The following is a 72,089-nucleotide window of genomic DNA, read 5'->3' on the forward strand; positions in this document are numbered from 1 at the left end:
CCCTGCAACCTCTGTTTGTTCAGTGTATACAGTATTTCTAATTAAAATAAGCCTGCTTTTCTTTTCTAATCAGGTCCCTACACAGGCTCAGAAGGATCCTGTGAGGGCGGAACATTTTCTGGCTACAGTAGTCCTTGCAGGGCTTCTGCCGTGAAGTCTTGGAGACCAAAAACTTCTCAGCTACAGATATAATGATGTCCAGCATCTTGGACTTCTTGTGCAGTACAATTAATAACTGTGGCTGTAAATACTAAAAAATCCACCTTCAAAATTAGTGTATCCAGATCGCTTGATTGACGTACAACATTTGCAACTGGTTGCAGTGCATCCACCGCCATATCTTCTTCAGAACTGTGGCCTCTTGCTACTATAACTCTCTTCACCGCCTCCACATAGGAGATTTGCTGTACAGCCCTGATCCTTGAGACCTCAACCTCTTTCACCCTAACAGGGCATTCTGGGAATTCAGGAATATGACCCCCACCACAGTTACAACATTTTACATTCACATGCTCTTCAATAACATATTCCTTCCGTCTGCAAACATGTGGCCAAACTTTTTACATTTCTTGCATTGCATCAGGTTTTACACAAACTCTCTTATGGGGTATATTATATATCCCAGCTTTACATAGGGTGGTAGATACTCTTCATCAAACATCAATAATAAAGATGAACTTTGCTCCTTTTTCACATTCTCCATACGGGTCAAGCGACGCGCATTTGCATTCTTCTTCTTCTTTGGGATTTGGTTGGCGGAGTGCATCCAACTTTTAGGTGCATACACCGCCACCTACTGTTCTGGTGTGTGAGGCCATTCACAGCCTACACACATTAAATCCATTGATACGGTAATTAATACAAAATTGCCCTGCCAAGTATTAGCCCACTCTAAAAAATGTGAGGGAAAATGTTCTTGGTTTGAGCAGGTGACTGACCTTCTCAGACCAAATGGCAGTCCAAAAGGGATATCTCAGTTTCAAGGTCTCAGCTTGGAGAGAAGAAGCCTTGTGAGGTATTGGTCGGTCACATGCAGGAACCAAATGTTAACGATGAATTAATTATTAATAAAGCTAAAATCATGCAAATATAACTTGTCTTTGTAAGCAGTATATAGGACAACTAACGGGACTTCCCCGCAGAGCTCCCGACCGACGTGTACTATGGTGCTTTTAAGTTTGTTGGAACCTCTCCAGCTTGCTGCTAAAAATAATGATTAATTTAAGTTTGACTTTGAGGTCCCTTCGTGGCGATTTTACACGACAAAACCCACCACCCCATTCCACTATTTAACACCATCTAGTCCTACGCCAGACCACTACCACTCAACACCCCCTGCAGCTGTTCTGCAGTAAATCCTCGCAATCCCAAGTACTTCTCTGCCGCTGCCACCACAACCTCTATTTTCTGATACTTTTAATCAATTTCTGCAGTACAATTGACAACCATTACTATAAATGCTAAAACCCACCTTACTGAGGCACATATTCTTCCCATCACTCTCTCTTGGTCTCTGCCTACTCATAGAAATCCTCTCAAGATCCCTCACCCTGTACCCATCTTCCTCTACCACTCTCTTCACTGCTTTGGCATACAACACTTTCTGTACTACTGTAACCCTGGCAACCTCAATCTGCCTTTCTCTCACCTGACAGATCTCCAGCCCGTTAGCATCCCCACAACTAACACACAGAACTTTCTCCACCGATACCACAAATGTCTTCATCTCATGCCCTCCTACACACTTGTCACATCTAGGCATCTCACGCCTACACACTGAACAAAAATCGCTCACGGGATAACTGACACTTCCTACCTTGATCGTATCTGGCAGAGACTATGCATCAAAATCCAGCATGACAGATAATGTATTCTCTGTTTCCCCACGCCGTCTCACCAAACGAGGGTGTCACAGACACCTGGAATCTTCCATATCAACTGCTCATCCTCAACACTTAAACCTAACCCTGTTACCACTCCTTTCAATGGCACACTGTTCCGGGAGAGCAATTCAAGTCACAATTCCTGTCCCTAATCACGTAATCCGGAGCGCCCGCTCCCTCTGGGCAGAGGAGAAACAATAAATCACTCCAAGTTACCTTCACCAACTCAACAGTCCCCAACCTCTTCTCCACCTATCCTGACACCACATATGGATCCATTCCCTCTACAAATCTCACTACCACTGGGCCAGAATCATCCTTATCATCCTCGGAACGAGTCCGAACTCTGAGTTCCTCACCAAGTAATTCAACCCTCTCTCGTCACGTTCACTCTCCTCCTGTAGCTCTTCTAAAAGTTATGTGTGATCTTCCATTCCATATTCACTCAAAACATATTCCACTTTTCTCCTTTGTCCTTTTCCACCATCTTCTCCTTCATCAGATCTTCCAGAAGGTTTGTGCAAACCCCACTGCAATCCCCATTCACTTTTTTTCTTGTCCAGCCATCTTACCACGTGTCTCAGCTCATCCACACCCCAATAGCTTCAGGTAGCTGCACACCAATGGAGTACCACAGTATAAATGATAATACCCATAAAACCTTGCAGTCAAACAGGGAAATGGTTCCAATCATTTTTACACCATTCATTTTTCCCATAGGGGGATTTTAGAAACACTTATAATAAGGGCTGTGTTTCGTGTAGGCTTACCTGCCGTAGCGTTTTGATAACCATGTAAATCTCTCTAGGACAAGGTGACTTATCAATATATTCGCCTGTATTTACCCCTACAAAAATGACATTTAAATACCTGCTAATGTGGCTATCATAAAGAACTACAAATGCCATGATGATCTGGACAAAATTGCTGAATCGAGTCAAAGGTAAGGATCTCTGGGTTAACCATCTAATGTTAGCTAAATTTAGTAATGAATAAATAGGCTACATTTATTTAAATGGTCAATTCTGTGAACTGTCTTGTGCAAGTTTTAAATTGACACAATACCTGTTAGCAAAGGTGTCAGCTAGAGATGAAGTGCTGGAGATTGCAGTGATTTGTTGTTTTGCATGATGTCTACTTTGATGATAATTAGAGTTTTATAATCTGAGAGGAAATAGAGCCGAATATATTGCTAAAAGTCACGCCAAGTGATACCTACACTGAAACACAGCCCTTATTTTAAGTGTTTCTAAAATGAATAAAAAGGAAAAATGATTGGAACCATTTCCCTGATTGACCGCTACGTTTTATGACACAATTTTTGCAAAGATAATCATAATAAAAAAACTGTACTCAGACTTTACTCAGTACTTTGTTGAAGCTCCTTTGGCAGTGATTACAGCCTCAAGTCTTCTTGAGTATGACGCTACAAGCTTGGCATACCTGTATTTTGGGACTTTCTCTGCAGATCCTCTCAAGCTTGTCAGGTTAGATGGGGAGTGTCGCCACACAGCTATTTTCAGGTCTCTCTGTACTTTGCTCTGTTCATCTTTCCCCCGTTCCTGACTAGTCTTCCAGTCCCTGCCACTGAAAAACATATCCACAGCATGATGCTGCCACCACCATGCTTCACCGTTGGGATGGTGCCTGGATTCCTCCAGACGTGACGCTTGGCATTCAGGCCAAAGAGTTCAATCTTGGCTTCATCACACCAGATAATCTTGTTTCTCATGGTCTGAGAGTCCTTTAGGTGTCTTTTGGCAAACTCCCAGCGGGGTTATGTGCCTTTTCATGAGGAGTGGCTTCCGTCTAGCCACTCTACCTTAAAGGCCTGTTTGGTGGAGTGCTGCAGAGATGGTTGTCCTTCTGGAAGATTCTCCTATCGCCACAGAACTCTGGAGCTCTGTCAGAGTGACCACTGGCTTCTTGATGACCTCCTGACCAAGGCCCTTTTCCCCCGATTGCTTAGTTTGTCTGGGCTGCCAGCTCTAGAAAAATGATTGGTGGTTCCACACTTTTCCATTTAAGAATGATGGAGGCCTTTTCGATCATATCCTTGGACTAAAATGTTTGACACTCAGGTGCAAGCCTAACATCACATGCAAAGGGCCTTTGGGTAACGTAAGCCATATTCAATGATATATATTTTTCTCACATAGGCTGTTCATTTCTGATCTTTGATACTTTTTTTGGTTTATAAACGTATCATGGTATACTACGTTAACGCTATACGTATGGGCCATATTGTTACTTGGTAGCTACTAGCAACAGACCCTGTGTTGTGGATCATCTACCACTATTTTGGACGGTCCATACTGTAACGTTAACGTTAGTCTCAGGCTTCACTAATTAGCGTTACTGTTTTAGGTGGAGCTATTCTTTGCTACTTTTCAAACAAATACTACGTGATATTTCACATATCATCTTGCTAGAGAGGCCTTTTGTTGTGATATTTAGGCTACTATATAGGCTACTAGCAAAAGACCCTGTGTTGTTAGGATAGATTTATGTTTGTTTCTTCCAACAGATCTTTTACATATTTTCCTCACTACAAAATATTCCTGCGGTCCTTGTGGTTACTAAACATATTTTAGATATGCCTTTATGGTATAGCTTATTCCATGTTCACATCTTTGGTTAAATGACTTCAAATGCAAAACTTAAATGTACTTTGTGGATGTCTGTGGAGTTTGTAAACTATCCAAGCTTAAACAGGTTATTACTAGGCTTAAACAACTTCATTCATCTATTGTGTTCCTACAAGAAACTCACTTGTTGAAGGATGAGCTACTTAAAGTATGCAGGAGATGACAAGGGCAAGTAATAGCATCCTGTTTCTCCTCTCATTCTCATGGAGTTATGGTTTAAATTCATTAATCTGTTCCGTTTCAAGTGGATACTATTATAACTGATACAGCTGGTAGATACATTTTGATACAGGAAACTCTTGAAGGAGCATATTAATCTGGTTAATGTTTATGGTCCTAATGATGATAATCGCAAATTCTTTGAGAATGTATTTCTATTGATAGCCTCCATTCCTGGTAAAGTCCTAATGGCAGGGGACTTTAATTGCACTCTTGATCCTCATCTAGATCGCTCCTCTGGTTTAGACACTTCCCACTCGCAGAGTAGAAAGAAATTACAGCATTTCATTAAGGACTTAAATATATGTGAACCTTGGAGGACTCAGAACCCGAGTAAAAGGGAGAATTCATGTTCACATTTAAATCATATTCTCATGTAGACTACTTTTTAGTTTCTTGCTCATTGCTTCCCAATGTAGCAGGAAATGGATATGATACTATTGTTTTGAGTGACCATTCCCTTGTGTGATTATTCTATAGGGATACAAAACTAGTCTCCGAGCGGCGTTGGGTAGGGCCATGCAGCGCGGGTGTACCTGTGCAACTCTGAGTGTGGTTGGTCCCGGCTCTGGCGCAGCCCGGCCCGGACGAGAGGTGAGGTGGCACGCCGCCAGGTAGAAGCGGTAACCGGTGTGGGGTATCAGGTGGCGGAAAAAAAGTGGTTTAAACTAAAGTGTTTATTAAGACCGTAGTCGCTTAAGAAATATAGTAAAAGGATCCTCTTGATGGCGTTTGCATCCCAGATGGTTACAGGACCCAGACTTCTTACATTACGTTGGAGTGCCTATAGATGTTTATTTGACATTGAACACTCACCAAACGTCAGTGAGAACCAGATGGGAGGCTTTCAAAGCACATATTTGGGGGGCAAAGTATCGTTTTACCAGTTTAAAATCAAATAAAAATCAGAAAATGAGAGATGGACAGCAAAATCAGAGAATTGGAGAGGGGAAGCTTTTTTGGATAACTCAGTAGAAGTAAACAAGGAATGATTTGGTCTTAAAGCTCAGTATGAAGATCTTCCCACCTCAAAGGCTGCAAACAGCTTAACTAGGCTGAAACAGTCCTATGATCAAGGTGAAAAACCTGGTAAATTGCTGGCCTGGCACAGTAAGAAGTAAAATTCAGCCTTTAATGCAATTCATAATTTACAAGGACAATTATCAATGGATCCTGTAGAAATAAACCAAACATTTGCTTCCTACTACAACACACTTTACAACTCTGAATCTCCTGAGAACTGAACTAATCAGGTCTTGATTTTCCCTCTACTTCAGAAGACACTAAATTGGATCTGGAAAAGGAATTGGATGGTGTTGAAATATCTGATGCTATTTTCGATATGAAGGGAGGTTAAGCGGAAGGTCCAGATGGGCTCCCAATAGATATTTAAGGACAAACTTCTAGGTCCACTTTTGGATATGTACAGTGCATTAGGAAAGTACTCAGACCCCTTGATTTTTTCCACAATTTGTTACGTTACAGCCTTCTTCTGAAATGAATTAAATAAAACAATTCCTCATCAATCTCACACAATACCCCATAATGAAAAAGTGAAAAGAAGTTCTTAGACATTTTTGCAAATGTATTAAAAACTACAAAAATATATTGTTTACATGAGTAAATAAACACCCTTATAATAAACACCCTTTGCAATGAGACTGAGATGAAACAGTCCTATGATCAAGGTGATCATGGTTTAGACAAGGGTTCTTCAATTGGTCCTGGAGGGTCGAAACACTTCTGTTTTTATTTCTACTTGGTAGTTAATTGCACTCACCTGGTGTCCCAGGTCTGAATTAGCCCCTGATTAGAAGGAGAGGATGAAAAACAGGGTGTTTCGGCCCTCCAGGACCGGAATTGAAGAGCCCTGGTTTAGACACTCGCAGAGTAGAAAGACATTTTGTAAATGTGATCGTTCAGATGTTCTTTTTGCAACAATTGAACAAAAAACCAGTTTTGGCTTTATCATTATGGGGTATTGTGAGTAGATTGATGAGGGGAAAAAAACAATTTAATCTATTTTACAATAAGGCTCTAACGTAACAAAATCTCAAAAAGTCAAGGGGGTCTGAATACTTTCCGAATGCACTGTATATAGACAGGTGTGTGCCTTTCCAAATCATGTCCAACAAACTTAATTAGATAGAATCTGCTCTTACCCTGAGAAACAGATTTCCCAATCTTCTCCTCCTCTTCTTCATCTTTAATGTTGACATTAAGCTCCAGTGTTTGACTGCAATCTTCCAGCTTCACTGATGCCATCTCTGGATATTGCGATGCAAACTGGGCTCAACTGTCACAATCAGGACCCAGTGACTGTATGTTTGGACTCAGTGTGGAAGGAGAGAGGAAGGCTGGGTTTGTCCTCACTGTTGATGTTACCGGCCTCAGACTTATCTGAATCGGCCAGTAGTAATATAGAGAGCACAGACACAAAAGTTAGTGTTGACAGTTCTGGCAATATCTTTATTCTCTAAAAATATACTTTTTTCTTGTTCAATTATCTAATTCAGTGCTTGACTTGGACTGAAATAGGTGCCAATACTCATTTTGGGTGCCGGTACTGTTTATATTAAGGAGCAGGAGCTCCACAATACTTTTGAGCTAATACCTAACCTATAGTAGATAAATGCATAAATGACTCAAAATCCATTTAGTACAAGGTTACAGTTTGTTTTAGACAACACTGTGTGCTAATTTCCTTAAACCTTGTCTTCACTGTATTACTTCAATCAAAAAACAATTGTATTTCCTGTTCACACCATAGCAACATTTATTGATAAAGACTGAAACTAGTGAATGTGTCTGAATATTAGTACACATGTAGTAAACTGATAATCATTACATTCAGCTTCAAAACAGTAGTGCGACCGTGAAATTGTCTCTATCTGATGCACCCGCACTGTCCTCAGTGAAGTCTGTTGACGCTGACCGAGAGTAGCCGCCATTTTACCAGCTTGGGAATTTTACACAAAACCAATAACATGCTAAACGAACTCAGAAATCTCAAATAAACTGATTATTTATTAAACTAAAATTAGACAATTATGTACATTCACTCAGACAAACCCAAAATCTCTAGCTATGTGACTTGTAAAATAGTTTTTATCACATTCTTTCACTTACTCGGTTTGACACAAAAATAACACATCAAACCTTTACCAAACGTGATAATACCTTAACGGATGTGTTAACTAGCATGGTATGACATGTTCTTTCGACATTAGAAAGTTTAATCGTGCTATTACATACCTGTAGTAATACAATGAAACTGACACAAAGGTTATCTTCTTGACTGCACAGTTCTGGCGCTTTCTTTATTGTGAAGAACGTGGGATGGGCGCGCCTGCCGGAAATTCCTTTTCCCCACTACTACTGTGCAACGGTCAGTGCATTTCGGGATCCTTGGGACGGCCCTACCAGTGTTGCCAACTCATTTTCAGGGGAAGTTGCTAGAGGCAGGTCGATTTGTTGCTAAAAGTTGCTCAAAACGTTGTGATGTCTTTGCGTGATGAAGTCATTACGTAATAACGTAAAACTGCATAATTACATAGAATACACAATAACGTTAATCAAATTGACTGGCCATCTCGGCGACAAATATGATTTGACATTTGTTAGTTTAGATTTGTTTGTTTATTATCACATATTTGTATCTGTAAAAGTAATATAAACACATAACATTTATATGATCAGATATTTTTATTTATAAACACAACACATTGAATTTTTGAACAATTACACATTACATATTATTGAACAATTACATTTTATTTATATTCTTATTAACTAGTAGTGTATTGGTAGTTAGTAAACATGCTACCTAACTGATCAACAATTATAGGTACAAGCTAATAACAAGGTATATATGCTATCTTATTGAACAAGCAACTTAACTCAAACAATGATGTGTGCGCTAGGCATCTCTCTCCAGCTCTCTCCAGGTTGTTGTGCTGCTTGGCTGGCCTGCTGCTGCCTGTGCACGAGCTGAGCGCCTGCTGCTGACGTCACTCACAATGCACTTTTGCAGCCAGCCATGTGTGTTGTGACTGAGTGTGTGACAGATAAAATCGTTTTAGTGTCATTTAGAGGTAAAATGTGTGCATTTTAGTGTTTGAGTCACTTTTCAAAAGTTGCTAAATGTTCCAAATAAGTTTTTAAAAGTAGCTAAATTTGTTGCTAGGTGCTGTTTGAAAAAAAAGTTGCCAGGGTAGTCTGAAAAGTTGCTAAATCTAGCAACAAAATTGCTAAATTGGCATCACTGGGCCCTACCCCATTACATGAGAACGGGGTATCTGCCGCTGCCTCCTCCTCCTCTGGGACACTTCTACTTTGCATAGATTTGATCAATCTGTTGATTGTGGCCTGTGGAATGTTGTCCCATTCCTCTTCAGTGGCTGTGTGAAGTTGCTGTATATTGGTGGGAACTGGAACAAGCTGTGGTACACGTTGATCCAGCCCTCCCAAACATGCTCAATGGTTGACATGTCTTGTGAGTATGCAGGACATGGAAGAACTGGGATATTTTCAGCCTCCAGGAATTGTGTACAGATCCTTGTGACATTGGGCCATGCATTATCATGCTGAAACATGACGTGATGTCGGCAGGACAATGGGCCTCAGGATCTAGTCATGGTATCTCTGTGCATTAAATTTGCCATTGATAAAATGCAATTTTGTTCCTTCTCCGTAGCTTATGCCTGCCCATACCATAACCCTGACTCTAACATGGGGTACTGTGTTCATGACATTGACATCAGCAAACCGCTCGCCCACACACCACCATACACATGGTCTGCAGTTGTGAGGGTGGTTGGGCATACTGCCAATTTCACTAAAACAAAGTTGGAGGCGGCTTATGGTAGAGAAATTACCATTAAATTATCTGGCAACAGCTCTGGTGGACATTCCTGCAGTCAGCATGCCAGTTGCATGCTCCCTCAAAACTTGAGACATCTGTGGCATTGTCAGTGGTAGAAAAAGCACCCAATTGTCATACTTGAGTAAAAGTAAAGATACCTTAATAGAAAATGACTCAAGTAAAACTGGAAGTCACCCAGTAAAATACTACTTGAGTAAAATTCTATAAGTATTTGGTTTTAAATATACTTAATTATCAAAAGTAAATGTAATTGTTAAAATATACTTCACTATCAAAAGTAAAAGTAAACGTATTAATAATTTCAAATTCCTTATTAAGTAAACCAGATGATACCATTTTTTATTTTAAATTGTATTGATGGATAGCTGTCACGATCGTTATGAGAAGCGGACCAAGGTGCAGCGTGGTAGCGTACATCTTTATTAATTAACGTACTTAACACACACGAACAAAACAACAAACGATACGTGAAGTCCTAGGTTATACACCAAAACAAACCTTACGGAACAAGATCCCACAATAAACAGTGCTAAACAGGCTGCCTAAGTATGGACCCCAATCAGAGACAACAAGCTACAGCTGCCTCTGATTGGGAACCACCCTGGCCAACATAGAAATACACGAACTAGATAAACAACATAGAAAATACAACATAGACACTACACACCCTGGCTCAACATTTAAGAGTCCCCAGAGCCAGGGCGTGACAATAGCCAGGGGCACACTCCAACACTCAGATATCATTTACAAACTAAACGTGTTTAGTGAGTCCGCCAGATCAGAGGCAGTAGGGATGACCAGGGGATGTTCCGTTGATAATTGCGTGAATTTGACAATTTTTCTGTCCTAAGCATTCAAAATTTAACGAGTACTTTTGGGTGTCAGGGAAAATGTATGGAGTAAAAAGGTTTATATTTTTCTTTCGGAATGTAGTCGAGTAAAAGTTGTCAAAAATATAAATAGTAAAGTACAGATACCCCAAAAAACGACTTAAGTAGTACTTTAAAGTATTTTTACTTAAGTACTTTACACCACTGGGCATTGTGTTGTGTGACAAAACTTCACATTTTAGAGTGTCTCCCTTATGGGGTATCTCATATATCCCAGCTTTACATAGGGTGGTAGATAGGCTTACTCTGGCGTAACGTTTTGATAACAATGTAAATCTCTCTAGGACAAGGTGACTTTGATCAATATATTCACCTGCATTTACCCCGCAACTTAAAAAACTGCCCTTTCTAAAAACAACATTTCATGAAATAACTCTAAAAGTGTAAACTGTAGCAATTTATTTCCCTTTATAGCTTATTAGCCTAAGCATGACCTTCATCCATGCTGGAATACCCATCCACGACCCATTTTCAATGCCCTGGCTGAGGGAAGGTTCTCACCCAAGATTTGACGGTACATGGCCCCGTCCATCATCCCTTTGATGCGGTGAAGTTGTCCTGTCCCCTTAGCAGAAAAACACCCCCAAAGCATAATGTTTCCACCTCCATGTTTGACGGTGGGGATGGTGTTCTTGGGGTCATAGGCAGCATTCCTCCTCCTCCAAACACGGCGAGTTGAGTTGATGCCAAAGAGCTCCATTTTGGTCTCATCTGACCACAACACTTTCACCCAGTTCTCCTCTGAATCATTCAGATGTTCATTGGCAAACTTCAGACGGCCCTGTATATGTGCTTTCTTGAGCAGGGGACCTTGCGGGGTGCTGCAGGATTTCAGTCCTTCACGGCGTAGTGTGTTACCAAATGTTTTCTTGGTGACTATGGTCCCAGCTGCCTTGAGATCATTGACAAGATCCTCCCGTGTAGTTCTGGGCTGATTCTCACCGTTCTCATGATCATTATAACTCCACGAGGTGAGATCTTGCATGGAGCCCAAGAGCCCCAGGCTGAGGGAGATTGACAGTTATTTTGTGTTTCTTCCATTTGCGAATAATCGCACCAACTGTTGTCACCTTCTCACCAAGCTGCTTGCCGATGGTCTTGTAGCCCATTCCAGCCTTGTGTAGGTCTACAACATTGTCCCTGACATCCTTGGGGAGCTCTCTGGTCTTGGCCATGGTGGAGAGTTTGGAATCTGATTGATTGATTGCTTCTGTGGACAGGTGTCTTTTTATACAGGTAACAAGCTGAGATTAGGAGCACTCCCTTTAAGAGTGTGCTCCTAATCTCAGCTCGTTACCTGTATAAAAGACACCTGGGAGCCAGAAGTCTTTCTGATTGAGAGGGGGTCAAATACTTATTTCCCAATTTATAACATTTTTGACATTCGTTTTTCTGGATTTATTTTGTTATTCTGTCTCTCACTGTTCAAATAACCTACCATTAAAATTAGACTGATAATTTCTTTGTCAGTGGGCAAACGTACAAAATAAGCAGGGGATCAAATACTTTTTTCCCTCACTGTATGTTTGTGAAAGTGATGAGTATTGACGTTTCTCAATGTTAAAACAGAGCATAGGAATTGTAGTTTACACAGAGCCAAATGTGGACGAATGTAATGGCTGAAAACCCTACATACGGAGAAGGGATTTTGAGAGCTACTGCACTGAAGTCCGTTAATGGGCATATAGCAGCTATTTCTCAATGCTTGAAATGCATATAATATTAACTTAGAGCACCCCAGAAAACATTCACAAATTACAAACTCATAGATCCATTTTTATAATACTGTAATATTGTTCTAAAAGTTGGAATTGAGGTTCTCCAAATCAAATACTAAAACGTATAGTGCAACTTGGTGCGCACCAGTTTACCATGGACTGTAGGCTACAGCAGGGTCACCATTTACGATCTTGCTTTAGGGCCTTTCCGGCCGTCTTCGTGGTTATATGCAGGAAGCATAAATTGTACAATTGTAAGCTAATAAATACTTTTCCAAATTAGAACTCATGAATATTTATGCAATAAGGCCAGAGGAGGTGTGGTATATGGCCAATATACCACGGCTAAGGCCTGTTAGGCACGATGCACTGCCTGAGTCGCCTAATTGCTATTATAAATTGGTTACCAACATATGTAGAACAGTAAAAAAATATATATATTTAGTCATACCTGTGGTGTACGTCTGATATACCACGGCTTTCAGCCAATCAGCATTCAGGGCTCGGACAACCCCGACCACCCAATGTATATTTACTACAGTAAAATAATATACTGCACCAACTACATAAATATCTGCTAGGGGCCATTATCTTCTACGTGGACTTTAAACGAACATCAGAATGGACGACACCATTTTAACAGCTCGTAAGATTATACATGTTTACACAAAACCAATAACATGAAAAACGAACACACACTGTTTTACATTAAAGGCCATACCCTGTTCAAAGGCACTTCAATATTTTCTTGCCGGTTCACCCTCTGAATGGCACACATACACAACCCATGTCTCAATTGTCTCAAGGCTTAAAAATCCTTATTTAACCTGTCTCTTCCCCTTCATCTACACTGATTTAAAGTGGATTTAACAGGTAACATCAATAAGGCCTCATAGCATTCACCTGGTCAGTCTGTCATGGAAAGAGCAGGTGTTCCTAATGTTTTGAGAATTCAGTGTTATTTTAGTTGACGCATGTCATGTCTGATATACATGAATAAAAGTGTTATTCACCCTGGACATGAGACTTGATTTCTGAACTTTTGAATTATAAGCTCTAAGTGTTGTCTTGGTTGATAAAGTCTGCATGTTGTTTAAGTTACCATGGTAAAAATGTGAAGACCAATATGCTATGAAAAAGTTATTTTGCATTTAGTCATCCCCCAAATGTGACCATTGAAAGCCTTGACCGTTGCATCCTTCCTCAGGGAACGGCCTGCTGGCATCAGGGTGGCATGTTTTTTGATGTGCTGCTCTGGAGTTCCATGGCCAAGCAGACTCACTTGGGGACAGGGGGAAGAACACATTTTTATTCAAGTCTGAGAGACTTTAAGAGGGAGAGAGCATGAGTTCTGAAGTACAGTAAACCCAACCAGGGACCCTGAATTATCTGCTATATCACACAGACAGCACTAGTGAAGACCTTGATTATCTGCTATATCACACAGACAGCACTAGTGAAGACCTTGATTATCTGCTATATCACACAGACAGCACTAGTGAAGACCTTGATTATCTGCTATATCACACAGACAGCACTAGTGAAGACCTTGATTATCTGCTATATCACACAGACAGCACTAGTGAAGGCCTTGATTATCTGCTATATCACACAGACAGCACTAGTGAAGACCTTGATTATCTGCTATATTACACAGACAGCACTAGTGAAGGCCTTGATTATCTTCTATATCACACAGACAGCACTAGTGAAGACCTTGATTATCTGCTATATTACACAGACAGCACTAGTGAAGGCCTTGATTATCTGCTATATCACACAGACAGCACTAGTGAAGGCCTTGATTATCTGCTATATCACACAGACAGCACTAGTGAAGGCCTTGATTATCTGCTACAGTGGGGGAAAAAAGTATTTAGTCAGCCACCAGTTGTGCAAGTTCTCCCACTTAAAAAGATGAGAGAGGCCTGTAATTGTCATCATAGGTACACGTCAACTATGACAGACAAAATGAGAAAAAAAATCCAGAAAATCACATTGTATGATTTTTAATGATTTTTTTTGCAAATTATGGTGGAAAATAAGTATTTGGTCAATAACAAAAGTTTCTCAATACTTTGTTGTATACCCTTTGTTGGCAATGACACAGGTCAAACGTTTTCTGTAAGTCTTCACAAGGTTTTCACACACTGTTGCTGGTATTTTGGCCCATTCCTCCATGCAGATATCCTCTAGAGCAGTGATGTTTTGGGGCTGTCGCTGGACAACACGGGACTTTCAACTCCCTCCAAAGATTTTCTATGGGGTTGAGATCTGGAGACTGGCTAGGCCACTTCAGGACCTTGAAATGCTTCTTACGAAGCCACTCCTTTGTTGCCCGGGTGGTGTGTTTGGGATCATTGTCATGCTGAAAGACCCAGCCACGTTTCATCTTCAATGCCCTTGCTGATGGAAGGAGGTTTTCACTCAAAATCTCACGATACATGGCCCCATTCATTCTTTCCTTTACACGGATCAGTCGTCCTGGTCCCTTTGCAGAAAAACAGCCCCAAAGCATGATGTTTCCACCCTCATAATTTACAGTAGGTATGGTGTTCTTTGGATGCAACACAGCATTCTTTGTCCTCCAAACACGACGAGTTGAGTTTTTACCAAAAAGTTCTATTTTGGTTTCATCTGACCATATGACATTCTCCCAATCCTCTTCTGGATAATCCAAATGCACTCTAGCAAACTTCAGACGGGCCTGGACATGTACTGGCTTAAGCAGGGTGACACGTCTGGCACTGCAGGATTTGAGTCCCTGGCGGCGTAGTGTGTTACTGATGGTAGGCTTTGTTACTTTGGTCCCAGCTCTCTGCAGGTCATTCACTAGGTCGCCCCGTGTGGTTCTGGGATTTTTGCTCACCGTTCTTTTGATAATTTTGACCCCACGGGGTGAGATCTTGCGTGGAGCCCCAGATCGAGGGAGATTATCAGTGGTCTTGTATGTCTTCCATTTCCTAATAATTGCTCCCACAGTTGATTTCTTCAAACCAAGCTGCTTACCTATTGCAGATTCAGTCTTCCCAGCCTGGTGCAGGTCTACAATTTTGTTTCTGGTGTCCTTTGACAGCTCTTTGGTCTTGGCCATAGTGGAGTTTGGAGTGTGACTGTTTGAGGTTGTGGACAGGTGTCTTTTATACTGATAGCAAGTTCAAACAGGTGCCATTAATACAGGTAACGAGTGGAGGACAGAGGAGCCTCTTAAAGAAGAAGTTACAGGTCTGTGAGAGCCAGACATCTTGCTTGTTTGTAGGTGACCAAATACTTATTTTCCACCATAATTTGCAAATTAATTCATTAAAAATCCTACAATGTGATTTTCTGGATTTTTTTTACTCAATTTGTCTGTCATAGTTGACGTGTACCTATGATGAAAATTTTTAAGTGGGAGAACTTGCACAATTGGTGGCTGACTAAATACTTTTTTCCCCCACTGTATATCACACAGACAGCACTAGTGAAGACCTTGATTATCTGCTATATCACACAGACAGCACTAGTGACGTTGCATCAGTATGCTATTACAAATGGAGCCTACTTCTCTGTGCTCTGGAGAGATGGCAGGTAATTGGTCAGAAGGCTCTGGAGGTCCTTGGAATGTTCTAAAATGTGCAAACTCCACCCACCTGGGGCACCGGGCCATGTTAAACAAACTCGCCCACTCTCTCTGACCCCCAAGCCCTCATCCGTGACCTCCCATTGGCCCAGGGCCTCCTGTCTAACCCTCTAATCACAGTTTCTCTGACAGGAAGTTACTCCAGTATTAAGGTTTATGGTGCATAGGGCTTCTCCACTCCTTATGAGATGACAAACCTGCATGGATTAGCAAAAGAAAACATGGCACCTGTATTTAGACAATTGTAGTCAAGACAGCCACAGTTTACACAGGAGTGTCCAGGTTCCAGCACTCTACTAACACTTCACTCAACTAATTGTGGTCTAAATGGAAGACCATGATTAGTTGAATGAGATGTTTGTGCTAGGCAGGAATAAAAACGTGCTCACAGTTCAGTCTCCTGGGACTAGAGTTGCAAAAATCCACCAACTTTCCCATAATCCCCCAGGTTTTCCAGAAATTCTGTTTGAAGATTCCAGATTTACTGTTTATTCCCTCCTGATTCAGGAAACCTTCCAACCGGGTTTTCTGGAAAACAAGGGAATTTGGGGAAAGTTACCAGATTTTTGCAACTACCTGACAGAAATCACCAACGTCTGTATTATAGAACGAGCTTCCTAAGGAACAATGAGATGACAATTCTGCATGATATAGACAATAACATGTGTGGATCTACATGTAATTGCCAAAATAAAGGAAACACCAACATAGTGTCTTTTAATAGAGCGTTGAGCAACCATGAGGCAGAATAGTTTCAATGCACCTTGGCATAGATTCTACAAGTGTCTGAACTCTATTGGAGGGAAGCGACACCACTCTTCCTCAAGAAATTCCATCCTTTGGTGTTTTGTTGATGGTGGTGGAAAATGCTGTGTCAGGAGCCGCTCCAGAATCTCCCATAAGTGTTCAATTTGGTTGAGATCTAGTGACTGTGACGGCCATGGCATATGGTTTGCATAGTTTTCATCAAACGATTCAGGCACTCATGCCCTGTGGATGGGGGCATTGTCATCATATTGGGGCCAAAAATGGCCTGCCCAGCATTTTGTATGCATGACCCTAAGCATGATGCGATGTTAATTGCTTAATTAACTCAGGAACCACACCTGTGTAGAAGCACCTGCTTTCAATATACTTTGTATTCCTCATTTACTCAAGTGTTTAAATAGTTTTTGCCCCTTTTTCTCCCCAATTTCTTGATGTCCAATTGCGATCCAATTACGATCTATTCTCATACTGCACCTCCCCAATGGCTCGGGACAGGCGAAGGTCGGAGTCATTCGTCCTCCGAAACATGACCTGCCAAACAGCGCTTCATAACACCCATAACCCGGAAGCCAGCCATACCAATGTGTCGGAGGAAACACTGTTCAACTGACGACTGAAGTCAGCCTGCAGGCGCCCAGCCCGCCACAAGGAGTTGCAAGAGCATGATGAGCCAAGTAAAGCTCCCCTGGGACAAACCCTGTCCTAACCCGGATGTCGCTGGGCCAATTGTGCGCCGCCCTATGGGACTCCTGGTCACGGCTGGTTGTGACACAGCCTGGGATCGAACCCGCGTCTGTAGTTACGCGATGCAGTGCCTTAGACCGCTGCGCCACTCAGGAGACCCTAGTTACCTGTATTTTTATCTAACATGTGTGCCTTCCTGAATAAACTCCAGAATAAACCTGAAGAACAGGGAGATTTTTCTGATGCTCGGGTCACTGAGTTCTACATCTGTCTGGGTGTTATGTGCTTTAAAATATGACTAGAACATATATTGTTTATTTCTAGAAATATATCCTTAGATACATTGATGAACTCAGTTGATAGTGGGAGTTAGCTATCTAGATAGCCATTCCCCAGCAGTTTCAACCTAGCTAGCTACCTAATGGCCTTTTTATAATCTTTATAGATAATACAAATATATGAAGTTTCCCCTGGCATCTAGAGCTACCTAATATAGCAAGCCAGTTGATAGTACAGTAGCTAGGATGAATGCAATGTCTGACATTAGTAGCTATATGGGTGACATTAGCTAACCTTAGATAATTGAGTGATGAAATCCGAAGAATGACATCACATCAGAAAAAGGTTTATAGCTAAACAGGAATGAATGAGTCTACCAATACAGATATCCACTGGCAAATCTTTACATAAATGATATCATCAAAAACGAAATAGCATTAGGCTGAATGATCTAGCTAGCTAGCTAGTCCCTTGCTGGGAGTCCACCATGTTGCAATGTGGCTACTGGCTAGGTACCTAACTGGTGATGTAATCATCATGTTGTATGGGTACTGCCTTCCATTTAGCCAATCAATGACATTATAAGAAAAAATACAGTAGTTGCATGGTAAGAAATGGACGAGAAAAAACACAGCTCAATCAAAACCATCTAACCTATAGCGCTTTAGACACACCCACTACTTTCCTTTAGACACACCCACTCCTTTCCAGACGCCCACTACTTTCCTTTAGACACACCCACTCCTTTCCACACGCCCACTACTTTCCTTTAGACACACCAACACCTTTCCACACGCCCACTACTTTCCTTTAGACACACCCACTCCTTTCCAGACACCCACTACTTTCCTTTAGACACACCAACTCCTTTCCACACGCCCACTACTTTCCTTTAGACACACCCACTCCTTTCCACACGCCCACTACTTTCCTTTAGACACACCCACTCCTTTCCACACGCCCACTACTTTCCTTTAGACACACACATTTAGTTTGTAAATGATGTCTGAGTGTTGGAGTGTGCCACTGGCTATCCATAAATACAATTTCAAAAATAAAATGGTGTCATCTGGTTTACATAATATAAGGAATTTGAAACGATTTCTGCATTTACTTTTACTTTTGATAGTGAAGTATATTTTAGCAATTACATTTACTTTTGATACTTAAGTATATTTAAAACCAAATACTTTTAGACTTTTACTCAAGTAGTATTTTACTGGGTGACTTTCACTTTTACTTGAGTAATTTTCTATTAAGGTATCTATACTTTTCTCAAGTATGACAATTCAGGTGTTTTTTCTACCACTGACAATGCCACAGATGTCTCAAGTTTTGAGGGTGCATGCAACTGGCATGATGACTGCAGGAATGTCCACCAGAGCTGTTGCCAGATAATTTAATGGTAATTTCTCTACCATAAGCCGCCTCCAACTTTGTTTTAGAGAATTTGGCAGTATGCCCAACCACCCTCACAACTGCAGACCAAGGTATGGTGGTGTGGGCGAGCGGTTTGCTGATGTCAATGTCATGAACAGAGTACCCCGTGTTCATGTCAGGGTTATGGTATGGACAGGCATAAGCTACAGAGAAGGAACAAAATTGCATTTTCTTAATGGCAAATTGAATGCACAGAGATACCATGACAAGATCCTGAGGCCCATTGTCCTGCCGACATCACGTCATGTTTCAGCATGATAATACATGGCCCAATGTCGCAAGGATCTGTACACAATTCCAGGAAGCTGAAAATTTCCCAGTTCTTCCATATCTGCATACTCGCCAGACATGTCAACCATTGAGCATGTTTGGGAGGGCTGGATCGACGTGTACCACAGCTTGTTCCAGTTCCCACCAATATACAGCAACTTCGCACAGCCACTGAAGAGGAATGGGACAACATTCCACAGGCCACAATCAACAGATTGATCAACTCTATGCAAAGTAGAAGTGTCCCGGAGGAGGAGGAGGCAGCGGCAGATACCCCATTCTCATGTAATGGGGTAGGGCCCAGTGATGCCAACTTAGCAATTTTGTTGCTAGATTTAGCAACTTTTCAGACTACCCTGGCAACTTTTTTTAAACAGCACCTAGCAACAAATTTAGCAACTTTTGAAAAGTGACTCAAACACTAAAATGCACACATTTTACCTCTAAATGACACTAAAACGATTTTATCTGTCACACACTCAGTCACAACACACATGGCTGGCTGCAAAAGTGCATTGTGAGTGACGTCAGCAGCAGGCGCTCAGCTCGTGCACAACCAGGCAGCACAACAACCTGGAGAGAGCTGGAGAGAGATGCCTAGCGCACACATCATTATTTGAGTTAAGTTGCTTGTTCAATAAGATAGCATATATACCTTGTTATTAGCTTGTACCTATAATTGTTGATCAGTTAGGTAGCATGTTTACTAACTACCAATACACTACTAGTTAATAAGAATATAAATCAAATGTAATTGTTCAATAATGTGTAATGTGTAATTGTTTAATAATTCAATGTGTTGTGTTTATAAATAAAAACATCTGATTATATGAATGTTATGTGTTTATATTACTTTTACAAATACAAATATGTGATAATAAACAAACAAATCTAAACTAACAAATGTCAAATCATATTTGTCGCGGAGATGGCCAATAATTTGATTAACGTTATTGTGTATTCTATGTAATTATGCAGTTTTACGTTATTACGTAATGACTTCATCACGCAAAGACATCACAACGTTTTGAGCAACTTTTAGCAACAAATCGACCTGCCTCTAGCAACTTCTCCTGAAAATGAGTTGGCAACACTGGTAGGGCCGTCCCAAGGATCCCGAAATGCACGGACCGTTGCACCGTTGTAGTGGGGGAAACAGGAAGTTCCGGCAGGCGCGTCCATCCCACGTTCTTCACAATAAAGAAAGCGCCAGAACTGTGCAGTCAAGAAGATAACCTTTGTGTCCGTTTCTATTTATTACTACAGGTATGTAATAGCACGATTAAACTTTCTAATGTCGAAAGAACATGTCATACCATGCTAGTTAACATATCCGTTAATGTATTATCACGTTTGGTAAAGGTTTGATGTGTTATTTTTGTGTCAAACCGAGTAAGTGAAAGAACGTGATAAAAACTATTTTCCAAGTCACATAGCTAGAGTTTTGGGTTTGTCTGAGTGAATGTACACAATTTTCTCATTTTAGTTTAATAAATAATCAATTTATTTGAGATTTCTGAGTTCGTTTAGCATATTATTGCTTTTGTGTAAAATTCCCATGCTGGTAAAATGGCGGCTACTCTCGGTCAGCGTCAACAGACTTCAGTGAGGACAGTGCGGGTGCATCAGATAAGACAATTTCACGGTCGCACTACTGTTTTGAAGCTGAATGTAATGATTATCAGTTTTCTACATGTGTACTAATATTCAGACACATTCACCAGTTTCAGTATTCATCAATAAATGTTGCTGTGGTGTGAACAGGAAGTACAATTGTTTTTTGATTGAAGTAATACAGTGAAGACAAGGTTCTTCAGGAAATTAGCACACAGTGCTGTCTAAAACAAACTGTAACCTTGTACTAAATGGATTTTGAGTCATGTATGCATTTATCTACTATAGGTTAGGTATTAGCTCAAAAGTTTTGTGGAGCTCCTGCTCCTTAATATAAACAGTACCGGCACCCAAAATGAGTATTGGCACCTATTTCAGTCCAAGTAAAGCACTGAATTAGATAATTGAACAAGAAAACTTTTTAGAGAATAAAGATATTGCCAGAACTGTCAACACTAACTTTGTGTCCGTTCTCTATATTACTACTGGCCGATTCAGTCTGAGGCCGGTAACATCAACAGTGAGGAGAAACCCAGCCTGCCTCTCTCCTTCCACACTGAGTCCAAACCTACAGTCACTGGGTCCTGATTGTGACAGGAGCCCAGTTTGCATCGGAATATCCAGAGATGACATCAGTGAAGCTGGAAGATTGCAGTCAAACACTGGAGCTGAATGTCAACATTAAAGATGAAGAAGAGGAGGAGAAGATTAAATCTGTTTCTCAGGTAAGAGCAGATTCTATCCAATTAAGTTTGTTGGACATGATTTGGAAAGGCACACACCTGTCTATATACAGTGCATTCGGAAAGTATTCAGACCCCTTGACTTTTTTAGATTTTGTTACGTTACAGCCTTATTGTAAAATAGATTTAAAAAAAAATTCCTCATCAATCCACCCATAATGATAAACACGGTTTTGTTGTATTTTAAAACAACATCTGAGCGATCACATTTAAAATGTCTTTCTATCTGAGTACTTTCCTAATGCACTGTACATATCCAAAAAGTGGACCTAGAAGTTTGTCCTTAAATTATCTATTGGGAGCCCATCTGGACCTGACTTAACCCTCCCTTCATATCGAAAATAGCATCAGATATTTCCAACACCATCCAATTCCTTTTCCAGATCCAATTTAGTGTCTTCTGAAGTAGAGTGAAAATCAAGACCTGACTAGTTCAGTTCTCAGGAGATTCAGAGTTGTAAATGTGTTGTAGTAGGAAGCAAATGTTTGGTTTATTTCTACAGGATCCATTGATAATTGTCCTTGTAAATTATGAATTGCATTAAAGGGCTGAATTTTACTTCTTACTGTGCCAGGCCAGCAATTTGCCAGGTTTTTCACCTTGATCATAGAAGCACTGTTTCACCCCTAGTTAAGCTGTTTGCAGCCTTTGAGGTGGGAAGTTCATCATACTGAGCTTTAAGACCAAATCATTCCTTGTTTACTTCTACTGAGTTATCCCAAAAAAGCTTCTCTCTCAAATCTCTGATTTAGCTGTCCATCGCTCTCATTTTCTGATTTTTATTTGATTTTAAACTGGTAAAACGTATACTTTGCCCCCAAATATGTGCTTTGAAAGCCTCCCATCTGGTTCTCACTGACGTTTGGTGAGTGTTCAATGTCAAATAAACATCTATATGCACTCCAACGTAATGTAAGAAGTCTGGGTCCTGTAACCATCTGGGATGCAAACGCCATCTAGAGGATCCTTTTACTAGTTTTGTATCCCTATAAAATAATCACACAGGGGAATGGTCACTCAGAACAATACTATCATATCCATTTCCTGCTACATTGGGAAGCAATGAGCAAGAAACTAAAAGTAGTCTACATGAGAATATTTTTGTGAAACATGAATTCTCCCTTTTACTCGGGTTCTGAGTCCTCCAAGGTTCACATAGATTTAAGTCCTTAATGAAATGCTGTAATTTCTTTCTACTCTGCAAGTGGGAAGTGTCTAAACCAGAGGAGCGATCTAGATGAAGATCAATCGTGCAATTAAAGTCCCCTGCCATTAGGACTTTACCAGGAATGGAGGCTATCAATAGAAGTTAATTCTCAAAGAATTTGGGATTATCATCATTAGGACCATAACCATTAACCAGATTAATATGCTCCTTCAAAAGAGTTTCCTGTATCAAAATGTATCTACCAGCTGTATCAATTATAATAGTATCCACTTGAAACGGAACATATTAGTGAATTAAAACCATAACTCCATGAGAATGAGAGGAGAAACAGGATGTATTACTTGCCCTTGTCATCTCCTGCATACTTTAAGTAGCCATCCTTCAACAGGTGAGTTTCTTGTAAGAACACAATAGATGAATGAAGTTGTTTTAAGCCTAGTAATAACCTGTTTTAAGCTTGGATAGTTTACAAACTCCACAGACATTCCACTAAGTAAATGTAAGTTTTGCATTTGAAGTTATTTAACCAAAGATGTAAACATGGAATAAGCTATACCATAAAGACATATCTAAAATCAGTTTAGTAACCACAAGGACCGCAGGAATATTTTGTAGTGAGGAAAATATGTAAAGATCTGTTGGAAGAAACACAAATAAATCTATCCCCTAACAACACAGGGTATTTTGCCAGTAGCCTATATAGTAGCCTAAATATCACAACAAAAGGCCCTAGCAAGATGATATGTGAAATATCACGTAGATTTGTTTGAAAAGTAGCAAAGAATAGCTCCACCTAAAACAGTAACGCTAGTTAGTGAAGCCTGAGACTAACGTTAACGTTACAGTATGGACCGTCCAAAATAGTGGTAGATGATCCACAACACAGGGTCTGCTGCTAGTAGCTACCAAGTAACAATATAGCCCATACGTATAGCGTTAAGTGGTACACCATGATACGTTTATAAACCAGAAAAAGTATCAAAGATCAGAAATGAACAGCCTACATTGAGAAAAGAGAGATCATTGAATATGTGCTACGTTACCCAAAGGCCCTTTGCATGTGATGTTAGGGCTTGCACCTGGTGTCAAACATTTTAGTCCAAGGATGATCGAAAGGCCTCCATCATTCTTAAATGGAAAAAGTGTGGAACTACCAATAATTTTTCTAGAGCTGGCAGCCCAGACAAACTAAGCAATCGGGGGAAAACGGCCTTGGACAGGGAGGTCATCAAGAAGCCATTGGTCACTCTGACAGAGCTCCAGAGTTCTGTGGCGGTTGAGGAGAATCTTCCAGAAGGACAACCATCTCTGCAGCACTCCACCAATCAGGCCTTTATGGGTAGAGTGGCTCGACGGAAGCCACTCCTCACGAAAAGGCACATGACTGCCTTCTGGGAGTTTGCCAAAATACACCTAAAGGACTGTCAGACCATGAGAAACAAGATTCTCTCCTGGTCTGATGAAACCAAGATTGAACTCTTTGGCCTGAATGCCAAGCGTACATCTGGAGGAATCCTGGCACCATCCCCAACGGTGAAGCATGGTGGGGGCGGCATCATGCTGTGGTGGTGGTTTTTCAGTGGCAGGGACTGGGAGACTAGTCAGGATCGAGGGAGATGAACGGAGCAAAGTACAGAGAGACCTGAAAATAGCTGTGTGGCGATACTCCCCCATCTAACCTGACAATCTTCAGAGGATCTGCAGAGAAACTCCTCAAATACAGGTATGCCAAGCTTGTAGCGTCATACCCAAGAAGACTTGAGGCTGTAATCACTGCCAAAGGCGCCAACAAAGTACTGAGTAAGTCTGAATGTGGTCGGACCATCATATAATAGGCATATACATTACTCTTACTGAATTTCCACGTGGGCGTATGGATATTGGAAATTTAATCAAAGCCTATTGGATGATTTATTTATAATTGGAACAAAGGAATTTATAACTGACTTTTTTCCAACATAACATGGGTACAGAACTAATCCCCTTATTGTATGGGGACACCTTTAAGTGTGCCTTTAGAGGCCATGCAATTCAGTACTCATCTCGAAAACAAAAGCAATTTAGGTCAAAATAGTTTATACTAAGAAAGAAAATGAAAGTCTATCAGAACCGAGTAGATGGCAATAAAAAACTGTAACATAGAGGCTCAGAATAAATTTAGAGGAAAAACAAAAAGAAATGGAGAAACTTATTCAAGAAAGATAAAGTGTAATATATTATAAAAATAAAGCAAACTGGATGGAATATGGGGGAAAAATGCACAAAATTCTTTTTTTAATCTTCAACATAGAATGCTACCAAAAGAACTTAATGAAACTGGTTACAATTGGACGGAGTCACCATAATTCACCAAATGATGTTTTGAAGGAAGAAACAAAGTACTTTGAGCATATGTTTTATTTTCAGTCGCCTCCATCTCCTCTAACTGAAGCTAATTGTAGAGATTATTTTTCTATTGATAATGTCAAATGTAATGTAAAATGTAATGTCAAATTAACAGCCACACAGAAAGACTAATGTGAAGGTGAAATTACAGAGGAGGAACTCTGGATGCAATTAAAGACTTTAAGTCTAGGAAAACTCCAGGGTTGGATGGCATACCAGTCGAGGTATACCAAACCTTTTTGATATACTAAGAGGACCGTTATTAGCATGTTTTAACCACTCCTATGTAAATGGTAGATTATCTGACACTCAAGAAGAAGATCTCATTATTACTGAAACAGGATAGAAGTGGAACATATAAAGATCCAGTCCATTTACAAATTGGAGGCCCCTTACACTTCAGTGTTGTGATGCAAAGTCCTAGCAAAATGTATAGCGCATAGAATTAAAAAAGGTATTGTCGGATATTATTCATTCTAATCAGATACATTGGAGATAATATAAGGCAAGTATTGGAAACAATAGAACACTATAGGAAATATGGGAAACCAGGCCTGCTATTCATAAGAGACTTCTAAAAGGCATTTGATAAAGTTTGACTGGGGTTTATATATAAATGCCTGGAGCATTTCAATTTTGGAGAATCTCTTATAAAATGGGTCAAAATCATGTATAGTAACCCTAGGTGTAAAATAGTAAATAATGGCTATTTCTCAGAAAGTTTTAAACTGTCAAGAGGAGTGAAACAAGGTTGTCCACTATCGGCATATCTATTTATTGTGGCCATCGAGATGTTAGCTATTAAAATCAGATCCAATAATAATATCAGAGGATTAGAAATACAGGGCTTAAAAACAAAGGTGTCATTGTACGCTGATGATTAATGTTTTCTTTTAAATCCACAACTAGAATCCCTCCACAGCCTCATAGAGGATCTAGATACATTTTCTAACCTCTCTGGATTACAACCAAATTATGACAAATGTACTATATTACGTATTGGATCACTAAAAAATATAAATTTTACATTACCATGTCGTTTACCAATAAAATGGTCTGATGGTGATGTGGATATACTCGGAATACATATCCCAAAGGAAATGATCTCACTTCAATAAATTTTAATAGAAAGTTAGCAAAAATAGATAAGATCTTACTACCATGGAAAGGAAAATACCTGTCAATTTGTGGAAAAATCACCCTGATTAACTCTTTAGTATTATCCCAGTTTACCTATTTGCTTATGGTCTTCGCCCTTACAAGCCGGCGAACAGTTTTTTAAATTATATGAGAAAAAAATATTCAATTTTATTTGGAAACGGCAAGCCAGACAAAATTAAAAGAGCATATTTATATAATGAATATGAATTCGGAGGACAGAAATTATTAAATATTAAAGCATTAGACCTATCACTAAAAGCTTCAGTCACACAAAAGTTATACTTAAATCCGAACTGGTTCTCAAGCAAATTAGGAAGATTGTCTCACCCAATGTTCAAGAAAGGCCTTTTTCCCTTTATTCAGATTACAACCTCTCACTTTCAGTTATTTGAAAAGGAAATAATCTCCCAAATGTCACTATTTCTAAAACAAGCCATAGAAAGTTGGTTGCAATTTCAATTTAATCCTCCAGAAACGACAGAACAAATAATGCAACAAATATTGTGGTTAAATTCAAATATACTAATTGACAAAAAACGGTATTTTTGGACAGAATGTTTAAAAAAGGTATAATCTTCATAAATGATATCATCGGTAGGACTGGTGGAGTTATGTCGCACATGCAGCTAACAAAAACATATGGAAATATCTGCTCTACCCAAACTTACAACCAAATAATTGCAGGCTAACCGCAAAAGTGGAAGGGGGAGAAAGTAAGGAACTTGTCTGTCGGCCTTGCATTAAAGAACATAATTGGTTAAGGAAACTGTGATAAATAAAAAAGTATATCAGTTTCACTTAAGGACCAAAGGATTGACAGCCGTCCCATATAGATTGCAAAATAGTTGGGAAGAGATCTTTGACGTACCGATCCCATGGCATAGTGTTTATGAACTGACACGCAAAACGACACGGATTCAAAAAATTAGAATCTTTCAATTTAAATTATTATATAAAATTCTTGCTACCAATAGAATGTTATTTATATGGGGGATACTATCTTCCCAGCTCTGCAGATTTTGCTGTGATGAGACAGAATCATTTGTTTTGGTTCTGTCCATTTGTAGCTTGTTTTTGGACACAAGTCCAGGAATGGCTAAAGGATTGCAATATTTACCTGGAACTAACCTTGCAGATAGCATTACTGGGTGATCTGAAAAGTCTTAGTCAATCAATCAATAATATAATAATACTTTTAGCAAAAATGTTTATTTTAAATTCACAATCTGTAGAAGCAATGAGAATAGAAAGGTTCAGAACTTTTTGTAAAACATCACAGTACGGTTGAAATATATATGGCAAATAGAAATCTATATGGATGGTGTTAAGAGATAGATGGGAGGTATTGAATAGAGTTGAAGGATGGGACAATAACAAATAACAACAAATAATAACAAAGATAGCTAATGATAAGCATATTGTGTCCATAATAAGTATATAGGTTGTATGTTGGGAGCTTTTGGGAAAGAGCACAGTTAGAAAGATATGGCATATAGAAGCAAACCGGATGGACATCATGAAAATGATCGGAGAGGTTGAGAGTAGAAGAAGTTCAGGAGCAAAAAAAAATAAATAAATATATATATATATATAATAGAATTATTGTAAAATTGACTGTGTCCATAAGGTATAGATAGTAAGTATAGACCGAAGTAGAGGCCTGGGCATTGTTGTTCACTAATTTACTCCAAGTAGGGAAGGATGGTGGGGTTGAAAAGTAATAAAGGGGAGTATGTATATATATATATATATAAAAACATGGGGGATTGGAAGTGATGCAGACTAATTACTTGATAAAATATACAATCTATATAAAATATCAAACAATCACATTGATTTTATGAAATTGCACATGATGGTGGAAAATAAGTATTTGGTCACCTACAAACAGCAAAATTTCTGGCTCTCACAGACCTGTAACTTATTCTTTAAGAGCTCCTCTGTCCTCCACTGTTACCTGTATTAATGGCACCTGTTTGAACTTGTTATCAGTATAAAAGACCTGTCCACAACCTCAAACAGTCTCTGCTCCAAACTCCTATGGCCAAGACCAAGAGCTGTCAAGGACACAGAAACAAAATTGTAGACCTGCACCAGGCTGGGAAGACTGAATCTGCATCAAGTACTAACCAGGCCCGACCCTGCTTAGCTTCCGAGATTGGACGGATCGGGCGTATTCAGGCTGATATGGCCGTAACAGGGAACAACTCTTGGTACACTATATAAAGTCAATATGTCACTCACTCTGAAAGGGACACAGAAACGTATCACTTTGTGACACAAACTGAAGAAGCTCAACCCTTGCTTATTTCCAATATATATATATATATATATATATATATATATATATATATATATATATATATATATATATATATATATATATATATATATATATATATATATATATATATATATATATATATTTTGAGTCTTGTTGGGGGGGGGAAGAGGCATATCCTATGTTGATTTATGACAAGTTCATTGACTAGGGGGCCCTTCTAAAAATAGGCGTTGCGGACCCGAATCAACGGAATCCAGACATTACACGAAATGCAACAATATTCAAACATTTATTGAACTTAGTAAGAAATCAACTAAATCTATTCAACTTATTATAAAACACATTCATTTGCCCAAATCAAATCATAAGACATGAACAAAATGCATCAGTGATTCGTATTTCCATGAACTTTCTGGCACGGAGGAATGCCCCTGTCTCTTGTGCATGTGTGCGGTGCGCGCGTATGTCTACACTTTGTGTAGCCGATTAATGATGCTAATCATAACCTTCTTCTGTAGGGAAGGAATGGCTTTCCCCAAAACCTTCGCAAAGTAAATGTTAACTACAAAGTAGCCTATGCCTGCCTGGGAGAATTATACCGTGATCATTTGCATCACTCCAGTGGGCCATTTGTTCTACAGCAACACCGCTTAACCAAACAAAGGTCTCTTCCTGGTGCACGCTTGCATTTGGCGGGTAACTACACCCAAAATCTAAATGTCTTACATTTTTCCCAGACCTCACAAATGGTCACCTGATAGGGTTTAAACATTGTTGTGGATAGAACATCCAATTGTGCTGTTTTGCTATTAAAAGGTGTAACTTTTGAGAGCGAAAACATGCAAAACAGGGACAGGTCAACGGGGAAATCTAAACGGAGAAAAGGGAACTTGGGAATTAACGGAATCAGGCAAAACATTGAAGGGATATTGTAGTGCCCTAATGGACTACAGACATTGACTGTCTCTAGACTAAAAACCAAAGGCTGCATGTACTGCCTATATTTTGAGGAAACGCACTGTCCATTATTTGATTTGATCAGGGCAGGGCAGCACACACAAACTGCATTTAGTCCAATAACAATCCATGATATTATTAGGGGTGTAAATAAAAGGCAGTTGCTCCATGACACAAGGCACGCTCTACTGGGACAAAAAGCTTACAGCATGGTATTCCCAGCGGTCTCCCATCCAAGTACTAACCAGGCCCGACCCTGCTTAGCTTCCAAGATCGGACGAGATCGGGCGTTTTTTTTTTTTTTTTTTAAACCCATCGTAGCTTTTACAGCTTATTTTTTTACATATCATAGCTTCATATTTCACATCACATCTTCACAGCTTATTTTTTACATATCATAGCTTCATATTTCACATCACATCTTCACATCTCATAGCTTCACAGCTTATTTTTACATATCATAGCTTCATATTTCACATCACATCTTCACATTTCATAGCTTCACAGCTTATTTTTTACATATCATAGCTTCATATTTCACATCACATCTTCACATCTCATAGCTTCACAGCTTATTTTTACATATCATAGCTTCATATTTCACATCACAGCATATAACACAGATTATCAGTCCACATCATAGCTTCTTACATGCTTTTACAGCAACTGGTATTCCAAGGTGGTCCCCCATCCAAGTACTAACCAGCCCTAAACCTGCTTAGCTTCCGAGATCTGACGGATCGGGTGTATTCAGGCTGGTATGGCCGTGGCGAGGGAACAACTCTTGGTACACTATATAAAGTCAATGTGTCACTCACTCTGAAAGGGACACAAACGTATCCACTTTGTGACACAAACTGAAGAAGCTCAACCCTTGCTTACATTTCCAATATATATATATATATATATATATATATATATATATATATTTTGAAGTCCTGTTGGGGGGAAGAGGGCATATCCTATGTTGATTTATGACAAGTTCATTGACTAGGGCCCTATAAAATAGGCGTTGACCTTGGACGAATCACGGAATCCAGACATAACACCAAAATTCAACAATATTCAAACATTTATTGAACTTAGTAAGAAATCAACTAAATCTATTCAACTTGCTAGAAAACGCATTCATTTGCCCAAGTCAATCATAAGACATGAACAAAATGCATCAGTGATTTCGTATTTCCATGAACTTTCTGAAACGGCACAGGAATGCCCCTGTCTGTGTGCATGTGTTGGTGTACGCGTATGTCTACACTTTGTGTAGGCACGTTATGATGCTAATGATAACCTTCCTCTGGTAGGGAAGGAATGGCTTTCCCAAAACCTTCGCAAGTGAAATGTTAACTACAAAGTAGCCTATGCCTGCCTGGCAGAATTATACCGTGATCATTTGCATCATCTCGGTGGCCATATGTTCTACAGCAACACCGCTTAACCAAACAAAGGTCTCTTCCTGGTCACGCTTGCATTTAAGGGTAACTACACCCCAAAATCTAAATGTCTTACATTTTCCCAGACTCTCTGAAATGGTCACCTGATAGGGTTTAAACATTGTTGTGGACATAGAACATCCAATTGTGCTGTTTTGCTATTAAAAAGGTGTACTTTTGAGAGCGAAAACCTGCCAAAACAGGGACAAACGGTCAACGGGGAAATCTAAACGGAGAAAAGGAACTTGGGAATTAACGGAATCAGGCAAAACATGGAAGGGATTTTATAGTGCCCTAATGGACTACAGACATTGACTGTCTCCTAGACTAAAAACAAAGGCTGCATGTACTGCCTATATTTAAAGAGGAAACACTGTCCATTATTTGATTTGATCAGGGCAGGGCAGCACACACAAACTGCATTTAGTCCAATAACAATCCATGATATTATTAAGTGATAAATAAAAGGCAGTTGCTCCATGCACACAAGAGCACGCTCTACTGGGACAAAAAGCTTACAGCACATGGGTATTCCAGGCGGTCTCCCATCCAAGTACTAACCAGGCCCGTCCCTGTAGCTTCGAGATCGGGCGTATTCAGGCTGGTATGGCCCAAGCGGAACAACTCTTGGTACACTATATAAAGTCAATGTGTCACTCACTCTGAAAGGACACAGAAACGTATCCACTTTGTGACACAAACTGAAGAAGCTCAACCCTTGCTTACATTTCCAATATATATATATATATATATATATATATATATATATATATATATATATATATATATATATATATATATATATATATATATATAGAGTCTTGTTGGGGAAGAGGGCATATCCTATGTTGATTTATGACAAGTTCATTGACTAGGGCCCTATAAATAGGCGTTGCGGACCGAATCACGGAATCCAGACATTAAACCGAAATTCAACAATATTCAAACATTTATTGAACTTGGTAAGAAATCAACTAAATCTATTCAACTTGTTAGAAAAGCATTCATTGCCCAAGTCAATCATAAGACCATGAACAACTGCATCAATGATTCGTATTTCCATGAACTTTCTGGCACGGCACAGGAATGCCCTGTCTGTGTGCATCGTGTGCGGTCTGTCTACACTTTGTGTAGCCGTTAGCGATGATGCTAACGATAACCTTCTTCTGGTAGGGAAGGAATGGCTTTCCCCAAAACCTTCGCAGAAGTAAATGTTAACTACAAGTAGCCTATGCCTGCCTGGCAGAATTATACCGTGATCATTTGCATCACTCCAGTGGCCATTTGTTCTACAGCAACACCGCTTAACCAAACAAAGGTCTCTTCCTGGTGCACGCTTGCATTTAAGGTAACTACACCCCAAAATCTAAATGTCTTCATTTTTCCCAGACCTCACAAATGGTCACCTGATAGGTTTAAACATTTGTTGTGGACATAGAACATCCAATTGTGCTGTTTTTGCTATTAAAAAGTGTACTTTTGAGAGCGAAAACCTGCCAAAACAGGGACAAACGGTCAACGGGGAAATCTAAATGGAGAAAAGGGAACTTGGGAATTAACGGAATCAGGCAAAACATTGAAGGGGGATTTTTATAGTTCCCTAATGGACCTAAGACATTGACTGTCTCCTAGACTAAAAACAAAGGCTGCATGTACTGCCTATATTTTGAGGGAAACGCACTGTCCATTATTTGATTTGTTCAGGGCAGGGCAGCACACACAAACTGCATTTAGTCCATCAATCCATGATGTTTATTAGGGTGATAAATAAAAGGCAGTTGCTCCATGACACAAGAGCACACTGTACTGGGACAGAAAGGTTACAGCACCTGGTGTTCCCAGGCGGTCTCCCATCCAAGTACTGACCAGGCCCGACCCTGCTTAGCTTCCGAGATCGGACGAGATCGGCGTATTCAGGCTGGTATGGGTAAGCGAGGGAACAACTCTTGGTACACTATATAAAGTCAATGTGTCACTCACTCTGAAAGGGACACAGAAACGTATCCACTTTGTCACACAAACTGAAGAAGCTCAACCCTTGCTTACATTTCCTATATATATATATATATATATATATATATATATATATATTTGAGTCTTGTTGGAGGGGGGGAAGAGGGCATATCCTATGTTGATTTATGACAAGTTCATTGACTAGGGCCCTATAAAATAGGCGTTGCGGACCGAATCACGGAATCCAGACATTAAACCGAAATTCAACAATATTCAAACATTTATTGAACTTAGTAAGAAATAAACTAAATCTATTCAACTTGTTAGAAAACGCATTCATTTGCCCAAGTCAATCATAAGACATGAACAAAATGCATCAGTGATTCGTATTTCCATGAACTTTCTGTGACGGCACAGGAATGCCCCTGTCTGTGTGCATGTGAATGGTTACCAGATGTCTACACTTTGTGTAGCCGTAGCGATGATGCTAATGATAACCTTCTTCTGGTAGGAAGGAATGGCTTTCCCAAAACCTTCGCAAGTAAATGTTAACTACAAAGTAGCCTATGCCTGCCTGGCAGAATTATACCGTGATCATTTGCATCACTCCAGTGGTCATTTGTTCTACAGCAACACGCTTAACCAAACAAAGGTCTCTTCCTGGTCGCACGCTTGCATTTATGGGGTAACTTACACCCCAAAATCTAAATGTCTTACATTTTTCCCAGACCTCACAAATGGTCACCTGATAGGGTTTAAACATTGTTGTGGACATAGAACATCCAATTGTGCTGTTTTGCTATTAAAAAGGTGTACTTGAGGAGGCGAAAACCTGCCAAAACAGGGACAAACGGTCAACGGGAAATCTAAATGGAGAAAACGGAACTTTGGGAATAACGGAATCAGGCAAAACATTGAAGGGATTTTATAGTTCCCTAATGGACACAGACATTGACTGTCTCCTAGACAAAAAACAAAGGCATGTACTGCCTATATTTTGAGGGAACACACTGTCCATTATTTGATTTGTTCAGGGCAGGCAGCACACACAAACTGCATTTAGTCCAATAACAATCCATGATATTATTAGGGTGATAAATAAAAGGCAGTTGCTCCATGACACAAGAGCACACTGTACTGGGACAGAAAGCTTACAGCACCTGGTATTCCCAGGCGGTCTCCCATCCAAGTACTGACCAGGCCCGACCCTGCTTAGCTTCCCGAGATCGGACGATCGGGCGTATTCAGGCTGGTATGGCAGTAAGCGAAGAACAACTCTTGGTACACTATATAAAGTCAATGTGTCACTCACTCTGAAAGGGACACAGAAACGTATCCACTTTGTCACACAAACTGAAGAAGCTCAACCCTTGCTTACATTTCCAATATATATATATATATATATATATATATATATATATTTATTTATATATATATATATATATATATATATATATATATATATATTGAGTCTTGTTGGGGGCGGGGAAGAGGGCATATTCTATGTTGATTTATGACAAGTTCATTGACTAGGGCCCTATAAAATAGGCGTTGCGGACCGAATCAACGGAATCCAGACATTAAACCAAATTCAACAATATTCAAACATTTATTGAACTTAGTAAGAAATCAACTAAATCTATTCAACTTGTTAGAAAACCATTCATTTGCCCAAGTCAATCATAAGACATGAACAAAATGCATCAGTGATTCGTATTTCCATGAACTTTCTGAACGGCACAGGAATGCCCCCAATGTCTGTGTGCATGTGCGGTAGCGCGGCGATGTCTACACTTTGTGTAGCCGTAGCATGATGCTAATGATAACCTTCTTCTGGTAGGGGAAGGAATGGCTTTCCCAAAACCTTCACGAAGTAAATGATTAACTACAAAGTAGCCTATGACTGCCTGGAAGTATACCGTGATCATTTGCATCACTCCGGTAGCCATTTGTTCTACAGCAACACCGCTTAACCAAACAAAGGTCTCTTCCTGGTTCGCACGCTTGCATTTAAGGGTAACTACACCCCAAAATCTAAATGTCTTACATTTTTCCCAGACCTCACAAATGGTCACCTGATAGGGTTTAAACATTGTTGTGGACATAGAACATCCAATTGTGCTGTTTTGCTATTAAAAAGGTGTACTTTTGAGAGCGAAAAACCTGACAAAATAGGGACAAACGGTCAACGGGGGAAATCTAAACGGAGAAAAAGGGAACTTGGGAATTAACGGAATCAGGCAAAACATTGAAGGGATTTTATAGTGCCCTAATGGACTACAGACATTGACTGTCTCTAGACTAAAAACAAAGGCTGCATGTACTGCCTATATTTTGAGGGAAACGCAGCACTACCATTATTTGGTTTGATCAGGGCAGGGCAGCACACACAAACTGCATTTAGTCCAATATCAATCCATGATATTATTAGGGTGATAAATTAAAGGCAGTTGCTCCATGACACAAGAGCACGCTCTACTGGGACAAAAGCTTACAGCACATGGTATTCCCAGGCGGTCTCCCATCGAAGTACTAACCAGGCCCGACCCTGCTTAGCTTCCGAGATCGGGCGTATTCAGGCTGGTATGGCCGCCGCGAGGGAACAACTCTTGGTACACACTATATAAAAGTCAATGTCACTCACTCTGAAAGGGACACAGAAACGTATACCTTTGTGACACAAACTGAAGAAGCTCAACCCTTGCTAATGTATTTCCAATATATATATATATATATATATATATATATATATATATATATATAGAGTCTTGTTGGGGGAAGAGGGCATATCCTATGTTGATTTATGACAAGTTCATTGACTAGGCCCTATAAAATAGACGTTACGGACCGAATCACGGAATCAGACATTAAACAAAATTCAACAATATTCAAACATTTATTGAACTTAGTAAGAAATCAACTAAATCTATTCAACTTGTTAGACGCATTCATTTGCCCAAGTCAATCATAAGACATGAACAAAACGCATCAGTGATTTTATTTCCATGAACTTTCTGTACGCACAGGAATGCCCCTGTCTGTGTGCATGTGTGCGGAAGTGGCGTATGTCTACACTTTGTGTAGCCGTTAGCGATGATGCTAATGATAACCTTCTTCTGGTAGGGAAGTGAACGGCTTTCCCAAAACCTGAAGTAAATGTTAACTACAAAGTAGCCTATGCCTGCCTGGCAGAATTATACCGTGATCATTTGCATCACTCCAGTGGCCATTTGTTCTACAGCAACACCGCTTAACCAAACAAAGGTCTTTCCTGGTGCACGCTTGCATTTAAGGGTAACTACACCAAAATCTAAATGTCTTCACATTTTTCCCAGACCCCACAAATGGTCACCTGATAGGGTTTAAACATTGTTGTGGACACAGAACATCCAATTGTGCTGTTTTGCTATTAAAAAGGTGTACTTTTGAGAGCGAAAACCTGCCAAAACAGGGACAAACGGTCAACGGGGGAAATCTAAACGGAGAAAAGTGGGAACTTGGGGGAATTAACCAGAATCAGGCAAAACATTGAAGGGATTTTATAGTGCCCTAATGGACTACAGACAATGGCTGTCTCCTAGACTAAAAACAAAGGCTGCATGTACTGCCTATATTTTGAGGGAAACGCACTGTCCATTATTTGATTTGATCAGGGCAGGGCAGCACACACAAACTGCATTTAGTCCAATAACAATCCATTATATTATTAGGGTGATAAATAAAAGGCAGTTGCTCCATGACACAAGAGCACGCTCACTGGGACAAAAGCTTAGCACCTGGTATTACCAGGCGGTCTCCCATCCAAGTACTAACCAGGCCCGACTGCTTAGCTTCCGAGATTGCGAGATCGGGCGTATTCAGGCTGATGGCCGTAAGCAAGGAACAACTCTTGGTACACTATATAAAGTCAATGTGTCACTCACTCTGAAAGGGACACAGAAACGTATCCACTTGTGACATCAAACTGAAGAAGCTCAACCCCCTTGCTTACATTTTCAATATATATATAGATATATATATATATATATTTTGAGTCTTGTTGGGGGGGGAGGGCATATCCTATGTTGATTTATGACAAGTTCATTGACTAGGGCCCTATAAAATAGGCGTGCCAGGACGAATCACGGAATCCAGACATTACACCGAAATGCAACAATATTCAAACATTTATTGAACTTAGTAAGAAATCAACTAAATCTATTCAACTTGTTATAAAAACACATTCATTTGCCCAAGTCAATCATAAGACATGAACAAAATGCATCAGTGATTCGTATTTCGCATGAACTTTCTGGCACGCACAGGAATGCCCCTGTCTGTGTGCATGTGTGCGGCCGAGTTGTCTACACTTTGTGTAGCGGTTAGCGATGATGCTAATCATAACCTTCTTCTGGTAGGAAGGAATGGCTTTCCCCAAAACCTTCGCAAGTAAATGTTAACTACAAAGTAGCCTATGCCTGCCTGGCAGAATTATACCGTGATCATTTGCATCACTCCAGTGGCCATTTGTTCTACAGCAACACAGCTTAACCAAACAAAGGTCTCTTCCTGGTGCACGCTTGCATTTAAGGTAACCACCCAAAATCTAAATGTCTTACATTTTTCCCAGACCTCACAAATCGTCACCTGATAGGGGTTTAAACATTGTTGTGGACATAGAGATCCAATTGTGCTGTTTGCTATTAAAAGGTGTACTTTTGAGGAGCGAAAACCTGCCAAAAAACAGGGACAAGCGGTCATCGGGAAATCTAAACGGAGAAAAGGGAACTTGGGAATTAACGGAATCAGGCCAAAACATTGAAGGGATATTATAGTGCCCTAATGGACTACAGACATTGACTGTCTCCCTAGACTAAAAACAAAGGCTGCATGTACTGCCTATATTTTGAGGGAAGCACTGTCCATTATTTGATTTGATCAGGGCAGGGCAGCACACACAAACCTGCATTTAGTCCAATAACAATCCATGATATTATTAGGTGATAAGTAAAAGGCAGTTGCTCCATGACCACGAAGCACGCTCTACTGGGACAAAAAGCTTACAGCACATGGTATTCCCAGGCACTCTCCCATCAAGTACTAACCAGGCCCGACCCTGCTTAGCTTCCAAGATCCGGACGAGATCGGGCGTATTCAGGCTGGTTGGCCGTAAGCCGCGGGGAACAACTCTTGGTACACTATATAAAGTCAATGTGTCACTCACTCTGAAAGGACACAAACGTATACCCCACTTTGTGACACAAACTGAAGAAGCTCAACCCTTGCTTACATTTCCAATATATATATATATATATATATATATATATATATAATCTTGAGTCTTGTTGGGGGGAAGAGGCATATCCTATGTTGATTTATGACAAGGTCATTGACTAGGGCCCTATAAAATAGGCGTTGGGACCGAATCATTCGGAATCCAGACATTACACCGAAATGCAACAATATTCAAACATTTATTGAACTTAGTAAGAAATCAACTAAATCTATTCAACTTGTTATAAAACACATTCATTTGCCCAAGTCAATCTTTAAGACATGAACAAAATGCATCAGTGATTCGAATTTCCATGAACTTTCTGGCGGCACAGAATGCCCCTGTCTGTGTGCATGTGTGCGGTGGTGCGTATGTCTACACTTTGTGTAGCAGCGTTAGGATGATGCTAATCATAACCTTCTTCTGGTAGGGAAAGGAATGGCTTTCCCCAAAACCTTCGTGCAAGTAAATGTTAACTACAAAGTAGCCTATGCCTGCCTGGCAGAATTATACCGTGATCACATCACTCAGTGGCCATTTGTTCTACAGCAACACCGCTTAACCAAACAAAGGTCTCTTCCTGGTGCACGCTTGCATTTAAGGGTAACTACACCCCCAAAATCTAAATGTCTTACATTTTTCCCAGACCTCTACGAAATCGTCACCTGATAGGGTTTAAACATTGTTGTGGACATAGAACATCCAATTGTGCTGTTTTGCTATTAAAAAGGTGTACTTTTGAGGAGCGTATAAACCTGACAAAACAGGGACAAGCGGTCACTGGCGGGAAATCTAAACGGAGAAAAGGGAACTTGGGAATTAACGGAATCAGGCAAACATTGAAGGGATTTTATAGTGCCCTAATGGACTACAGACATTGACTGTCTCCTAGACTAAAAACAAAGGCTGCATGTACTGCCTATATTTTGAGGGAAACGCACTGTCCATTATTTGATTTGATCAGGGCAGGGCAGCTACCACACAAACAATTTAGTCCAATAACAATCCATGATATTATTAGGGTGATAAATAAAAGGCAGTTGCTCCATGACACAAGAGCACGCTCTACTGGGACAAAAAGCTACAGCACATGGTATTCCCAGGCGGTCTCCCATCCAAGTACTAACCAGGCCCGACCCTGCTTAGCTTCCAGATCGGACGAGATCGGGCGTATCCAGGCTGGTATGGCGTGCGAGGAACAACTCTTGGTGCACTATATAAAGTCAATGTGTCACTCACTCTGAAGGGACACAAAACGTATCCACTTTGTGACACAAACTGAAGAAGCTCAACCCTTGCTTACATTTCCAATATATATATAATATATTATATATATATTTGAGTCTTGTTGGGGGAAGAGGGCATATCCTATGTTGATTTATGACAAGTTCATTGACTAGGGCCCTATAAAATGGGCGTTGCGTGACCGAATCACGGAATCCAGACATTAAACCGAAATTCAACAATATTCAAACATTTATTGAACTTAGTAAGAAATCAACTAAATCTATTCAACTTGTTAGAAAACGCATTCATTTGCCCAAGTCAATCATAAGACATGAACAAAATGCATCAGTGATTCGTATTTCCATGAACTTTCTGAAACGGCACAGGAATGCCCCTGTCTGTGTGCATGTGTGCGGTGCGCGCGTATGTCTACACTTTGTGTAGCGTTAGCGATGATGCTAACGATAACTCTTCTGGTAGGGAAGGGAATGGCTTTCCCCAAAACCTTCCGCAAGTAAATGTTAACTACAAAGTAGCCTATGCCTGCCTGGCAGAATTATACCGTGATCATTTGCATCACTCCAGTGGCCATATGTTCTACAGCAACACCGCTTAACCAAACAAAGGTCTCTTCCTGGTGCACGCTTGCATTTAAGAGGTAACTACACCCCAAAATCTAAATGTCTTACATTTTTCCCAGACCTCACAAATGGTCACCTGATAGGGTTTAAACATTGTTGTGGACATAGAACATCCAATTGTGCTGTTTTGCTATTAAAAAGGTGTACTTTTGAGAGCGAAAACCTGCCAAAACAGGGACAAACGGTCAACGGGAAATCTAAACGGAGAAAAGGGAACTTGGGAATTAACGGAATCAGGCAAAACATGGAAGGGATTTTATAGTGCCTAATGGACTACAGACATTGACTGTCTCCTAGACTAAAAACAAAGGCTGCATGTACTGCCTATATTTTGAGGGAAACAGCACTGTCCATTATTTGATTTGATCAGGGCAGGGCAGCACACACAAACTGCATTTAGTCCAATAACAATCCATGATATTATTAGGGTGATAAATAAAAGGCAGTTGCTCCATGACACAAGAGCACGCTCTACTGGGACAAAAAGCTTACAGCACATGGTATTCCCAGGCGGTCTCCCATCCAAGTACTAACCAGGCCCGACCCTGCTTAGCTTCCGAGATCGGGCGTATTCAGGCTGGTATGGCCGTCAGCGAGGGAACAACTCTTGGTACACTATATAAAGTCAATGTGTCACTCACTCTGAAAGGGACACAGAAACGTATCCACTTTGTGACACAAACTGAAGAAGCTCAACCCTTGCTTACATTTCCAATATATATATATATATATATATATATGATATGAGTCTTGTTGGGGGGGGGGGGAAGAGGGCATATCCTATGTTGATTTATGACAAGTTCATTGACTAGGGCCCTATAAAATAGGCGTTGCGGACCGAATCACGGAATCCAGACATTAAACCGAAATTCAACAATATTCAAACATTTATTGAACTTAGTAAGAAATCAACTAAATCTATTCAACTTGTTAGAAAACGCATTCATTTGCCCAAGTCAATCATAAGACATGAACAAAATGCATCAGTGATTCGTATTTCCATGAACTTTCTGAAGCGGGCACAGGAATGCCCCTGTCTGTGTGCATGGTGCGGTGCGGCGCGTATGTCTACACTTTGTGTAGCCGTTAGCGATGATGCTAATGATAACCTTCTTCTGGTAGGGGAAGGAATGGCTTTCCCCAAAACCTTCGCGAAGTAAATGTTAACTACAAAGTAGCCTATGACTGCCTGGCAGAATTATACCGTGATCATTTGCATCACTCCAGTGGCCATTTGTTCTACAGCAACACCGCTTAACCAAACAAAGGTCTCTTCCTGGTGCACGCTTGCATTTAAGGGTAACTACACCCCCAAAATCTAAATGTCTTACATTTTTCCCAGACCTCACAAATGGTCACCTGATAGGGTTTAAACATTGTTGTGGACATAGAACATCCAATTGTGCTGTTTTGCTATTAAAAAGGTGTACTTTTGAGAGCGAAAACCTGCCAAAAAAAGGGACAAGCGGTCAACGGGGGAAATCTAAACGGAGAAAAGGGAACTTGGGAATTAACGGAATCAGGCAAAACATTGAAGGGATTTTATAGTGCCCTAATGGACTACAGACATTGACTGTCTCCTAGACTAAAAACAAAGGCTGCATGTACTGCCTATATTTTGAGGAAACGCACTGTCCATTATTTGATTTGATCAGGGCAGGGCAGCACACACAAACTGCATTTAGTCCAATAACAATCCATGATATTATTAGGGTGATAAATAAAAGGCAGTTGCTCCATGACACAAAAGCACGCTCTACTGGGACAAAAGCTTACAGCACATGGTATCCCAGGCGGTCTCCCATCCAAGTACTAACCAGGCCCGACCCTGCTTAGCTTCCGAGATCGGGGCGTATTCAGGCTGGTATGGCCGTCAGCGAGGAACAACTCTTGGTACACTATATAAAGTCAATGTGTCACTCACTCTGAAAGGGACACAGAAAGCGTATCCACTTTGTGACACAAACTGAAGAAGCTCAACCCTTGCTTACATTTCCATATATATATATATATATATATATATATATATATATATATATATGAGTCTTGTTGGGGGGAGAAGGGCATATCCTATGTTGATTTATGACAAGTTCATTGACTAGGGCCCTATAAAATAGGCGTTGCCGGACCGAATCACGGAATCCAGACATTAAACCGAAATTCAACAATATTCAAACATTTATTGAACTTAGTAAGAAATCAACTAAATCTATTCAACTTGTTAGAAAACGCATTCATTTGCCCAAGTCAATCATAAGACATGAACAAAATGCATCAGTGATTCGTATTTCCATGAACTTTCTGAGCGGCACAGGAATGCCCCTGTCTGTGTGCATGTGTGCGGTGCGCGCGTATGTCTACACTTTGTGTAGCCGTTAGCGATGATGCTAATGATAACCTTCTTCTGGTAGGGAAGGAATGGCTTTCCCCAAAACCTTCGCAAGTAAATGTTAACTACAAAGTAGCCTATGCCTGCCTGGCAGAATTATACCGTGATCATTTGCATCACTCCAGTGGCCATTTGTTCTACAGCAACACCGCTTAACCAAACAAAGGTCTCTTCCTGGTGCAGCTTGCATTTAAGGGTAACTACACCCCCAAAATCTAAATGTCTTACATTTTTCCCAGACCTCACAAATGGTCACCTGATAGGGTTTAAACATTGTTGTGGACATAGAACATCCAATTGTGCTGTTTTGCTATTAAAAGGTGTACTTTTGAGAGCGAAAACCTGCCAAAACAGGGACAAACGGTCAGCGGGGAAATCTAAACGGAGAAAAGGGAACTTGGGAATTAACGGAATCAGGCAAAACATTGAAGGGATTTTATAGTGGCCTAATGGACTACAGACATTGACTGTCTCCTAGACTAAAAACAAAGGCTGCATGTACTGCCTATATTTTGGGAAACGCACTGTCCATTATTTGATTTGTTCAGGGCAGGGCAGCACACACAAACTGCATTTAGTCCAATAACAATCCATGATATTATTAGGGTGATAAATAAAAGGCAGTTGCTCCATGACACAAAGCACGCTCTACTGGGACAAAAACGCTTACAGCACCTGGTATTCCCAGGCGGTCTCCCTATCCAAGTACCGACCAGGCCCGACCCTGCTTAGCTTCCGAGATCGGACGAGATCGGGCGTATTCAGGCTGGTATGGCCGTAGCGGGGAACAACTCTTGGTACACTATATAAAGTCAATGTGTCACTCACTCTGAAAGGGACACAGAAACGTATCCACTTTGTGACACAAACTGAAGAAGCTCAACCCTTGCTTACATTTCCAATATATATATATATATATATATATATATATGAGTCTTGTTGGGGGGAGAGGGCATATCCTATGTTGATTTATGACAAGTTCATTGACTAGGGCCCTATAAAATAGGCGTTGCGGACCGAATCACGGAATCCAGACATTAAACCGAAATTCAACAATATTCAAACATTTATTGAACTTAGTAAGAAATCAACTAAATCTATTCAACTTGTTAGAAAACCACTGGCTCTAACCTCTCTCTCTTCATTACTATTATGAAAACCCCCTACACATTTGAATGCGTGTTGACTCACATCCACACCAAGGTCCAGGAGGTGCTTGACCACACTGATCATTCCACTGGAGGCTGCAGAGTGGAGAGGGGTGTAGGCCTTCTTGTTTTTACAGGACACCTCTGATCCATGAGAGGCCAGCAGTTTCACCACCTCAATGTGCCCTATGGTAGAGAGAGAAGGGGAGGGATAAATAGAGAGAGAGAGAGAGAGAGAGAGAGAGAGAGAGAGAGAGAGAGGGAGATAGTAAGGGGGTTAAGAGAGAAACAGAGATACAAACACAGAGAGATAGGCAGAGAGAGGAGAGATAGATTAGTTTACAGTGGTACACAGCACCATAAGCAACACCTACATCATGTTAGTACAACTGAAAACATCTAATCAACCTACTTAGTACATGATTCTGACATAATAACACACTAGGCGTGGCTCATACAGCTGAGCTGTGAGACTAACACACAGTCCATTCATTCATTCATTCATTGGTATAAAGGACATTAGTCAGAATGTAAATGATGTGGTAAACTCATCACCCATGTAAGCAGCCCAGTGGATTGCTCGGCGATCCTTCTTGTCAAAGGCATTAATGTTGGCTCCTCTGGAGAGAAGCAGCCTCACCATCTAACAGGGAGAGGAGAGAGAAACAAAACACAGGTTGAGGAAAACTAAACAGCAAAATCCACTAAATCTGGCTTCAAAGCCTTCCCTTTAAAATTATATATTTTGTATTCACAATGAATGAAAGATAACATGTAAAGACATGGTACATTTCTCCCCTTTTAGTCCCCCTTTGACCTCCCCCTCCCCCCAGAATGCCTCCAAACACATTTAAAAAAGAAAGGGAAAGTAATTGAGTTACATGTCAGAAAACAAAACAAAAGTATACAACAACGTTACTTCAAGCAAAAATGTAATAGCCTAACAATTTCAGGTGATTAAGTGATTTTATAGGCCTATATAGCAGTAATCTCAAGGTGGGGCCAAAAGTACTAATCTGGAGGAAGTGTTTGGAGCTGTTCAAAATAGGATATCATCGGGTCCCAGGAGGAATAAAATGAGTTGGTTGACCCTCGAATGGTAACTTCATTTTTCTCATTTTAGGAACAGCTTCAGATCTTTGAGCCAAAGAGAGGCTAAGGGAGGATTGATAGATTTCCAATCCAATAAAATCCTTCTGCGGGCTAACATGGAGGCAAAGGCAATGGCATCTAGCTGTCTATTGGTCAGAGAAGGATTGTTGTTTGGTACTCCAAAAATAGCAATTTCTGCACTAGGCTGCAACTTTATATCAAATGCTTCAGAAAGGGTTTTAAATAGTGGACAAATAATCTGCCAGGCGGGGGACAGGACCAGAACATGTGGGTCAAGTCCGCCAAGGAGCTTTTACACCTGTCACATGTACCATCAATATTTGGGTAGAATTTGGACAATCTGGCCTTACTGAAATGGATACGGTAAAGTACCTTAAACTGTATAAGGCTGAGCCGGGCACAAGAGGAGCTTCCATTTACCCTCAGTAAGGCATTTCACACTCAGATCGGATTTTATTCAAAGCCTCCTCTGAACAAACTCAAGCATACAACTAGGGCTGTGATGGTCATGGAACTTCAGGTGTCGGTGATTGGCGTGTCTTATGTGCGTGGTCATCGACAAAACTGACAGCTGACAGGGGCGGGACGGACATTAGCAAAGGAAAACATTAGCGCGTTTAGGCCAGTCTTGCTCTCAAGTTTGGGGAAGCTAATTTTCTCCATGAAAAATATCAAGCATTCCATGCATCATCACATTTGCAAACTTATAAAAAAAAAAAAAAAAATTGTTCACCTTTATTTAACCAGGTAAGCCAGTTGAGAACAAGTTCTCATTTACAACTGCGACCTGGCCAAGATAAAGCAAAGCAGTGCGATAAAAACAACACAGAGTTACATTTGGGGTAAAAAAACATAAAGTCAAAAATACAACAGAAAATATATATACAGTGTGTGCAAATGTAGCAAGTTATGGAGGTAAGGCAATAAATAGGCTATAGTGCAGAATAATTACAATAGTATTAACACTGGAATGCTAGATGTGCAAGAGATTATGTGCAAATAGAGATGCCGGGGTGCAAAAGAGCAAAATAAATAACAATATAGGGATGAGGTAGTTGGGTGGGCTAATTTCAGATGGGCTGTGTACAGGTGCAGTGATCGGTAAGGTGCTCTGACAACTGATGCTTAAAGTTATTGAGGGAGATAAGAGTCTCCAGCTTCAGAGATTTTTGCAATTCGTTCCAGTCATTGGCAGCAGAGAACTGGAAGGAATGGCGGCCAAAGGAGGTGTTGGCTTTGGGAATGACCAGTGAGATATACCTGCTGGAGCGCAGACTACGGGTGGGTGCTGCTATGGTGACCAATGAGCTAAGATAAGGCGGGGATTTGCCTAGCAGTGATTTATAGATGGCCTGGAGCCAGTGGGTTTGGCTGGCGGACATGTAGTGAGGACCAGCCAACAAGGCGTACAGGTCACAGTGGTGGGTAGTGTATGGGGCTTTGGAGACAAAAGCGGATGGCACTGTGATAGACTACATCCAGTTTGCTGAGTAGAGTGTTGGAGGCTATTTTGTAAATGACATCGCCGAAGTCAAGGATCGGTAGGATAGTCAGTTTTACGAGGGCATGTTTGGCAGCATGAGTGAAGGAGGCTTTGTTTGCGAAATAGGAAGCCGATTCTAGATTTAACTTTGGATTGGAGATTCTTTATGTGAGTCTGGAAGGAGAGTTTACAGTCTAACCAGACACCTAGGTATTTGTAGTTGTCCACATACTCTAGGTCAGACCCGTCGAGTGGTGATTCTAGTCGGGTGGGCGGGTGCCAGCAGCGTTCGATTGAAAAGCATACATTTAGTTTTACTAGTGTTTAAGAGCAGTTGGAGGCTACTGAAGGAGTGTTGTATGGCATTGAAGCTCGTTTGGAGGTTTGTTAACACAGTGTCCAATGAAGGGCCAGATGTATACAAAATGGTGTCGTCTGCGTAGAGGTGGATCTGAGAGTCACCAGCAGCAAGAGCGACATCATTGATATACACGGAGAAAAGTGTCGGCCCAAGAGGTGAACCCTGTGGCACCCCCATAGAGACTGCCATAGGTCCAGACAACAGGCCCTCCGATTTGACACACTGAACTCTATCTGAGAAGTAGTTGGTGAACCAGGCGAGGCAGTCATTTGAGAAACCAAGGCTATTTAGTCTGCCAATAAGAATGCGGTGGTTGACAGAGTCGAAAGCCTTGGCCAGGTCGATGAAGACGGCTGCACAGTACTGTCTATTATCAATTGCGGTTATAATATCGTTTAGGACCTTGAGCGTGGCTGAAGTGCACCCATGACCAGCTCGGAACTTATGTAAAATAGCTGACTATTCCTAATGTGATTAGTAAATTGGATAGTCATAATTTGGGCTAATAATATAACTCAATCACAGGCTGTTCAATGCAGCGGGTGGTGGAGTAGGTTTCTTTTCACTGGAAAAATGTGGCCTTTTATTATTTTAAAATCACGCAATTCTACTACACTTTATATGACTAGAGAGATTAGCAGAATCTTTTTCAACACGACTTTCAAGTGGCACTGACCCAGTGATAAAGACAGTGAATATGCACACTCACCGGGGGATATAGCCGATGCCAATAATACTGTTCCCTCAATTAAGTTGAGGATTTTGATCATTAAAAAGACATTAGTATTTTCATCTTCTTCTCTTTGAAGCAATAAGCCAATTGCTTTCCAAACTGTTTTCCCTCCATTGTATTTTGAAAAATTGCGATATGCCTGGTTGAGCCTCTCTTTCACTGACATTCACAACTCAACAGTCATCTATTTGGAAGCCTATTCGCCGCACCCGCTGCCTTCCGACAGGCTACGCGATTTAAAACAATCCAGAAGAAGCTAATGATCATGCTTTCTGGTATAGTATACACACGTAACATGTAGGATTCCCAGAATATGTTCTATATTCTCATTATTAACTCATTATAATCAGTGGTTTTAATTAGAGTATGATTGGCTAAATAAAACAATGGGCCTATGGTAATGCAACATTAAGTGATTCAAGGAAACTAGCCTATTTTGTTTGTTTATTTGCTCGGGCATCTGAATTACAATTATTCATGAACAATAATTTTGCATAGCTTATTCTTTTAACATTGAATAGCCTATAAATGGTTATTACAGCTTAGTTATTAAAACTTCATTTCTCACAAGAATGAGGTTGTGAATTGGGAGAGTTCAGCTCGGTCTGGGCCTTACTAGGTCCCTCTTTTAAATCGCCAGCTCTGCTAAAAGTGCCCACCAGAGTTCTACATAGGCCTAGAACACGGCCTGTGCTCTGGCTTCACATTGATGGTGACAGCGAGATGGAGATTGTGGCCAAAGCAATTTAGCCAAGGCCAGTTCAGTTGCCTCACTTCAGCCACAATGTTGGCCCTGTTGTCTGTGGCGATACAGGACATTAGATTTTCGTCAAGGGCCCAGTCAAGGAATTCCGGAATGTAGGTTGTTTCCAAACAGTTGGATTTCAGTGTCCAGTCTTTCGTCAGATAGTGCACTGTTAGGTTCATGTAAGGAGTCATATTTACACTTGACCACATGTCCATATTCAGTGCAAAAATAAACAAATCTACGTCCTTTAGCTCTGCCTGAACCTCCCCCCTTCACCTTGTTGAACAAGGTAGGGACCGCTGTTTGAGACAAATACTTTCTCCCCGGTAACTCGTATAGTCTGTCAAATTTCCAGAGCATTTATTTGAAGGCGGGTTTCTCCACCGTTCGTAAAGGCACCATTCCTATGACTAAATAACGAGTTCCAGTGTCTGGCAGTGCTCGCCACTTATCGGTGTCCCGTTTGTGGTGCTGGAATTCTTAGTAGGTAGCCTATGGGTTTTGCGCATATTCTGCAAACAGGCTGGCCAAGTCATCTGGTTCTCCATCGTCGTTAGGTGTGAAACTGAAATGTGCCCAAACAGGTTGTTATGGGGTTTTTTTGCAATGAGAGCCATCTTTTTCACCTCACTCCTCTGATCTACTGTAACAATGAAAAAGGTCAGAGGTGAAGGTCAGAGGTCAGAGGCTACCCACCCACCCCCAGCCTGTAGGCTATAGATCTAGAGGTACTATAGTTACCCCGGTCCCCACTTTTCACCTCACCCCCCCCTCTTCAATTAACCTGAATTGACCTTCAAAGATTCTCTCCTATTCGCGCATAGAGCAGATTTGGTGATTGCGGTGCATCAAAAGATAGTCCATCTATTAAACTGTCTATATCTCCTCCAACTAAGTCAGCAAAACAATACCATATAATCAATAGTTAACACTCCCGCTATGGATAAAGTATATCTACATTAAAATAAAGGTGATAAAACATTTTATGGGAGAAAATCATACTTCTTTTTGGTTTTTGGGCGGTAATTTTATTTTCATGGTGTTCTTCATCCAAAACCGTCAATGTCACGGTTATCCAATTACCGTCACAGCCCTACATACAACCATTGTAAGTAATCGGATGCACAGTAAGCTCAGCGTGGGGATAGGGCAGGTATAAAGTGTAGACTACAGTGTGTAATCATGTCCATGCTAATTGCTAACCTCCTGGTGTCCACTGAAGGCTGCATGGTGCAGCGCCGTGCGCCCGGCCCGGTCTGACGCGTTCACGTTGCTGAGGAGAGGGACCAGGGCCTCGGCACAGCGGACTGCCTTATTGGCCGCAGCGATGTGGGCGGCGTTTGCCAGTTCTTGTCCCTGGCGTTCACGTCAGTAGAGTGTTTCAATAACACCTGGACAGCCTCCTACAGGAACACAGTTCAAATCATGTTCAACTTTGTTTAAAGTGCATTTAAAAATCACAACACACTTAACAGTCAAACACATATGCACAGGAGTGTGTGTGAGGGCTGACAGTATCACTACACGTACCTCACTGCAGGAAGCCAAGGCCCGGTGCAGAGGGTGAGCCACTTGTTGTCTTTGGCATTTACTCTGGCTCCTGGGACACAGACAGAAAAACAGGTGACAGACCGACAGGGGGACAGACCGACAGGGGACACATTCAGTGCCTAACAACACACTATACAATACAAGTAAAATGATATACAACATAATTCTGACAAAATAAATGACATACCTGTACACGAAGAGACAACACACAATAGCTTAGCCCTTGGTGCAGCCACAGCTCTCGGGCACCTGCGTGAGCACTGTAGAAACTCACTGTCTAATCAGAGACTTCCAACACATTAGTTCCCACAATGGGTTCATCAACCTGCCCATCAACAATAAGCACTGGGACTACATAACAGAAGCCATAAAGTTGAATTTTTTAAGTCACACATGCCCACTGGGCTGGTTTGTTCCCACCACAACCCACCAGGATGATGTCTGAAGGAGCTAGAAAGTTCCCCTCTACCACTCCTGCCTCCCTCAGCCGAGGTACAATATCTGCGCGCAGAGTAGTAGCCATGGACCCACTATCTAACATCCCCTTCAGCTCAACTTTATCCTGTACTAGCACAGTGGTGTAAAACAAACTGTCATTCTGAGTAATTCTCATTGTGTTCTGAAAAATGACTGTGTTGTTCTTGGGTACTGACTCACAAAAGTAAGAATAAACAGATTGGATATCATCATCAGTGGAGGAAAAATAAGAATGCCCCACATTGCCCTCCTCAGAACGGAGGCTTTCTAGTTTTCCTGAGACCTGCCAGTCTGTCCACATCCAGGGTTCTGTCGCTGCCCAGCCTCACTACAGTCAAAGCTCATGTGGCCCGGAGAAAAGCACTTGGCGCCAGCTGGTGCATCTGACACTGAGCTTTGGTCCAGTGATTAGTGCTTCCACAGTCAGCGCACTCATGCTGAAGTTTGTGGAACTGTTTACGGGGCCCTCTACATTTAACATGTTTAAGTCATTTAGCAGGCGCTCTTATCCAGAAGCGACTTACAGTTAGTGCATACGTTACTTTTTTTTTCATACCCCCGTGGGAATCGAACCCACAACCCTGGCGTTGCAAACACCATGCTCTCCGAACTGGGCCGGCCATTCCCTCCACTACCCTAGGCGACGCTGGTCCAATTGTGTGCCGCCCCATGGGTCTCCCGGTCGCGGCCGGCTACGACAGAACCTGGATTCAAACCAGGATCTCTAGTGGCACAGCTAGCACTGCGATGTAGTGCCTTAGACCACTGTGCCACTCACAGACTGAGTATTGCTGAGTATTGCTGACCAGAGCCTTCTCTAACAAAGTCAAAACTTTCTTTAATGTCCCACCCTCAGATACAGATGATGCCTGGTCTGGTTCACGGCCACATTGAGAAAAAGATGACACATTAGGTCTTTTCACAGGACCCACTCCCTCCTGAGGGCAGTCAAAAACAGCAGCAACCTGCTGTGAAAGTTGTGTTCTACATGCTTTACGTTCCCTTAACAGTTCATCCAACCGATCCTGTACCTCACTGGCTGTCCAGTCACGAATGGGTTTGCTCTTGAACACTTGGGCCAACTCTTTATCAGGACAGTTGCGTACAAACATGACTGCCAATTCTGAGCACTGATTGGGTAAGGTCCTGCCCTCACTCACAAGGTACTGTTCGGCTGCCTCTGCAGCTTTGTTAAGCCTAATCCAGAAATCTATTGGACCCTCATTAGCATATGGTTTGATTGAATAGAAATCAGCTAATGGCATACCTGAGCAGACAGTATCCCCAAAGTGTTGCTTGAAAACACTGAACACCGCCTTAACATCTGTGACAACAAGGTTGTTACGCTTCCAGACTTTGGTCACATCCCGTGCTCTCCCCATGAGCCTAGACATCACCTCCCCAACATTCCCAGACCCAGTGTAACCCCTCTTCTCTAGGTAGACTTCCATTAACTCCTCCCACTCCAGGACAGAGTACTTATCTGAGCCATCACCCCTAAAAAGAGGTGGAGCACTAACATCTGACTTCACAACCAGATTCAGCTTGGGACGCATCAATAAAGGTTGACCCACACTGCTCAGGCAGGGGAAACTGCTGGGGTTGGTGAGGGGGGACGGGCAGGAGAAAGACTTGAAACCCCAGGCTGCAGTAAACTCGCTCTGATAGATTCTCCTATCTCTGAACCAATCTGCTTAATAAGGTCACTAAGCTGACTCGGAGGCGTCCCATTATCACCGAGTACTGTGGATGATGGTACATCAAAAGACAGAGGTGGGATACCCTGGTCAGGTGGAACAAACAGCCTACCCCTCCCAGTGCTTGCAAACTCAGGACAAGCAAGCGCTCTACTCCCAGGAGCTGACTGTACAATTGGTGTAAATGGAAGGACACCCCTCCCTCTACCCACACTAAAATCCACAGCATAACACGTCTTATGGTTTGAGAATCTTCCATGGCTCAACAGAGCACTAAAATACAATGTAATTTAGTGCATTCAAATACCAAAAAAAATTAATGCAATAAACAAATTCATCCAAAACATACAAATAAGCACGAATACCTGTATCTAATGAATATTCTACATTCACTTTCACTGTTTACAGTATATATTCACTTACAGTAAGCCATCAACAAATTCACATGCGCAGGTCGTGCACCTCATCCACATGCACAGCTCCGGCGGTCGGCTAGGCTGACCAGTCGGCAGGTCACGTAATTGGGACACTGCCACAACTGGAATTCTGATGGTTGGATAATTTTTATTCGACCTGCACACGAAGAGACAACACACAATATGTTAGCTCTTGGTGCAGCCACAGCTCTCGGGCACCTTGCTAGTTGAAGGTCAGGCAAAAATGAACAGGTGCTGCATGCACACATTCAGTGCCTAACAACACACTATACAATACAAGTAAAATGATATACAACATAATTCTGACAAAATAAATGACATACCTGTACACGAAGAGACAACACACAATAGCTTAGCCCTTGGTGCAGCCACAGCTCTCAGGGCACCTGCGTGAGCACTGTAGAAACTCACTCAAACACTGACCCAAATACTCCCCGAGTTACAATAGGTACCCTAATTAGCGAGCTCGGTGAAAGTTGTTAACATACATCTTTATATTGTCCACATTGTAACAAAACCTGTAGTTGCGTAACAGCACTTTGTGTAACTTTACCACAGTTTTATATCGACAAATTACGGCGCCAAGGACAACATACCTTGCTAGTTGAAGGTCAGGCAAAAGAGAACAATAAGAGGGTACATAAATACAGATAACCCGCGATGGACCAAACCAAAATATACACAACTTTTACAATTAGGTCTATTTGCAATATAGATACATAAAAATGTTTGTACACCAAAAAATAACATTAGCTATGCAGCTGTAATTAAATAAAGAAACCACATTGAATTATTATTATTATTAACTTATTAACATCCCCTCTTGACCTGGCCTACTTGAACTGTCCTTGTGTGCAATTTGGTGCATAATCTAGGGGAACAACATCACACTACTACACATATAATTCAAGTCATACCTTTATTGTCATTCATGCTCTTATTTTTAACCTAGTAGTTTTGCAAAAGTGTAACCTGCGTCAATTCTAGGAAATATTGGAATAACGTGCTTAAGAGGAGCCCTGACACGCACAACAGGATAACACAACTACCACATTTTCAATTGACAATCATTGATTTAAATGGATGTGGTCAATAGATTTGTATAGGCATATATACTAATTTAATTTAACTTGTAAGCCAAGGTTGGATTAGTAGGTCTATGCAACATGCACCTGGATAACCGCGTCATGAATCGGAACGGGCTCCAACGTCCTCATATACACATTATGACAAAATAAAGATCTTAATATTTCACGAAATAAAGACATAGAAGAAAACAGGTTCTAGAAACTCAATTTCTCCATGGCAATAGAATGTAAACATGTAAATTGCGCCAAACATATCCAAATATCGTCTACAACTCAATTCTCAGCGCAGCATATTGGACGACTCCACAGGCATTGATCATTCGCGACTTTAAGTCATTCCTGTTATCTCTAGAGCATCCCGTATATTTATAGCGCTGCATTTCGTCCCCCTCTGACCATGGATAGGGTTGGGAGCATTCCTGAGTTCACTTATGGTCCCACTAAGGTAATCTTAGGAGATATTCCTTTTGGCATACTGTAAATGCCTGTGCATAATGTACCTAATAAAGCATAATTGTTTTAATTATCTTCAAAGGAATTCTGTAGAAGCAGCCTTTATTTTCAGACTCTGCAGGCCTGCTGGGAGGAAGCATATTACAATAAACAGGTAAGATTCATCCCACAAAAAAAAAAAAAAAAAAAAAAAAGAGATAGATTTAATCCCAAAACAAGAGTTTTATTTCAAGACAGTTTAGAGAAGATGGTCATAAGAGTTTTTAATATCACTTGCAAATTGTGAGACATGAGCAGTTGTGAAATGTTGCGAGAGGCCCTTCTGAAAGCACATTATATGGTCTTTAGTGGCACGGTCTCACACCTTACCTCATCTTGCAGAAGAAGTTCATGGTCCACTATCTGCTGCTCCAGAGTCGAGGCCAGGTCTCGCCCCATGTCACCATGGAGCACATGAGCGACTGGCTGGTGTCTCAGGGCAAAAAATCCCTTAGGGAGAGGTGAGTACCACGTCAGCTCTCACCTTCACTGCCATTCTCTGTCACCAGCAGCACTCCAGGAGGTGTGGGTAAAATAAACAACAGATAAATAGGAAGCCAGGAAAGTTGAAATGCTTTGTGTTTTATTTGAAGGGTGTGGAAGGAAACCCTGGAGGAGGGGAGCGAACTCGCTCGGCTGGTAAGAGAATGAGAGTTAGAGACTTAGACTATCAGTCAGTGAGCTCCTTTCTAGCCTTTCAACAACTAGTCAGTACAGCAGAATATATCTGTTGTGAAATTACACTAATGGGACTTCCTGTTTCCCTACGGCAGACCTGGGAAGTAAACACCTGCCTAAAAATGATTGACATGGAGCACAAGGCTGTCTGCAAGCTCCGCCGCTCTATGCACACCACCTCTCCAGCTGGCGCTGACATGTGAGTTCCATGTACTGCCCTGCATACAGCTTGCTCCATTCATCTACACATCTGGAGCTATGCAGAAAATAACTAGGGCAGTGTTCTCTGTGTGAACATTGCACATCGTTTAGCTTTCTCTGCTGCTTTTTGTTGATTTCAGCGACCCCAAGGTCCACATCATCGTGGAGAGAGCTGTGAGGAGCATTCTGGACAAGCTGTCCAATAAGCCCTGTAGCAACCTGCTCAGCCCATCCCAGGTGGTGGTGGAGCTGGTGCCCAGGATCCTCCTGGCCCTGTGGCTTCAGCCAGAGGAAGGCCATTCAGATCACCCCATCCTCCTAAAGCGGGATGGCTGTGAGTATGGTGGTGGCCGTGGGGAGAAGCTCTCCAACACGTTGAAGGCCTCTTCTCCTCACACCCCCTTTCTCCCGGGCTGCTGCTTTTGACTCTGTGAGGTCGATCCTCGGGAGAATCAGCCAGTCCTTCTCCCTGGATGACCTCAAGACCCCTTTTTGTATGAGCTCTGTCTGTGCCTTTGTGGCGGACGAGGTGAAAAGCTACTTCCAGCCTACTGCAGACACCCTGCGAGTTCCCCCTGTCCTAGTGGTGGCCTTCTCCGCCACACTACCAGCTGATATCCAAGCAGGTGAGTAGCACTCATAGAAAGCACTCTGACAGATGCCTTTTGTCATGACATCCTGGTGCCTTGTAGTAGTAGAGCCAATCAGGATTTTAATTGTCACCCCTAACACAGATGCAGACCAGGCTTCTTCCCACCTGGAGGTTGTGGAAATCCCCGATAACAAAGAGGCAGACCCAGCTTCTTCCCACCCGGAGGTTGTGGACATCACCCCTAACACAGAGAAAGACCCGGCTTCTGCCCACCTGGAGGTTGAGGGATTCACCCCTAACACAGAGTTTGACCCAGCTTCTCCCCACCTAGATGTTGTTGACATCACCCGTAGCAGAGAGGAAGACCCGGCTTCTTCCCACATAGTGGTTTTGGACATCACCCCTAACACAGAGGCACACCTGGCTTCTTCCCACCTGGAGGTTGCTGACAAAACCCGTAGCACAGAGGCAGACCCGGTATCTTACCACCTGGAAGTTGAGGACATCACCCCTAACACAGAGGCACACCTGGCTTCTTCCCATCAGGAGCTTGTGGACATCACCCCAAACACAGAGGCAGACCCGGGTTCTTCCCACCTAGAGATTGCGGTCATCAACCCTAACAAAGAGATACACCTGGCTTCTTCCCACCTGGAGGTTGTGAGCGTCACCCCTAACACAGAGGCTGAGGCGGTTTCTACCCACCTGAAGTTTGTGGACATCACCCCTAACACAGAGTCAGACCCTGCTTCTTCCCACCGTATGGTTGTTGACATCACCCATAACTCAGAGGCAGACCCAGCATCTTCCCACCTGGAGGTTGTGGACATCACCCCTAACACAGAGGCAGACCCGGCTTCTTCTCACCTGGAGGTTGTGGACATCACCCCTAACAAAGAGGCACACCTTGCTTCTTCCCACCTGGAGGTTGTGGACATCACCCCTAACAAAGAGGCACACCTGGCTTCTTCCCACAAGGAGCTTGTGGACATCACCCCTAACACAGAGGCTGAGGCGGCTTCTACCCACCTGAAGTTTGTGGTCATCACCCCTAACACAGAGTTAGACCCGGCTTCTTCCTATCAGGAGGTTGTGGAAACCACCCCTAACACAGAGACAGACCCGGCTTCTTCCCACCTGGAGCTTGTGGACATCACCCCAAACACAGAGGCAGACCCGGCTTCTTCCCACCTAGAGTTGCGGACATCAATTCTAACAAAGAGGCACACCTGGCTTCTTCCCACCTGGAGGTTGTGAACATCACCCCTAACAAAGAGGCAGACCCGGCTTCTTCCCACCTGAAGGTTGTGGACATCAACCCTAACACAGAGGCAGATCCTGCTTCTTCCCACCTGGGTTTGTGGACATCACCCCTAACACAGATGCAGACCCGGCTTCTTCCCACCTAGGGGTTGTGGACATCACCCCCAAACACAGAGGCAGATCCTGCTTCTTCCCACCTGGAGCTTGTGGACCTCACCCCTAACACAGATGCATACCCTGCTTCTTCACTCTTGGAGGTTGTGGACGTCACACCTGAAGAAAAGCCTCTCATGGTGGCCGTCTACGCCACTCTGCCATCTGACATCCAAGCAGGTGAGTAAGACTTATAGAAAGCACTCTGACAGGTGCCGTTCATCATGATAACATGTAAAGTGTTGGTCCCATGTTTCATGAGCTGAAATAAAAGATCCCATTCAACTGGCCAGTGTTTAGAACCTACGGTTTGCATTTATTTACATTCTGTCCCGCTTTTGTCCCTTTCCAGAGGATGTTGCTGTGGTCACCCTGGGCGTCACCCCACACGTCACCAAGGGCGTGACCCTGGATGTTCCATCCAGGGCGAGGAAAAAGGAGCAGTCCAGCGTTTTTTTGCAGGCTTTGGAGGGCAGTGTGCTGCTGCGCTTGCCACAAGGAAGAGGAGGAACAATATTAACTATTCATTAGACCAGAAACAGGATTGAACCATATACCATTAAATTCTTTGCATTATAGTTGCCTTCAATTCTGATTTTCTTCTGTTTAATTCTTAATTAATTTCAGAACATTTCTCTAAACTTTGTGGAGTAGGTTGTATAAATAGGTGGGAAACATCCCAATCCCAATTTTAATGCTTTTAATAATTAACTTATTACATTTTTTTTAGATGTATTATTTGACAAAAAAGTGGAGGGCGCGACAAAAAAACTTTAATCATCATAGAAAACTCTTGCTCACTATTAAAAATGCATTGTTTTATTTAAGCAAGGTTAAAAGATTAACGTTTCGGCCTAGTCTATGACAATATGCAAGTTGTGTTTGCCCAGTTAAAGGGGGACCCAGACTCACCCTGGTTCTTGAGGGTTGCAGACACTGAATAATTATCATTTGAAATAAATGGCACTTTTCAAGTCTTGACTAAAAATTTTAATGAATATGAATTTAAATACAATTGACTTGAGGATCAGAGCAGGCAGGCTGACTGGCTTGCCCTGAAGGCCCTCTGCCTCTACCTCTGTGTGGTTAATCTCAGCCAAGAGGTTGTATGGGTTGTCTGTCTCTCTCTGGGTGTGAATCACTATCACTATGACCTCTCGCTCCGCCTGCCCGTTGGCCTGATTAGAAGGCTTCCCCTCTCATTCCTTGCTCACAGGAGCAGGGGTGATGGCATCCGGGAGTAACCTCCTCCTCTCCTGTATCTAACCCATCTTTCTGGCTGTGAGTTCGACTGGGGTCACTCGTTCTCTCTCCCAGGGTGTTGGATAGTTTCTCCTCCTCTGTGTCTTGTGTATTTTCTACATTGTAGAATAATAGTGAAGACATCAAAACTATTAAATAACACATATGGCATCATGTAGTAACCCAAAATGTGTTACACATATCAAAATATATTTCAGATTTGAGATTCTTCAAAGTAGCCACCCTTTGCCTTGATCACAGCTTTGTACATACAGAATAATACGAAATGTTCTGAGACCAGGTTGCGCTTTCACCTCCCCGGTAAGAGGGGAATAAGGCAACCTCAGAGTTACATTCAAGGATACTTTATTGACACACACGGATGAAATGGACATGGAAAGGTAGTGGAATGATAGTGGTCCTGTAATGGACAGATAACAGGGGTAATGAATATGCACAATAACTGATAGCACAAGTAGAGCAACAACGCTATTAACAAAGGAAGGGCTGTATTAATGGCATAATGCTACCTGCGGAGTATTACACAACACAGTAAAACACAGAGAGGCAACTTACAATAGGCAATGGTAGTAAATATAAAGAACAACAAGTAAGAATGATATACATGTTACAAACTCACTTTGTGCACGTACACTATCCCACGGTATATCTGTGCATTCAAATTGTCATCGATAAATGCAATTGTGTTCATTGTCCGTAGCTTATGCCTGCCCATACCATAACCCCACTGCCACCATGGGGCATTCACAGCGTTGACATCAGCCAACAGCTCGCCCATACGCTGCTTTACAAGTGGTCTGAAGTCGTGAGGCCAGTTAAAGTACTGCCAAATTCTCTAAAGCCGCCTTGGCTTATGGTTGAGAAATTAACATAAACATATCTGTTAACAGCTCTGGTGGACATTCCTGCAGTCCGTAAGCCAATTGCACGCTGCCTCAAAACTTGAAACATCTGTGCATTGTGTTGTGTGACAAAACTGCACATTTTAGAGTGCCATTTTATTATCCTCAGCACAAGGTGCACCTGTGTAATTATCATGCTGTTTAATCAGCTTCTTGATATATCATATTTGTCAGGTTGATGGATTATCTTGGCAAAGGAGAAATGCTCGCTTACAGGGATGTAAACAAATTTGTGCACACAATTTGAGAAAAATAAGCTTTTTGTGCGAACAAAATATTTCACGCTTTTATTTCAGCTCATGAAACATGGGACCAACACTTTACATATTGCGTTAATATTTTTGTTCAGTGTAGTTATTAGGTTGGGAGAATGGGATCCTATCTGGGCTAGCTAAAGCCAACTTCATGGTTAGTAGTATGACAGAGAAAAAATAACAAGACAAATTTAAACATCACAAATCTGAGGGGTAGGTGACCCTGTGCCCCCTTTGGGCATGGCGTCTCTGCTATCAACCACATCATTCTGTCTCCGTGAATATTCAAAACAGACACATTCATTCAGGTCTGGTACAGTTCCTACCATATAGATCAAGGATGGACAATTCCTGTCCTTGGGGGGCCGGAGTGGTGTCACACTTTTCCGCACACTCTAGGAGCTCCAGATGCAATAATTTAATAACCTAATAACCAAAGTTTCGACAGACAAGCTGTCTTCATCAGGGTATCCTGGCGTTGGTTATTAAGTTATTAAGTTAGTGCATCTGAGCTCCTAAAGTGTCTGACTCTCCTTTTCTTTTTCAAGTGTTCTACTCCGATAGCCAGCACCTCGCCTAAATAGGTGTGCGTTTCTTTCGCCTCCATATTAATCTGGTACTGGTCCTACCATATAGATCAGGCATGGACAATTCCAGTCCTTGGGGGGTCGGAGTGGTGTCACACTTTTTCCCCATCCCTAGCAAACACAGCTGATTAAACTTATTGCATTCTAAACTGAAGCCCATGAGTACTTGATTATTAGAGTCAAATGTGTTAGCTGGGGCTGGGGAACAAGTGTAACACCAATCAGGTCCCGAGGACTGGGTTGCCCATCCCTGATATAGATGCTCTGTTTGCACACATCGGGGGATGTGGTGACAGTGCAGACAAGGGAACACACATAAACAGCTTTGTCCTTTTAGAAGGTCGTCATAATCCTTACATAAATATGATGTGTATGCAAGAAATGCAGAGCCACTTCCAAAAACATATTGACAGAGTCTAGTATCTAGTAATCTAATCAATTAGTTTTCGACCCCTTTGTTATGGCAAGCCTAAATAATCTCAGGAGTAAAAATGTGCTTAACAAGTCACATAATCAGTTAGATGGACTCACTATGTGTGCAATAATAGTGATTTTCAAATGACTACATAATCTCTGTACCCCACACATACAATTATCTATAAGGTCCCTCAGTCCAGCAGTGAATTTGAAACATAGATTCAACCACAAAGACCAGGGAGGTTTTCCAATGCCTCGCAAAGTAGGGCACCTTTTGGTAGATGGGTACAATTAAAGCAGACATTGAATATTCCTTTGAGCATGGTGAAGGTATTAATTACGCTTTGGATGGTGTATTAATACACCCAGTCACTACAAAAATACAGGCGTCCTTCCTAACTCAGCTGCCGGAGAGGAAGGAAAACTATCAGGGATTTCACCATGAGGCCAATGGTGGCTTTAAAACAGTTAGAAAGTTTAATGGCTTTGATAGGAGAAAACTGAGGATGAATCATCAACATTGTAGTTACTCCACAATACTAACCTAATTGACAGAGTATGCACTCACTAACTGTAAGTCGCTCTGGATAAGAGCGTCTGCTAAATGACTAAAATGTAAATGTAAAAAGAAGGAAACCTTACATGCATTGTGTTTGCAATAAGGCACTAAAGTAAAACTGCAAATAATGTGGCAAAGAAATTAACTTTATGTCCTGAATACAAAGTGTAATGTTTGGGGCAAATCCAACACAACACATCACTGAGTACCACTCTTCATATTTCCAAGCATGGTGGTGGCTGCATCATGTTATGGGTATGCATGTCATTGGCAAGGACTAGAGACTTTTTTAGGATAAAAAGAAACAGAATAGAGCTAAGTACAGTCAGAATCCTAGGGGAAAACCTGGTTCAGTCTGCTTTCCAACAGACACTGGGAGACAAATTCCCTCTTCAGCAGGACAATAACCTAAAACACAAGGCCAAATATTCACTGGAGTTGCTTACCAAGATGACATTGAATGTTCCTGAGTGGCTTAGTTACAGTTTTGACTTAATTCGGCTTGAAAACTTATGGCAAAAAAAAAAAATGGCTGTCTATATAATGTATATTGCATATATTTTACAATCCAGTTGTGCAAAGCTCTTGGAGACTTACCCAGAAAGACACAGCTTTAATCGACTCAGGGGTGTGAATACTTATATAAATGAGATATTTCTATATTTCATTTCCAATACATTGCAAAAATTTCAAAAACGTGTTTTCACTTTGTCATTATGGGGTATTGTATGTAGCTGCGTGAGAGAAAATATTATAATTGAATCCATTTTGAATTCAGGCTGTAAAGAAAACAACATGTGGAATAAGTTAAGGGGTATGAATACTTTCTGAATGTACTGTATATCTGCAAGAAAATGATAAATATGTGAATGTTTGAAAGGGGGTCATATAAACATTGCCTTATTTATATTTTTACAGACAATATTAAGTGAATTCTGTCTGAAATAGTCATGCTATAATGGGCATAGTTTCTCAGACCAAATTTCCATTCTGGCTGAAACAAAGCAATCTGATCATGCTCCAGTCAAATACAGCTATAGGGAATGCCTATACATTGTCCAATCTCCTTCCACACATTGATTTCATTCTTCGCATCTTTATTCAGAAACAAACAAACTTGAAATTAAGTGCTGTTTCAGTGTCTTGTTGCAGGTTGTGCAATGTTCAAAAGTGTGTGTGATATTAGCATTAACTTGTGTGTGTGGTGTCAAGTGTGGATGGTCCTATGTATGCAAATAGCCGAGATTGGATATTTCAGCACCATGGACAGCAGCGACATTGGGATAGCGAGATCTGTAATTCAGCAACACATGACACTGGATAGCGGCTGTCTCAGGTGAACTTGGCATTGGGAAAATCCCATCTAATAGGAAGCGAGGCATAGGAGTCAAAAAGACTGAAGGGAAGACTCCCACAGGAACTCTATGCTTAACTGTTCTGCCACATTCATTTCAAATGTTACATTTTTCGATTTGTAAATAAAAGGGAACACATCTGCAAATAATGTAAATTGACTTTTCTAACTACACTGTACAGCTTTAGTGTGTCTGTGTGTCATAGAGTACAACTGCAAGCAATTCAGCTTCTCAAATCCTTCTCAAATGTCTGTTTAATGTGAGAAACTAAATTAAAAACAACCGTTAGACTAATACAATGCGTACTGTCACAAATTATTACTATTCCCAACAAGACAACGAAGTGATGGTCTTTACCCACCATGGAGACTCATAAAGGCTACTTCCCCCCCACCAAAAGTTCCCACGCAGAGCGATGTTGTTTACTACATCATTATGCATATGTAGCGTGGTTCGTTCTGCGTTGTGTACTTTTAATTGGGACACTGCCACAACTGGAATTCTGATGGTTGGATAATTTTTATTCGACCTGCACACGAAGAGACAAAAAAATTATGTTAGCCCTTGGTGCAGCCACAGCTCTCGGGCACCTTGCTAGTTGAAGGTCAGGCAAAGAGAACAGGTGCTGCATGCACACATTCAGTGCCTAACAACACACTATACAATACAAGTAAAATGATATTCAACATAATTCTGACAAAATAAATGACATACCTGTACACGAAGAGACAACACACAATAGGTTAGCCCTTGGTGCAGCCACAGCTCTCGGGCACCTGCGTGAGCACTGTGAAACTCACTCAAACACTGACCCAAATACTCCCGAGTTACAATAGGTACCCAAATTAGCGAGCTTGGTGAAAGTTGTTAACATAAATCTTTATATTGTCCACATTGTAACAAAACCTATAGTTGCGTAACAGCACTTTGTGTAACTTTACCACAGTTTTATATTGACAAATTACGGCGCCAAGGACAACATACCTTGCTAGTTGAAGGACAGCCAAAAGAGAACAATAAGAGGGTACATAAATACAGATAACCCGCGATGGACCAAACCAAAATATACAAAACTTTTACAATTAGGTGTATTTACAATATAAATATATAAAAATGTTTGTACACCAAAAAATTACATTAGCTATGCAGCTGTAATTAAATAAAAACCACATTGAATTAATATTATTATTATTATTATTATTAACTTATTAACATCCCCTCTTGACCTGGCCTAGTTGAACTGTCCTTGTGTGCAACTTGGTGCATAATCTAGGGGAACAACATCACACTACTACATTCACCCCTACTGTTTTACACTATATTATAAACACAAAACAAAACACATTACCTCGAAGGTAACAAAGCAAAGAAAGAAAAAAAACATTCCCACACCCACAGGGCGACAGAGTAACCCAGTGTAGTCCCTTAATTCTAGACCCACAAATGGTCGATCAGCTGGAAAGCTATCCCGTGAAGGATTAGGAAAAATAAGAGGTAGCTAATCCCTTATTCAACCCTATACAAAAAATGCCAAATACATTTTATGCTGATGAACTACACACAAAGTTACATGAATTGTCAAAAATATTAGACAAACCCACAAATCACTCTAAGACCCACTTAGATTACCACATACACATAACAAAGAAAAGGTAGGCAATATCCTACCGTCACTGAGAAAACCAAGAATTGTTTCATTTCCTGTGTAGACATAGTTTGGATTAGCCTATTCACTGGATTAATAAATCTACCTAGTCTAGTCCGAACACCCTCACCCAAAAACCTAGCAGGAATGTCACGGACAGCACCAACCGTGCTCAAAGGTCTAACCTCAGGTTGGGGAGTACTACAGATCAGCATATCCGGAGCCAGCACACTTTCAATTTCCGACTCAACACTAGTAGTGTCAGGCGACTGATCAGAATCCTGGTAGATTGTCACAGACCAGACTGACAAAGCATCTTCAACCAAGTTAACAACATCAGGCACAGCACCATCCCAGCTGAGTGGAGTTTCACTATCAGAATTCTTGTAGGCTTTGGGGATCTCAGCCCCGAAACCTGAAGGATCTGGAGAAGGTCTGTATGGAGGAGCGGGCCAAAATCCCTGCTGCAGTGTGTGCAAACCTGGTCAAGACCTACAGGAAGCGTATGATCTCTGTAATTGCAAACAAAGGTTTCTGTACCAAATAATAAGTTCTGCTTTTCTGATGTATCAAATACTTATGTCATGCAATAAAATGCAAATTAATTACTTAAAAATCATACAATGTGATTTTCTGGATTTTTGTTTTACATTCCGTCTCTCACAGTTGAAGTGTATGTATGATAAAAATTACAGACCTCTACATGCTTTGTAAGTAGGAAAACCTGCAAAATCAGCAGTGTATCAAATACTTGTTCTCCCCACTGTATGTACTGGATATCATTTTTATTTTACATTTTTAGTCATTTAGCAGGCGCTCTTATCCAGAAGCGACTTACAGTTAGTGAGTGCATACATCATTTTTATTTTTCATACTGGTCCCCCGTGGGAATCGAACCCACAACCATGGCGTTGCAAGCGCCATGCTCTACCAACTGAGCAACATCCCTGCCGGCCATTCCCTCCCCTACCCTGGACAACGCTGGGCCAATTGTGCGGCGCCCCATGGGTCTCCCGGTCGCAGCCGGCTACGACAGAGCCTGGATTCGAACCAGAATCTCTAGTGGCACAGCTAGCACTGCGATGCAGTGCCTTAACCACTGCGCCACTCAAAGGGTGCCAGCTTTGCAACCCATCTCTGCTCGCATGCATCGTCTCGGCTTTGTAAGAATATATTTGAGTGGATGGTTGTCGGTCCACACAGTAAACTTATGCCCTCGCAGCCAATGGCTGAATTTATCATGAATGGCCCATTTCATGGCTAGAAATTCCAGCCGGTGAGCAGGATACTTGGATTGTGCATGATTAAGAGATTTACTAGCAAAAGCTATCGGCCTGGCTATGTCCTTCCCATCTTGCACTTGTGATAGTACAGCTCCCAAACCACTAGTAGATGCATCCACGGAAAGTAGAAATGGCTGAGAAAAATCTGGATGAACCAGCAGTGCCTGGTCAACTAGTGCTGATTTCAAAGCTTCAAAAGCGAGTCGACATTCGGCAGTCCAGTCTGCAGCAGTGAGCCTGCGAGGGGGGACCAGGCCTCTTCCTACCCTTGCCTCTCCTAGGCTTCTTCTGACCTGTAGTTAGCTGAAACAATGGCCTAGCAACCATGGAACAATTCTCAATGTAGTGCTAATAGTATACTACCATACCAAGGAAAGAACCTATTTTGATAGGAGACGGTGTGACACCATCAGCTTCACTCTCAGCTTCACTCTCAGTCACATTCAAAATGGTTTGAACTTTAGCAGGGTCAGTGGCTACACCCTCCTGAGAAATGATGTGGCCCAAAAACTTTACAGACCTCCTCAGAAACTTGCACTTAGGCGGAGACAGTTTAAGGTTGTGCGCCTGCAACCGCTGAAAAACCATCTCAAGTCTCTGCAGACTCTCTTCCTCCGTCTTAGCAAAAACCATCAGATCATCCAAGTAACAAAGGAGACTTAGAACGTTTTGGTCACCAAAGATGGTCAGCATCATTCTCATAAAAGTAGCCGGGCTGTTGCAGAGGCCCTGAGGTAACCGATTGTACTCGTGCAGACCTAAAGGGGAGGAAAAGGCAGTGTATTTCTTGTCCTCTTCATGCAGTGGCACGTTGTAATACCCTGACGTCAAATCCATTGTGCTGAAGAAGGCATTACCTCCCAGCGCGGCCAGTACATCAGCCTGATGAGGCAGGGGATGAGCATCCTTTACTGTGCGGGCATTTAACCACTTTTCCATACCAGCACCAATGGTGAGGCATACTCGCTGCTGGATTTTCTGGCGATTTCCTTTTCCTCCATATCATCCAGTGTTTCCCTGAGTTTTTGGTAATGAGCTGGAGACAGCCTACGATAAGGTCATCGAAATGGGCGGTCATCAGTCAGCCGTATGCGAAGGCAGAACTCCTTTGCCTCGCCACAATCTAGGCTATGTCTAGAGAACACTGTGTCATACTTCCCAATTAAGTTGACAAGTTTATCTTTCCAGAACTGTGAAACTGGACACTCCTCAACAGACAGGCCTTGAAGTCCAAGATTCCTCAGTGTACTGTTGCCATTATCTACACTGCCACCAACTGAACTCTTAGCTGTCAGACTGCCATGTGATCTGTCACATTGAGCCTTTGCCACATTCTGATGAGCTGCTTGCTGCTTGACATCATTAAAATACTCCAATGCAATGCAAGGGTACACATCCGCCACTTTAGCATTTCGTCTCAGGGTAACTGGCGATGTTGTTGGATTCACAATCTTCACAGGGAGCCATCCATCCCCCCCCCACAGAGGCGTAACTACTCTCCCCACTAGTATGTGTCGATTCACACAGCGAGGCGTGCTGGGCTCGACAACAACAGTACTGCCCACAGAGAGTTTTGTCTTTGGCGGTGGCGGCCCCACACCAGATGCTCACTCATGGGTTGGGCGTTACTGCTATCTTCAACTTAATGGTGCCCACTTTATCTGGGATGGAGTCTCCTCTCCATCTCTCCAGATTTGACATCACACTGGCTAGAGGAACCTGGTGTACCCGCCACCCGCCAGTAGCTGTCATTTGATTTGAACTGTCTAATCAGAGACTTCAACACATTAGTTCCCACAATGGGTTCATCAACCTGCCCATCAACAATAAGCACTGGGACTACATAACAGAAGCCATAAAGTTGAATTTTTAAGTCACACATGCCCACTGGGCTAGTTTGTTCCCACCACAACCCACCAGGATGATGTCTGAAGGAGCTAGAAAGTTCCCCTCTACCACTCCTGCCTCCCTCAACCGAGGTACAATATCTGCGCGCAGAGTAGTAGCCATGGACCCACTATCTAACATCCCCTTCAGCTCAACTTTATCCTGTACTAGCACAGTGGTGTAAAACAAACTGTCATTCTGATTGTGTTCTGAAAAATGACTGTGTTGTTCTTGGGTACTGACTCACAAAAGTAAGAATAAACAGATTGGATATCATCATCAGTGGAGGAAAAATAAGAATGCCCCACATTGCCCTCATTTAGCAGGCGCTCTTATCCAGAGCAACTTACAGTTAGTGCATACGTTATTAATTTTTCCATACCCCCCGTGGGAATCGAACCCACAACCCTGGCGTTGCAAACACCATGCTCTCCGAACTGAGCCGGCCATTCCCTCCACTACCCTAGGCGACGCTGGTCCAATTGTGCGCCGCCCCATGGGTCTCCCGGTCGCGGCCGGCTACGACAGAGCCTGGATTCGAACCAGGATCTCTAGTGGCACAGCTAGCACTGCGATGTAGTGCCTTAGACCACTGCGCCACTCACAGACTGAGTATTGCTGACCAGAGCCTTCTCTAACAAAGTCAAAACTTTCTTTAATGTCCCACCCTCAGATACAGATGGTGCCTGGTCTGGTTCACGGCCACATTGAGAAAAAGATGACACATTAGGTCTTTTCACAGGACCCACTCCCTCCTGAGGGCAGTCAAAAACAGCAGCAACCTGCTGTGAAAGTTGTGTTCTACATGCTTTACGTTCCCTTAACAGTTCATCCAACCGATCCTGTACCTCACTGGCTGTCCAGTCACGAATGGGTTTGCTCTTGAACACTTGGGCCAACTCTTTATCAGGACAGTTGCGTACAAACATGACTGCCAACTCTGAGCACTGATTGGGTAAGGTCCTGCCCTCACTCACAAGGTACTGTTCGGCTGCCTCTGCAGCTTTGTTAAGCCTAATCCAGAAATCTATTGGACCCTCATTAGCATATGGTTTGATTGAATAGAAATCAGCTAATGGCATACCTGAGCAGACAGTATCCCCAAAGTGTTGCTTGAAAACACTGAACACCGCCTTAACATCTGTGACAACAAGGTTGTTACGCTTCCAGACTTTGGTCACATCCCGTGCCCTCCCCCATGAGCCTAGACATCACCTCCCCAACATTCCCAGACCCAGTGTAACCCCTCTTCTCTAGGTAGACTTCCATTAACTCCTCCCACTCCAGGACAGAGTACTTATCTGAGCCATCACCCCTAAAAAGAGGTGGAGCACTAACATCTGACTTCACAACCAGATTCAGCTTGGGCGCATCAATAAAGGTTGACCCACACTGCTCAGGCAGGGGAAACTGCTGGGGTTGGTGAGGGGGACGGGCAGGAGAAAGACTTGAAACCCCAGGCTGCAGTAAACTCGCTCTGATAGATTCTCCTATCTCTGAACCAATCTGCTTAATAAGGTCACTAAGCTGACTCGGAGGAGTCCCATTATCACCGAGTACTGTGGATGATGGTACATCAAAAGACAGAGGTGGGATACCCTGGTCAGGTGGAACAAACAGCCTACCCCTCCCAGTGCTTGCAAACTCAGGACTAGCAAGCGCTCTACTCCCAGGAGCTGACTGTACAATTGGTGTAAATGGAAGGACACCCCTCCCTCTACCCACACTAAAATCCCCAGCATAACACGTCTTATGGATTTGAGAATCTTCCATGGCTCAACAGAGCACTAAAATACAATGTAATTTAGTGCATTCAAATACCAAAAAAAATTAATGCAATAAACAAATTCATCCAAAACATACAAATAAGCACGAATACCTGTATTTAATGAATATGCTACATTCACTTTCACTGTTTACAGTATATATTCACTTACAGTAAGCCATCAACAAATTCACATGCGCAGGTCGTGCACCTCATCCACATGCACAGCTCCGGCAGTCGGCTTGAGCTGACCAGTCGGCAGGTCACGTAATTGGGACACTGCCACAACTGGAATTCTGATGGTTGGATAATTTTTTATTCGACCTGCACGCGAAGAGACAACACACAATATGTTAGCTCTTGGTGCAGCCACAACTCTCGGGCACCTTGCTAGTTGAAGGTCAGGCAAAGAGAACAGGTGCTGCATGCACACATTCAGTGCCTAACAACACACTATACAATACAAGTAAAATGATATACAACATAATTCTGACAAAATAAATGACATACCTGTAACGAAGAGACAACACACAATAGCTTAGCCCTTGGTGCAGCCACAGCTCTCGGGCACCTGCGTGAGACTGTGAAACTCACTGTCTAATCAGAGACTTCCAACACATTAGTTCCCACAATGAGTTCATCAACCTTCCCATCAACAATAAGCACTGGGACTACATAACAGAAGCCATAAAGTTGAATTTTTAAGTCACACATGCCCACTGGGCTAGTTTGTTCCCACTACAACCCACCAGGATGATGTCTGAAGGAGCTAGAAAGTTCCCCTCTACCACTCCTGCCTCCCTCAACCGAGGTACAATATCTGCGCGCAGAGTAGTAGCCATGGACCCACTATCTAACATCCCCTTCAGCTCAACTTTATCCTGTACTAGCACAGTGGTGTAAAACAAACTGTCATTCTGAGAAATTCTCATTGTGTTCTGAAAAATGACTGTGTTGTTCTTGGGTACTGACTCACAAAAGTAAGAATAAACAGATTGGATATCATCATCAGTGGAGGAAAAATAAGACACACAAAGGGTCAGACAGACAGGCAGACATAATTAGCAATGCAAAAAAGCTATGAAACTGACCCTCACACACTACACGCTCCTGTAGTCTATGTACGGGTAGTTAATATCACATGATTTGGGGAGAGCTGGTTTAGTAATAAAAAGGTGGCTTATGGCTTGTTCATTGCGCATTCCCACATACTTGATTCCTGAGGCTTGAGCTGCCTTAGCTACTTCAATGACTGGAACACCAACTATTCCAAACATATATTCTACATTCTGTAGAGAGTTACATGTAGATACAGTATATTTACCTTTTTTTAAACATTTTTAGTCATTTAGCAGGCGCTCTTATCCAGAGCGATTTACAGTTAGTGAGTGCATACATTTTCATACTGAATTGTATATGAATTGTTACAATGTAGTTTAGATTTTCTTTGCATTGACACACACATTGGCATGCATCAACAAGGGTGTTAACATATACTATTCCACATAAACATCTAAATGTTTTTCTACAACAATATTAATAGTTAGCTATACCAGTGCAATGACCTATGGCACACTTTCACAACTCATAGTGTTACATTCTCACTGCCAAGGACATGATCAGCGACTAATATATTATTAGCAACACGGTTACACAGTATAACACTCTTTTATATATATTGCACACACTTCACCTGAGCTTTTAGTGCCTCTGCAATGAGCTGAGCCCCAGTCACATCTTCCATTATTATTGTCGAGAAATCTGTTCAAAGTGCAAACGCGGTTAGCAATGATTTCTTGGACTTGTTGTTCAGTAGCTTATAAATCGTGTTTAGATCTCTTGCAAATCATTAGTTTTGTCTGCTTTCCAGCATGCATTACATGAGTAGCTTTTTCTTCTTCAGTGGGGTTTATAGGCAGTTGGCATCCAACGTTATGGTGCATTACTGCCCCCTATTGTACAGAAGTGTGGACATGAGCCGTGCAATAGCAGTCATGAATATTTAATAAACTAGTAGCATTTTTCTTTTTTTATTGCAAGAAATACATAATAAGCCCTCATTATGTGTTTATAACTGCACTTTACTTAACACTTAACTCAATTAAGTCATTATGAGTGTATGACAGTATGAAAAAAAAAATGTATGCACTCACTAACTGTAAGTCGCTCTGGATAAGAGCTTCTGCTAAATGACTAAAATGTAAAATGTAAATGACTTGAGTGTATGCATTATAGATATAGGCTTCATAGAAAGTGTTACAAATGTTCTCCTGTCATCTTATAGGAGATCCATTCATGGATTTAGTTATGGCTTGAGAATGTGACTGGTCTACGGAGTTCTCCTTTATGTCTGTCTTTATATGTGACAACAACTTTTCTGTATTATGTGTATTTCCACAATCAATAATCATAAACGGTACTTCACTATGAATACTTTTGACTATGTGGTTTGAAGTACTTTACCGTTATCTTGCACATACATGAAGACTACTATAGACAGAAATCAATGCAGTAATGTTTTATTAAATAAAGGCTCTGATTAAAATATCATATTAATAAAATCAGGCATTTGGCTAATTCTTCTTCCCAGAAGCTCCTCTGAATGGTTTGGAGATGGCTCTGGAGAGGCGTGTAACACCCTGACTATGAGTGGGCGTTTACGGGACTGGGACTCCTGGGGAGGGGGGCCGGTGTGGTTGTCAGGTCCTCCTTGGGTGGGGAAGTGGATGGAACCTCTGGAACCTCACACTCAGCATCTGTCATAAGAACATTTCATAATCAGAAAATGAATGTGTGTGTTTGTGTCTGTCCGTCTGTCCGTCTGTCCGTCTGCCTGTCCGTCTGTCTGCCTGTCTGCCTGTCTGTCCGTCTGCCTGTCTGTCCGTCTGTATGCCTGTCTGCCTGTCTGTCTGTCTGTCCGTCAGTCTGTCTGTCTGTCTGTCTGTCTGTCTGCCTGCCTGCCTGTCCGTCTGCCTGTCCGTCTGTCTGTCTGCCTGTTTGCCTGTCTGTCTGTCTGCCCGTCCGTCTGCCTGTCAGTCTGCCTGTCTGTCTGCATGTCTGTCCGTCGGTCTGCCTGTATCTGTTGTCACTGTTTTAACAAGCTTGTCATAGGGTGATACATCAATATGACATTATCGATGCTTATCACTTACCCTGTGAAATATGAGTCTCTCTGAGACGTTTGGTAGGCAGAGCATCCTGTTCTGGATGTCTCTTCGGTTTCCCTTTTGTCTTGAACAGCTGTTGACAAAACACATCAGGACAACTGAGCCTGTGTAAAATACAGAGTGTGCATCCTAAAAGGCACCCTATTCGCTACGTAAGGCACTACTTTTGACAAGGGCCCAGAGAGCTCTGGTAAAAAGTCGTGCACTATATAGGGAATAGGGTGCCATTTGGTCATAACCATTGACTCTCTCCCATGTGTATTAGGATTGCATT

At 41.7% G+C, this 72,089-nt stretch overlaps 2 long non-coding RNA genes and 8 pseudogenes across 2 annotated transcripts in view; all 10 read right to left on the reverse strand.

The window, feature by feature from the left end:
- Positions 1–30,273: 30,273 nt before the first annotated feature.
- Positions 30,274–30,391, reverse strand: LOC123486491 (annotated as a pseudogene).
- A 2,478-nt stretch (positions 30,392–32,869) lies between these two features.
- Positions 32,870–32,985, reverse strand: LOC123486490 (annotated as a pseudogene).
- A 1,168-nt stretch (positions 32,986–34,153) lies between these two features.
- Positions 34,154–34,271, reverse strand: LOC123486486 (annotated as a pseudogene).
- A 1,222-nt stretch (positions 34,272–35,493) lies between these two features.
- On the reverse strand, positions 35,494–35,601 carry LOC123486488 (annotated as a pseudogene).
- A 2,440-nt stretch (positions 35,602–38,041) lies between these two features.
- LOC123486487 lies at positions 38,042–38,159 on the reverse strand (annotated as a pseudogene).
- A 2,453-nt stretch (positions 38,160–40,612) lies between these two features.
- On the reverse strand, positions 40,613–40,721 carry LOC121562262 (annotated as a pseudogene).
- A 1,175-nt stretch (positions 40,722–41,896) lies between these two features.
- Positions 41,897–42,005, reverse strand: LOC121562265 (annotated as a pseudogene).
- Positions 42,006–43,179: 1,174 nt separating this feature from the next.
- Positions 43,180–43,298, reverse strand: LOC123486489 (annotated as a pseudogene).
- Positions 43,299–43,737: 439 nt separating this feature from the next.
- Positions 43,738–49,376, reverse strand: LOC123486485. The gene is made up of 3 exons (XR_006659391.1): positions 49,306–49,376; positions 44,220–44,307; positions 43,738–43,850 (listed from the first exon to the last, which is right to left on the reverse strand). It is a non-coding gene; the product is annotated as an uncharacterized LOC123486485 (long non-coding RNA).
- Positions 49,377–71,329: 21,953 nt separating this feature from the next.
- Positions 71,330–72,089, reverse strand: part of LOC123486484 — a 989-nt gene continuing 229 nt past the window's right edge. The window contains exons 2-3 of the long non-coding RNA XR_006659390.1: positions 71,801–71,888; positions 71,330–71,404 (exon numbers count right to left, since the gene is read on the reverse strand). This is a non-coding gene — a long non-coding RNA (uncharacterized LOC123486484). The remainder of the gene's footprint in view (positions 71,405–71,800; positions 71,889–72,089) is intronic.

Source organism: Coregonus clupeaformis, unplaced genomic scaffold (genome assembly GCF_020615455.1).
Source record: "Coregonus clupeaformis isolate EN_2021a unplaced genomic scaffold, ASM2061545v1 scaf1236, whole genome shotgun sequence".
Lineage (NCBI taxonomy): Eukaryota > Metazoa > Chordata > Actinopteri > Salmoniformes > Salmonidae > Coregonus > Coregonus clupeaformis.